Source organism: Lactuca serriola, chromosome 2 (genome assembly GCF_051521515.1).
Source record: "Lactuca serriola cultivar US96UC23 chromosome 2, Lser_US96UC23_V15, whole genome shotgun sequence".
NCBI lineage: Eukaryota > Viridiplantae > Streptophyta > Magnoliopsida > Asterales > Asteraceae > Lactuca > Lactuca serriola.
The window spans coordinates 181480990-181553078 of record NC_136409.1 but is presented as its reverse complement, the minus strand read 5'-3'; the positions used below and the strand labels follow the sequence as shown (position 1 = coordinate 181553078).

Genomic DNA, 72089 nt, shown 5'->3' with positions numbered 1-72089 from the left:
AATTTGGTAGAAAGCTAGCTTTGCCTGTTGTTAGACTAGATGATGCCTTATTAGTCGAAGTAGCTAGTGGCAAGTTTGTACCTGTTAGCCATCGTATGAAAAACATCTTAATTGATCTGAATGAGAATAAGTTCCACGAGGAATTATTGCCTATAGAACTAAACGGTTTCGACATCGTTTTGGGAATGGATTGGCTTAGCGCCAATGACGCCGAAATTTTATGCAAGAAGAAGATAGTCAAAGTAAACCCACCTGGGAAAGATTCGTTTATGGTGTATGGGGACAAACGCAGAGTGAATTCTGGAATCATTTCGTTGATGAAAGCCAGAAAATGTTTGACCAAGGGGTGTACATCATATTTAGCATTCGTGATTGATGCTAAGAAGGAAAAGAAGGTGATGCAGAATATTCCAGTTGTGTGTGATTATCCGGAAGTATTTCCCGAAGATCTTCCTGGATTACCGCCTGATCGACAAGTTGAATTCTGTATTGACTTGTTGCCAGGAACAACGCCAATTGCGAAATCACCTTATTGATTAGCACCGACGGAGATGAAAGAGCTAATGATGCAACTTCAGGAGTTATTGGACAAAGGTTTCATTAGACCTAGTTCATCACCCTGGGGAGCTCCGGTGCTATTTGTAAAGAAGAAAGATGGAAGTATGAGAATGTGCATTGATTACCGAGAGCTGAATAAGGCAACAATAAAGAATAGATATCCGTTGCCAAGGATTGATGACCTGTTTGATCAATTGCAAGGTTCGAGCTATTTCTCGAAGATCGACCTAAGGTCAGGATATCATCAGCTGAAAGTAAGAGAGCAGGATATAGAGAAGACTGCATTCAGAACTAGATATGGACACTACGAGTTCTTGGTTATGTCGTTTGCATTAACCAATGCTCCAACAGCATTCATGGAATTAATGAATAGGGTTTGTAATCCTTTCCTTGATAAATCCGTGATAGTGTTCATAGACGACATTCTGATTTACTCGAAAAGCCAAGAGGAGCATGGCAGACACTTGCGAGAAGTGTTATAAGTCTTGAAGAAGGAGAAGCTGTATGCTAAGTTCTCTAAATGTGATTTTTGGATTCGTGAAGTCCAATTCTTGGGTCACGTGGTCAACCAAGAAGGGATAATGGTTGATCCAGCAAAGATTGAAGCTGTAATGAAGTGGGAACAACCGAAAAGTCCCACGGAGATTTGAAGCTTTTTGGGATTAGCTGGATATTACCGAAGGTTTATCCAAGGCTTTTCTTCGATTGCTAGTCCATTGTCAGCTTTGACCCACAAAGGAGCTACTTATGCTTGGAGCGATAAGCATAAAGAAGCATTCGAGAAGCTAAAGAAGAAGCTATCCGAGGCACCGATACTTTCTCTACCCGATGGAGTTGAAGACTTCGCCGTTTATAGCGATGTGTCTGGGGTTGGATTGGGTTGTGTTTTGACCCAAAGAGAAAAGGTGATAGCATATGCGTCTCGACAGCTGAAAGAGCATGAAAAGAATTACCCGAATCATGATTTGGAGTTGGCAGCGGTAGTTTTCGCTCCGAAAATATGGAGGCATTACCTCTATGGCACGAAGTGCAAACTTTTCACTGATCATAAGAGTCTTCAATATCTCTTTAATCAGAAGGAATTGAATATGAGGCAACGACGCTGGCTGGAATTACTTAAAGACTATGACTGTGTACTTTACCACCCCGGTAAAGCTAATGTTGTTGCTGATGCTCTCAGTCGGAAAGTCAATCTTGAAAGGAAAAGGCCAAGAGCGTTGAGAATTGAAGTTGTCTCGACCATTTTGGAAAGTATCAAGAAAGCTCAAAGCGAAGCTTCTGAGAAGAATGACCGAAAGGAGGAACGTTTGGGCAAAACGTTGGTGTTCGGTGTAAACAGTCACGGACTGAAGGTGTTCCAAGATCGGATTTGGATACCTAAGACAGGAGGAGTCAGAGATCTTCTGATGGAAGAAGCTCACAAGACCATGTACTCGATTCATCCGGGTAGCACTAAAATGTATAGGGACCTGAAACCCTACTACTGGTGGCCGACGATGAAGCTTGATGTTGCAAAGTATGTGGCTGAGTGTGTGACTTGTGCGAGAGTAAAGACACAACATCAGAAACCGTATGGGAGTTTAGAACCTTTTCCTGTGCCAATGGGTAAGTGGGAAGACATTGCTATGGATTTTGTCACTAAACTGCCCAGAACCAAGAATGGTCACGACATGATTTGGGTGGTCGTTGATCGATTCACTAAGAGTGCGCATTTCATAGCGGCCAAGGAGAAATGGTCTATGGAGAAGCTTGCGAATTCTTACGTGAAGGAAATTGTGAGGCTTCACGGTGTTCCGTTAACGATTGTGTCGGATCGTGATATCCGTTTCACCTCACGATTTTGGAAAAGTCTACAAGAGGAATTGGGTACCAAGTTATGTTTAAGTACAGCTTACCATCCGCAGACTGATGGTCAGAGCGAACGAACGATACAAACGCTTGAAGATATGCTGAGAGCATGTACCTTGGAATTCCTAGGTAATTGGGATGAACATTTACCATTGGTAGAATTTTCCTATAATAATAGTTTCCACTTGAGCATTAAGATGGCACCTTATCAAGCATTGTATGGACAGAAGTGTCGTACGCCGTCTTGTTGGCTTGAGGCTGGGGAAAAGCAGTTTATGGGACCGGAGTTGGTTCATCAAACTGCTGAAAAGTTGAAAATAATTAGGGAAAGAATGTTAGCAGCTCAGGATCGTCAAAAGAGCTATGCTGACAAGAAGCGAAGACCGATGACTTTTGAGGTTGGGGATTCGGTTTTGCTTAAAGTCTCGCCGTGGAAGGGACTTATAAGATTTGGTAAAAGGGGAAAGTTGAGTCCAAGGTTTATTGGACCGTTTAAAGTTCTTCAGAGGATTGGGAACCAAGCTTACAAGCTCGAACTACCAGAAGAACTGAATGGAATTCATAACACTTTTCATGTGTGTTATTTGAGGAAGTTCACGGGAAAAGTTCCCGACATAATTCCAATTTCTGAATTGAGAATTGATGAGAACAAAAGGTTGATTGAGGAACCAGAGGCAATTGTTGACCAAAAGACTAAGAAATTGCGACGCAAGATGGTTGGGTTAGTGCTTGTCCGATGGAAACACACGAATGGGCCGAATCTCACCTGGGAGACGAAGAGTGACATGATGGGTCGCTATCTGCATTTGTTTGTTGATGTGTGATTCCGGGGACGGAATCATTCTAAGGTAGAGAGAATTGTAACGCCTGTGTTTCCGGGCTTGCCATTTTTAGCAATGTAATAGTCTAGGTTAACCTTTGTAACCCGTTTTGAAATAATAAGAATGTATTATTTGAGCATTATGTGTTTTGTGCTTAATTGCTTAATTATGTGATCTGATTAATTAAGAATAAAAATAAGTGTCAAAATTTAAGTGTAAAATAAACTTAATATCTTTGGATAATGTTGTAGTAGTTGAAACGAGGTTTCCGAATATATAAAGAACGCCCAAATCTGACTTCGTATGAGGAAGTTATGATTTATCGAAGTTTCGACTTAGCGATATGTAGCCTCAAATACTCGATTTGAGATCGAGTGGTTTTTAGCCGAAGCATTCTAAACGAGGATCGAAGGTCTCGTTGTCGGTATCGAAGCGATAAAAAGTTAGGCGAGAACGGACGTCAAACGAAGAAGTTATGAATTTATAACGAAAGTTTCTGTCGCGGCCTATTAAAAAATAAATAATAAAAATAAAGTCAAAATTAGCCGACGGAGTCTAAACGAAAGTTGTAGAGCGTAGTCTCACCTTCGGGTGGATATAAAGAACGTCAAAAACGGAGTTCGTATGAAGAATATATGAATTTCTGAAGTTTGATAAATAAATTGTATTTATTTTTAATAGAAAAATCCGGCATTATCCGAAGGAGGAGTCACTAGTCCGATCCGACGTACGCCCCGCGTACGCGAGTACGCCCCGCGTACTCCGAAGAGTGTCGACACTTCGGATGACACATGCAGTGACGATTTCAGAGGCCAGTACGCCCCGCGTACTCCGAGGCTCCAGCCTCTATAAAAGGAATCCGAAGGCAGCCGGCTATTTTGCTAATTTCTTCTCTTCTCTCTCCTGTTTTGCATCGTTTTGCGTGCCAGAAATACCCCGAAGCCCCGGTATTATTCTCGAGCCCCGAGGCAAGTCCCGAGATCCCGAAGATCCCGAGAAGTGCGGTTCGCGTGTCGAAGCTCTGCCCGCGAGAAGTTCGATTTTTGTGAAGATCTTCCAGATCTGCTGAGGATTACTACTTCTGCAAGTCGTAGTGCTGTCCGATCATCTTCTGATCAGGTGAGTGTATACTACCTTTCATAAACACGATAATAATACTAGTATGGTTTGAGTGTATTAAGTATATTGTTGTTTATGTGTATAATTTTGTTGTTATAAGTATGAATGTATATTCATTCTCTTCTATCTCATAGATCTGATTTACTTTCTATGGAATACGTGTTATGTGGGTGTGCCTCATCTGTTATGTGGAATATGTATTGAATGGAAATGATATACAGGTTTTAAACTATGTATGAAAATATATATTTTATCTACTAATATGTTGGGTAGAACATGGGTAGATAGTTGGTGTGTAATAAACAGATGAGAGGCCTTGATGTTGTTGTTGTTGTTGATCTAGTTATTCAGCTGAGTATGGATAATGACCACGGACTCTTTCTAGACAGTCCAGTGGAACGCTAGCAGGTTCATAACCTGTAGGTGTTGTGAACGATGTGTTCACCGGTGTACTCTATTCCCCTCATGGTTGCCTTTAGGATATCTATTGTTGAGGAAACCCCTTCGCAGTGATGTCCATCCCGATGAAAATCCTAGATTAGGTCCCTTGAGATAGATGTTATTTTAGGGACGTAAAGTGAGGATAACGGGAATGGGTAATCGGGATAGTGATTGGTTGGTGAAATTAAATATAACTTAATTATTGTGGGTTGAAAACCCTATATGCTCACCAGGCTCCCAAGCCTGACCCACTCAGTTTTATTTGTATTACAGGTAGTGGCGCAAGGGCATAAGATGGTTGAATCATCAAGTTGTTTTGTTTACAAGTCTGTATATGTATATATTTGTTGAATGACTTGTAATGTTATCGTTTATGCTTTATGGTCTATATCGGAACATGACATCCCGAGTTTTGATTATATAATGAAAATGCATCTCTTGATGAAATGCTTTGATAAATATTATTTTAATATGTTTTGTTTTGGGAACAAATTCCGCAACTCTTTCAAATCAAAAGGATTTACTCTAAAATTATTTAAAAGCATAAATGAAAATCGGTCTTTTCTGGCCGTGATTTTGGGGATGTCACAGTTGGTATCAGAGCATTAATATTTCTTATATTTAAAAATTAGTATTGTTATTATGAACTTATAATAAATATTTAAGCTATTATTATATAAGTGTCGTTATAATATCTTTTTAACTACTCGCGGTACGGGGAATCTGATTTAAAGGATCACATAAGGTTGTTGGATTTCAGAAGTGCTATAAGCCAAAATGGTCATGCCCTCGGTGTTTTATGTCTGGCCCCTGTCTGTACATTATGGTTGGAAAGTATTGTTTAAACGCTTATATAATAATAATAATAATAATAATAATAATAATAATAATAATAATAATAATAATAATAAGACTAATAATTAGTCACGGTAATTATTAGACTAAAATGTAGTGGTAATAATACTAGGTTTCGTCGAAGGAAATTATTTTAAAGTAAACGAAGCGCTATCCGAGTACCGAGTCACCACCTTCTCAGGTGAGTGCATAGTTACTTTCATCTTACACATAGATATGAAGTATTTTATATAAATTACGTGCTATGTGTGCATATTATCTAAATACCATTTGTCTATGTTGATGAACGATTTTATACATGTTTTAAATGATTTAAACTGTATATGTATTTTATATCTACGATAATGTTGGGGTAAAACATGGGTAGATGTAATAGATGGAATATGAGTTTGATGATGAGTTGAGAGGTGTTATAGACCACGATGTGAGGGTGAGAGGTGGACGATGTGAGAAGCCTTTTCCCAAATGATGGCCCCGTCATTCAGCAGAGTATGGATGACAACCACGGACTATTCTAGACAGTCCAGTGGAACACTAGCAGGCTCGCAACCCGTAGGTGTTATGAACGATGTGTTCACCCGGTGTACTCTAAACCCCGAAATCCATGCAGACTTGGTGCCTAAACCTTGGTGATCATGCAGACTTGATGCCTAAACCTTGGTGATCATGCAGACTTGATACCTAAACCTTGGTGATCATGCAGACTTGATGCCTAAACCCTGGCGACTATGCAAACTTAGTGCCTAAACCCTGGTGACTATGCAGACTTAGTGCCCGTTGTTTAAACCGTGGCAACGATGGACTTCGTGCCGTTCCTTAGGATGATCTTTAGGAATGAATAAACGAGGAATAGCTGATTCTTAGGGTAGATCCTTAAGACTAAAGAAGATAATGGGGATGGGTAATTGGGTTGATTGTTTGATTGTTTAAACATAATAATTATATTATTGTGGGTTAAAAACCCTATGTACTCACTGTTGGGTTTTGAGCATTCTAACATTTCCTAAGTGTACATGCAACCCTAAATACCTTGGATCTATGTTTTCTCTATTATACATGCAAATAAGAACTTCCAAGGTATTATCCTAATCTAGCATACATAACAATGACTATAGCAAGATAGAATACATACCTCTTTGGTGTAGAATGTCTTCATGAAGTTTGAGTGCCTAGTGCCCCAAGTGTGACACCTCAAATGGAATCACAATCATCAAAACACTTAGAATGACTTGAGAGAATTCTACACTCACCAAAATCGGCTAGCCCTTTCTTGAATACTACTAGTGGCCAATTTTTCCTCAATAATAAGATGCTTATATAGTTACACAATTAGCGTAAACTCTTAATTGTCATGGCTTTCCATTTCCTTGGATCCATGGGTACAAATACACCATGGAGCATCCATGGACCATCCTATGGGTTTTAGCCCAACTTGATTATCCATGGAGCATTAGCCCACTATACAAGTATGGATGATTTACACTATCAACCCATATATTTAATTAGTCTTCTTTTGATCACTTAATTAATCCTAGATTAATTCTTGATCAATACTAATTAAATAATCTTATTATTCTTATTATTAATATACTAGAACTTATAATATATTAATAACCATAAGTGTCTTATTTCTCTCATTCAAGTGCATGATGGTATGCAACCCAAATGGACCATGCCGGGTCAGGTCAAGCCTTACCAAATATAGTTATGGACTTAGACATTAATCCAACAGTCTCCCACTTGGATAAGTCTAAAACTATTATTGCGTATGACTTCAGGAACCAACCGGCAATCGTAGCTCTCAAAAGCTTCTGTCGAACTCTGACCTTGTAGATGAACTCTGACCTTTGTCAGTGACTTGTCCATTAGATAAGGGATCATATATTCCTCCATTCTAGATATCATATGGACTGAGACATGGATTATAATCATTCTCTCTGTCCATTTGTTGTTTCCCGATTTCCGATTTATGACAACTGACTAATTGAACAAATCAAATCAGTCCTGGCCCGGCCGAGCACTTCCATTTGTCATCATCAAATCATCGAGGGGCCCACAGATATCGCTTTTATCCCGAAGGTAAAAGGAACGGATAAACTTCGACTCATATGGCTTGTTCTACTACTTGTTGAATCATACACAAAGGCACGTTTTATAGCACCGAGTTACCAAATGCGTTTTCGTGCTATCAATGTACTATCAACTCATAGTAACAACTCATATCTCTAGGTTTGAAGAATATAAGATATTATCGTCTCATGATCACTCGTGATAAAATCCATGAAGTGATTCCAATGAGCGCGGGTTGAATCCAATACTCAGAACTTATGAGCACTCATGATTGTTGTAGCCTTGTCCAACACCTTAGACCTCTACAACCCATCATGACAGTCTTAATTCATATCTACTTCCAACATATGACCGACTGTGGATAGTTTGAATAACTTAGTCATTCCGAAAGAATAACCCAGTTTATTCGGGAAGTCAAAACATGCAAAGTGAAACACAATAATAATTGAATCCAATATGGTATCAACTCTTTGAACATAAATAAACACCTTTTATTTATCACCATATGATTACACATTATTCATTGTATACTGTTTCAGCTATCAACTTTATTCTTGAATTTAAAACAATAGTTGTCCCATGCTCCAAGCATGTACACTATGTTTTTTTCAAAACACTAGTCATGCCACACACTAAGTATGCATACTATGTTTGTCTATGATCTTTACTTTGTGAACTAGATCCATTGAACATAACTTCAATGATTCTCTTTTCACACTCCCAAATCCTTACTGCAAATGCAAGAATTCCAAATTCATGCCATTTACTGGAATCTGTCAGATTCTAAACTTATATGCATTGATCCTCTTGTAATGATTATGCACAAAGTCATAAAGACTTGACAACAAACATTACAGATCATTCCAAAGGAGATCAACTCCTTGGAACCATCCTTCTTGCATTAAGTTTCCTTAATCTTACACAGAGTGAAAATTCTAACATTGAAACATTTCCAGATTCCATTTTGACTATCACTTCTGAACAAGAGTTGCCTCCTTACAGATTATGTCAATATGGTCCTTCCAGAATTATCACTATACTTCCAACTGTCCTTGAGCAACCAATCTTTGGTAAACCTTAGATTGTCCTCGACAATTGTTTAATCCTTTTAGTCATATCCAGTTCTAAACCTTTTCCCTTCTTAATGCCCCAGGCATTTGGAAAATTTTAGAACGGATGATTATAGCACATGTAATCGATCCTATATCCGAAGCATATGGGACACGATTCATGATGTCTTACATAAAGACTAAACCAGTCTTTTGCTATAATATTTCCATTTCAATTTGCCAAGTTCTCATAATTCAGATTATGAAAAGGGATGCCGTAATCATAATCGAATTTTAGAACGCAAATAATGGACCCATATACAGAATTTCCTTATGTTGAGCCATTCCAACATGAAATTCATATATATCCTTGACTAAATGATTAAAACCTCAGATCTAAACCTTATAGATTTGATATGAAGTATAATTTCCTCTCCCTTAATTATAGCAAAACAACTTTTTCCCAATTAAAATTTTTGTTTTCTATAATTAACATTGCTAACTTGCAATACTTATCATAATTATCATGCTCCCACTAACATGATGATTATTAGCATAACACTTATGCTCCCACTAGCTTTGACATGTACTCAGAAATCAACTGACTTTCTTACCAAAGTTCAGATTTCTGATACTAGATTGTTTTGATAAGTCTTTATCAAAATCATACACCTTCCCTTAGATAGCACACTTGTGTATCTAAACAATTATGAAGAGGGATGCTGTAATCATAATGTTTAGACCTTTTTGCCACTTCTCACAAGTCCAGGTTAGTGTGCCGGTTAACCACACGCGCTCCACTAACGACTTTGAGAATGCAAATATCACAATTGCTATCTAGATAAAATCTACTTAGTGAAAGTGTTTCCTCACCATCATTTTCATGAATCGGAGAGAAACCTTATGACACTTAGATTTATATGGTGTATGAGTTCCTACCCATATGAATTTGTCAAACCATAATCACAAGACAAAGATAATGACAAATCCAAAACCATATGGATTGAACTCAATCTTAACTTCTTGCCACCTGGCAGCTCAAGGGCCTGCCATTGCTTCCAAGTTGTTATGCAACAAACTGAGAACTCTAAGAACTCATATGCAAAGCCAACTTTAACTGGAATGGGCACAGATATGTCAACACGATAGGTTATAAACCTCAAGTCGTGTGCTAGCGAAGAACTTCAGGTTTTATTCTTGATTATTTCTTGAGACTTTCAAGACCTTTAAGACTCCCACTGTCCTCTTGACATATAAGACTCCCTTGTCAAACATCCAAGAGATAGTGCGGATTCTAATCAAGAAAAACACTTTACCCAATTGGCCTAAGTTGGTCTTTGTTTTATCCAAAACATCACAACTTACCAATTTCAAATGTACAAGAGTAGAAAAAATTTTACTCTTACATTTGACAAGTGTTTTAACCTTCTTTTGAGACATGTCACTCAAATTACAATCTTGGAGTATGACTCTAAGACTTGTATTGGAACGAAGTATGACTCATCTTCTTGATTTAACCACTTCAACAATTCAAGATCCCTCTTCTTAGTCATAAGAATGCACTAAGATTTCCTTAGAGAACTAATTGTGCTATGGTTTCTTAATCATTAAGATGATCACAAAAACTGATACTAAAGTACTCTCCCATCTTTTCAGATTTGAGAAACTTTTATCCTTCTGCCTAAATTGATTCTTCTTATTCGCTCTGCCTTACATTGGAACCTTTTCCAATGTCTCAGAGTTACACTTAAGCTTGTAAGTATAATCATATTTACTGAACTTAAGTAAATCATGACGAATAGTCTTATCAAACTTTTTGTGGTGGACTTGACCAGTGCACAAGAATGTGTACTCGATCCCTTAGTCCTTTACTTGATTCACACATCCATGTGAACAAGTAATTAGTCTTAATTTTCCAAAACTTGAAAGTTCTCATTCATCATGCTATACAACTTGCATGATTCCAAGTTCCGGTCCAATTGAACCTTGGATGATGAGAATCTTTCCTTATTTGGTAAATTTAGACATTACCACAAATGAAAGAATCAATTTCATATTTCCACTCTTGCTCTTAACGGAATTATATAAGCAACAATTTTTCCTCAAATGCCATCGTAAGGATATTTTAAAATAAATAAAATCAAAAAATTCTCTTTTATTTTAAAACTTTGCGGAAAAAACTTATCCTTACAATCCATATGAGAACTTGTTGTTATCTATTCCTAGGCAATATCTCATAACTCCTAAGAAGTAGCTCAAGAATCCGATTTTTCAAACTATGCGATAGAAATCCATCTACGCGATCAGATTCAACATATTCTTTCTTTAAGTTTCTTCACTTTTTTTCCTTTGATTCTTAAAACATCTCCATGTGACCCAGTCACATCATGTATCAAGAATCTCAGAATAGAAACTTAACAGAGTTAGATAGTGGAATTTACCTGAAGTAGAGTCAAACTTATTGACTTTAACATCCTTAGGTAAATTTGGCAGCTTCGCAACCAATGCCCTTTCTTTGGCAATACAAACATATGGACCCTTTGATAATGGTACACAGGACTATCACAAACTTAGCTTTTCTCTTTACCATTTGGTCAACCGAGTTGACTATAGCCGATCCCTTTCCATTGGGTAGAGAATGCTTTACTGGATATCCAATGTCATCATTGTCAATGTCCATAAAGTTTTAGGAAGTTGATCTTAACAAATAGATAAGATCATTAAGGGTCTTGTCATAGTCTTTTTCATAGGTGTTCCAAAAGAACTCACTATGTGACTTAGAAAGTAGTTGAACCACCAACTTTCTCAAGACTTTGACACCCAACTCTCCCGGCTTGTCAATATGTGACTACATCTCCAAGATGTGACCACACCTAGACCTTGCCTTGCCTAATAGGGCCTGAGTGACCTTAAACTTTTCAAGAACTTGTGGGTTAGGGAGAATAATTTGAAGAGGTGAAGAAGTATGATATCCATGGGACATCATCTTCATTAGGAAACCTTGTTTCAAGAGATTTGGGAAGATCATAGGTGTCTAAACCAGACATCTTTTGGGAGATATTCAAGATAGTTGATTTAAAGTCCTTAATATGACACCCAATATGAAATATTAAGGCTAGGACCCAACAAACTATTTTATAACTTAGAAGAGGTATGCCGTAATCCAAGCTATAAAATATTTGAAGGTAGGTGAATGACGATTCACCAATTTCCACCAAGATAAACGAAATGTATTATTAGGTTTTAATTGGTTTTGAAACTCCTAGATCTTTGAGATTCATTGAACTTTTCAAAGGCATGTTTCAATCTCGAGTGTGCCCTTCAGGTTTTGTGACTGGGATGCCGAGGATCACAAAACAAGGTGTGAAGTAACCATGCAAATCACTTGGTACCCTTAATAAATTACCCCTCAATCGATGTGCCGGTTAACCACACACGCTCCATCGATACTATGATAAATATTAAGTCACCCTTTACCTACCTTGTTAAGTCCAAGTTAGTGTGCCGGTTAACCACACACGCTCCACTAACGACTTAGACAAAGTGTAAAGTGTAATTTCATGGATTAGCACCTTATTCACATTTTTCCTAAGTAACTAAGATTGGGTATTATTAAGAGTTTAGTTACTTAGTATTATCATTAATACTTTTAATGAAGGGAGAATTCTAGTCCTGTCAAACCCGTTCGGCTAACGACCCTCCACCAGTCAAGCAAGCGGTGGGTGAGAGTGGACACCCATTAAGTTGCCATTTTATAGGCAACAACCTTATACCCACCTTATAGACCGGCTTCGTGAATGAGGCGTACTAGCGGTAAGACTGACTTTACTCTTATACATATATATATTATTAACTTATAATATTATAAAGTATAAGGGTTGAATTTTAACTTTTAAAATTCTAAGGGCTAACTTGGAATTAAAGTATTCATAAGTGAAAACTTTACAAATTCCAAAACTTGAGGGCAAGTTTTGAAACTATTCAAAACTAATTAATTCCATAACTTATGTGTTTAAAGTAGTTTTAATCCAAAAACTCTTCAAGTTCCATAACTTGAGGACAAGTTATGGAAGACTTTAAACTAATAAAAGAATTAACTTTTCTTTATTTTATAACTTATGGAATTAATTAAGGTTACACTTTTTTTTTTTTTATTTTATTAAATGAAGAGACTCTTGGTCCTCCATAACTTGAGGACAAGTTATGGAGTCATAAAGCCATTTAATTAGAACTAGACTCTTCATTTTTGTAACCTTTGCCAACTTTTATGAGTTTTAAGATTCATAAATGTGACTTATAAGTTACATAAACACATTTTATGAACTTCTTTTAGATTAATTTGGATTAAAACCAACTATCACATAATTTTATTCATTAATCTAAATTCACTCATAAAATAAGGTAACACAAAAAACTTTTGGTGATCCATAACTTATTCTTAAGTTATGGAATCCTTTAAAACATTAACACCAAATTTTTTGTAACTCCATAAAACTTTGAATCAATTTTTTTTAAAAACCTTTTCATATCCATAACTTATGGAGGTTTCAAAAAAAAAATAAAACTCTTTAGATCAAACTTTTAAAACTAATAAAATAATCATATTATTTTATCTTTTATTAAATTTGACCTAATTCAACTCATAAAGCACATTATTCAAATTTTACAAATAATTAGTTTTTCACAAGAACAAGTAATTATCTTAAAATTTGACAAACTTCATGTTTTTTTTTCATTTTTTTTTTCAACTTTGAAAATAAAATATTTGCATCAATATAACAGAAAACAACCCGTGGCTCTGATACCACTGTTGGGTTTTGAGCATTCTAACATTTCCTAAGTGTACATGCAACCCTAAATACCTTGGATCTATGTTTTCTCTATTATACATGCAAATAAGAACTTCCAAGGTATTATCCTAATCTAGCATACATAACAATGACTATAGCAAGATAGAATACATACCTCTTTGGTGTAGAATGTCTTCATGAAGTTTGAGTGCCTAGTGCCCCAAGTGTGACACCTCAAATGGAATCACAATCATCAAAACACTTAGAATGACTTGAGAGAATTCTACACTCACCAAAATCGGCTAGCCCTTTCTTGAATACCACTAGTGGCCAATTTTTCCTCAATAATAAGATGCTTATATAGTTACACAATTAGGGTAAACTCTTAATTGTCATGGCTTTCCATTTCCTTGGATCCATGGGTACAAATACACCATGGAGCATCCATGGACCATCCTATGGGTTTTAGCCCAACTTGATTATCCATGGAGCATTAGCCCACTATACAAGTATGGATGATTTACACTATCAACCCATATATTTAATTAGTCTTCTTTTGATCACTTAATTAATCCTAGATTAATTCTTGATCAATACTAATTAAATAATCTTATTATTCTTATTATTAATATACTAGAACTTATAATATATTAATAACCATAAGTGTCTTATTTCTCTCATTCAAGTGCATGATGGTATGCAACCCAAATGGACCATGCCGGGTCAGGTCAAGCCTTACCAAATATAGTTATGGACTTAGACATTAATCCAACACTCACCAGGTTTCCCAACCTGACCCACTCAGTTTATTTATATCACACGTGTCGATATGAAGTGACATTACACTGAGAGATTAAGGAGATATAGATCACTAGTGTAAATGAATGTAAGTTTTGTTTATGCTTATGTTTCTGTATTAACGATGACATCCCAAATGTTTTAAAATGAATAAAATACGTTTCTTCGGAAATGCATTGATAACGTATTTCTCGTGTTTTTCTGGGAATAAGTTCCGCAACATTTTTATTAAAAGAGGTACTCTAATTTTCATAAAGCATAAACAAAATCAGTCTTTTTTGGCCGTGAAAATGGGGATGTCACACGAGGCCCGTATGAGATTAGCAGTGTAGGTGAGACCTGAGAACAGGGTTGCTCAGTAGTATGGTTAGGTGAGAACCATGGGCGAGGCCCGAGCGAGAGTGATTAGACTAGTGGGACTAGAAGGATAGAGGCGGGTGGGACCCGTGGGCGAGGCCCGTGAGTTTTAGCAGCGCAGGTGGGACTTGGTAGGGACCTTAGTGTCAAGTTAGGGGATCGGGGATCCCAAGATTGTAGTTCCTGAATGGCAGAATAGATTGAGCAGTTATAGGTGGTCGGAGTTTCTTCGGAAGTCGGTGGGAGCGACTAGTGGTGGTGTTGGGACTAGCTACCGGTGGAAGCCGGTAATCCAGACATTGATAGGTTGGTAGGGACCAGGGTGGTCTCAGTTCATCCGGAAGGCAGACAAGGAATAGCAGAATTTTCAGTCAGTGGTACTGCGGGCAAGCAGGGTATGGTGGAATTCAGTTAGTTGAATCGAGGGGGCTCGGCACCAGGTTTTGGCAGAGAGGAGTGTCAGTGGTTACTGATGGTGATGACCCGTACTGGGAATAGCGGGGGTGATGGAGTTGGTGAAGGATGGGACCTTCACAGTGTCAGAGGAAATAGTTGGATATGGAGCTTTGCCTTGGGAAGGCAAGGAATTTGCGCAAGGAAAGAAGGGGTGAACCCCTATAGGTTCAGTGCAGTGCTCGTTGAGAACCAGAAGGATTGTCGGTGAGTAAGTTATGTTTCCAGGATGTTCAGGGTCAGGGTGACCCGAGTCTATTATTCGCAAGGATTTGTGTTAGTCGGAATAACCGAGCGGGAGGCCAGCGAAGGGAGGCAGCTGGTGTTGGATTAATCGGTGAGTTATTGGAGGCAGGTCGCAGGCGGTGGGCCATAGCAAACTTCGAGGATGAAGTTTAGTTTAAGTGGGGGAGAGTTGTAACACCTAAAGTTTTGAAGGCCAAGAAAGGAAAGAAAAAACCTAATTTTAAGGGGAGACTCGGCGAGTCCAAGGAGGAACTCGGCGAGTCCGAGCGGGATCCGGGTCGAGGAGTAAGTGACCGACTCGGCGAGTAGGCCAAGGAGACTCGGCGAGTCTGGTCTGTACGAGGAAAACCCTAATTCCGGGAGTTGTATCCTATATAAAGGGTGTTATGTCCCTCCCTCAGCCTCCATGTCATCCTAGAGAACCTGTAAACCTTAGTTTTCGTGTGAGCTTCCATCATTTGAGAGAAATAGCTTTGGAGGAAGGAAATTTTGGAAAGGAACTTGAAGATCAAGAAGGTTGCTTCAAAGGGGAGGTGTAGATCCGAGATCTACTTCAGTTTGTGTTTGTCTTGAAGGTATTAAGCTATCATTTTCCCTTCTTTGCATCTAGATCTATTTTGTTATGAGATTTGGGGGTTTTATGGTTGATTGAGACCCAATTCGAGTTTAGGGGCTTAGATATGTTGTTGCCACTTTAGATCTAGTGTTGGGATGGTCCAATATGTCATAAAGCATTAGAAGATGAGTATTTGTTAAAGCCCTTTTGTCCTTAAACCAAACCCTAGTCTGATTTGAGCCTAGATCTCTTAAGCTATACGTAAAGTTTGCAACTTTACATGGGGATTGAGCCTTGGAAGTATGGATCTATGGTTTGGAGTCCCTGCATGACTCAAAAGTCCTCTGCATGTATAAAGATCCGAATCGACTCGGCGAGTAGCATGAAGATTTGGAGGAACTCGACGAGTGGGATGAACAGCTCGTCGAGTCAGATGAAGTTGGGCAGGAACTCGGCGAGTTGGATGAACAACTCGGAGATTCTGTTGAAGGTTGTCTTGGACTCGGCAAGTCTGTTCTTGGACTCGGCAAGTTAGGTCGCGAAACCCCCAAACCCTTCGAGTTGAGACTCGAGTCAGTGAGTCGAATGGAGACTCGGTGAGTTCGACAGGTCAGGACTCGGAAATTGGTAGACTCAGCGAGTCATGGACTGACTCGGTGAGTCGAGTCGCGAATAGAAGGACTCTGAACATATGAACTCGGCGAGTCAATAGGGTGACTCGGCGAGTAGGGTTGACCTGGAAGGTTGACTTTGACCAGGACTTTGACTTTGACCAGAGTTGACTTGGTTGTCTTTTGGGGGTCAGTTAGACTCAGTGTTGCATTGATATTGGTAGCTCGGGGAGCGAGTGGAGCAGGAGTTCAGAGAGTTGTCGGGCAGCAGCTAGTGGGTTCATCAGCCAGTTCAGCCAGTGCAGGTGAGTTTCCCTTTGTATGAATGGGTCTACGGCCACAATACCGGCCCATGTAGTTATGAGTAGAAGACCTGGGGGTTAGCCCTAGGCACAGTATGCTAGTATGATATTCGGGACGAGGTCCAATGATAGAGGGCGGGTGCCCAAGGAATGGTTTATGTGTAGTTTCTACTTGTTGTCTGTGTGATACTTGTATGTGCCTAGTAGGAAGGCGAGTGTGGGCGAGGTCCCGTATCCCACCAATAGCAGAGTGTGGATGGTGTTCCACATCTCAGTAGCAGCAGATCAGGGGCGAGGCCCAAGTTAGGGAAGGAGTGAGGGTGGGCTGGGCCCGTAACTCACTATCAGCAGGAGTATGGACGGGGTTCCATGACTCATCAGTAGCAGGACAAGGGCGGGGCCCAGAGATAGGCGAGGCCTTAGGACAAGATCCGTTAGTATGTGTTTAGATTATGTGATGTGATGTGATATGTTTACGTGCTATTATATGTGGGCGAGGCCCTATGACAGGCGAGGCCTAAGTGAAACAGATCTGTATTCGAGCGAGGCTCGAAGCCAGGCGGGGCCTGGAGCGGCGGGGCCGTTGTAGAGGGTGAGGCCCGAGGTAGGGGCGAGGCCCAGGATAGCGGGCGTGGCCCAGTATGTGCAGTATGTGGTTATGCATGGTATGTGGTAGGGTGGGGAACTCACTAAGCTTCATGCTTACAGTTTTCAGTTTTGGTTTCAGGTACTTCCGGTAGCGGAGGGAAGAGCTCGGGGTGATCGCGTGGCACACACCATAGTTTAGACAGCCTGGGAATGTTTACTATGATAACGAACATGTATTTTGGAAACTAATACTTTGTTTATGTTTTGAAATGATGAATTTGCTTAAAGTAATGTTTTATTAAAAGAAATATTTAGTCTGGAATTTTGGGATGTTACACTTTTAATTAAACACTTTAATTAATTTAATAAAGTCCATAAGGTGCAATTTGAACTACTCAAATATTTCAACGTTCTAAATATAAAAATTAAAAACTAAAAACTATTTAATTAATTTTTAAATTTATGAACCCCAAGAGTTACACATGTTTAATTACATGAGTTTTTTAACTTAAGACTTTTCAAATACCAAAACTTGAGGGCAAGTTTTGTAACTCTTGAAAAACCTTTGATTTCCATAACTTATGAGTTTAATGTGGTTTTTATGGAAAAAAATTTCATGTTCCATAACTTGAGGACAAGTTATGGAGGACTTTAAAAACATTTAAGATCAAATATTTCAATTAACAAAATAATCAAATAATTTATCTATGATCAAGTTAAACTCATAAGTCAAAGATAATTCTTATCAACAATTTGCAAGAAATTAGCCTAAAACTAACACAAATCTTGAAATTTTGACAATTATCTTTTAATTGGATGAGCATGATCATTACCATATCAACAAAATCAAATTTTATGAACTAAAACATTTTGTGGTAATGATCCTAATCCAAAACAGACCAAAAAACTCGAAAATCTGTCATCAGAAGCATCAACTCGTCGAGTGCATGAACATGACTCGCCGAGTTGACATTTTACTGAGTGGACTCGTCGAGTCAGCTAGTGGACTCGGCGAGTTCATCAGTCAGAGGCCTGAAAATCAATTTTTTCAACTTTGAAAATTAAGCCATGCATCAAATATAATAGAAAACAATCCTAGACTCTAATACCACTGATGGGTTTTGAATACTACAACATCCTATGGTGCAAATATAACCCTAAATGCTTTGGATCTATGTTTTCTCTAATTATACATGCAATATTGTTTCTAAAGCATAAAGCCTACAACTAGCATACAATTGACATAATCAACATAAAAGTGAGTTATAAAATTACCTCTTTGTTGTAGATTGTAGTTTTGGCCTTTAAGAACTTAGCACCCCAAGTGTGATGCCTCAAACGGTTCACAACACACTCTTAAATAAAGGAATACTTAAGAGAGAGTATTCTTGCACTAGAAATCGGCTCTGTGAACTCTTAGAACATGTGTTATAACCGATTTTAGCCATGAGATTATGTATATATGTAGGAATCAAAGACTCATGGGTAAACCCTAATCCATACACTTTGGGTTATGATTCATATTCCATGTGGGCTAACTTTTTATGGAAACTTACATAAGCTTAGCCCATCATGGATCAATAGCCCAAACCATATATATCATTGATTTACATAATCAGTCCCTGTTAATTTAATTAGTCTCTTTTGATCATTAAATTAATTCCAAATTAATACTTGATCAATACTAATTAAATAATATGATTTTATATTAATATATTAGAACTTATAATATATTAAGAAATCATAAATAACCTTTTACTCAAATATCCATCCTCAAATTGTCCTGATGATATGCAACCCGAAATGGACCATGCTACTCTCAGGTCAAGTACATACCAATTATAGTTATGGGCTTAGACACCTAATCCAACACCCACCTCCCTAACAGAAACATACCAGTATCACAAAGACAACAAGTATAACTAAACATGTACTCCTTCCTCGGATACCGCCTGACATCGAACCGTAGTTCAAAACATACATATAAACCTTCATCGGGCCTCGCCCGGCATTAGACCGAAATCCGAAAACATATGAAATACATCGGGCTAACCCCGACATCGGATCTAACTCCGGTATACACTAACATACATAAACGGGTCGGCATTGGTGCCATAGACCCGTTCCTACAAGAGAAAACTCACCTCACAAGCTGACTACAGAAATCCCGCGAATAAACATCTCACTGCTAGTTGGCAAATCCCCGAACTGATGATCTCTCGATTCCCCGAGCTATCATTACCAACATAATACTTAGTCAAAAACTGATAATCCTTCTTAGGATAAAATGACCATTTTACCCTCGGTCAAAGTCAACATTCTTGTCAAAGTCAAAGTTAATCCTGAGTTGACCCAACTCGTCGAGTCACTCCTTTGACTCGCCGAGTTCCCACGCTACTCACTGACGAGACATGACGAGTCAACTCGTTGAGTCCTTCTATAGACTCGCCGAGTCCTGTCCTTCATATAATCGGGACAAACCAAACCGACTCGTCGAGTTCCTCTGTCTGTAGCTTCATCTCAATGGATTAAGCCCTTAACCTTCAAATCTAAGCTCCATACTTCACTTGTACCCCGAAAAAGTCCTTTTAAGGGTAAAGTTTCCAACTTTACCCGTTAATACCCTCACATAATGGTTGTAACTCAAACCCTAACTCCTCAGGACTTAGATATTGGTCCACTAGTTACCAATACTTCAAACTAAGGTATATTCACTAATATCTATACTATAAGCACTGCCATAACATGTAAAGCTTCTGCCTTTTTCCTCCATGCATGGCCTTTTGGGCTCAAAAGGCCAAGATGACATCTTAGAGCTTGCATGGGGGCTCCTATGGCATAAAGTTTGCACCTTTATGCCTTAACAACCCTTAATGATTCCAGATATGAAGGGATCCTTTCTTGGGACGTCCAAAACCCAAGGGTCAAACTTCTTGGACCAAAACCCCCCCTTAAAGTGAAAAGAAAGAGATCTAAGAAACCATTGAGCAAGGTTGGGACTTGCTTACCCGAAAATAAACCAAATGATGTGTAGTTCCTAGATCTACTCTCTCATTCTTGATCCCTCTAGCCTCCTTTTCTTCCACAAGCTTTAAAATACACAAGGGTCACTCAAAATGGCTCACAACCTCAACCCAAGCACTAGGGTTTCATGGAATAGGGTTTGGGACTTGGAGGCTGTAAATAAGGCTGGGATGGGGATTAAAATGCTTAAATAGGGTGCAAAATCCCAAATTTACGGTTTCCCAAACTCAGACCAACTTGTCGAGTTGGTCCTCCCCAACTCTTCGAGTAGGTCTCTCTACCCGTGTCGAAAACTTATTCCTACTCGTCGAGTTATCCCCCTTGGACTCGATGAGTAGACCTTCGATTTTCTTAATATCTTTCCTTAATTAGCCTTCTAGTTTCTGGGTGTTACACATGCTAGTTTACACTTGTAAATAAGTTACTTTTAAGCTATTAATACATATCCAAATAAGATTTAATGGAAAGAAACTTATTTGTCTTCATAACTAACACCATTTGGAAGAAATGAATAAGGGAAATAGGAGGTTGAAATTCTGAAATTTGGCAACCCCTAAAGTACTTGTTGCTCTCAGTTTTCATATTCTAAAGAAGAGATAGAATTGCAAGACAAAAGCCAAGTCCAAATGCTTACAAGTTCATCTCTTATCGTCCATTCCATGTAGACAAAAGTTATAACCAAAAGGCAAAACTAAAAGGTAAGTCATGGGACTACCTATTATATATAAATAAACTCTTACTAGTTTATTAAGATATAAATGTATATAACTTATAAATAATCATGTTTTATGATATATTCCATAAGTTGTTGCTTCTCCAAAAAATATTATTGCCATAAATAATAAATTCCCAATTAGAAAAAATATTATTTCCATGAAATAACAATTTTCCAATTAAATACAAGTGTTGATATATTTATTAATAATCAAATTATACTAATAATTAATCAAATGATGGTAACTTGCTATAAGGTGTGACCCTATAGGATCGTATATTACTAACAATATCATTCTATAATGTCTATTGGGCATACTAGATCTTTCAAAGAAGCATAAGCATGGGTGGGTTTATTTGGATTTTTCTTTATTTTTTTTTATTAAAAAAATCACATCATCATACGACTAGGCTGATCAACAAACAAAAAGGGTTACATGGCATACATAAACTAGTTGTATTAAGTTAGGTGATCAAATGAATAGGTCAAGATCTATTTTGTTCCCCCATAAAGCACCGAAAAAAAAGTTTAAGGACTGATTAGATCAATCTCAAAAATATTGTAGGGCTGAAGTGTCATTTTCCCTTTTCAAGAACATAATAGTTTGATATAATCATAATTAATATCATTCCTGCAAACAACTTCATCAGATAATATAAAATCTTACCTAAGACCAACTACCCAGCCCAATCGATCCTTACAAATCCTAAAGCAACGATTATCTGGAGGAATCACCCAACATGATGAATTGTTTGAATAATTGTTTGACTACACATCTAGGGGTGTCCTTGGCCAGTGTAAGTCGTATAAGGCAACCAATGTTTAGATATTTGACAAATATAGTATCCCATTTTATCTATGTCCATGGGTTATACGTCCATGCTAGCAACGTAATTCGACCACTTAGAAAGAGGAGCCTAAACATACTTGCTAGTTTTCTGATATGGACCCACCATTTATGGTTATCCAAGAAATAGGAGAAACACTTCACTCTGATCTCACACACCATACCCCAATCATGAGACCTGTTGATGATTTGTTATCATCAAATGTTATTTAAGTGCAATGGGATTACTTTGTTGACCAAAAGTGATCTTGATAAATATTAAACAAGTAATGAATTTTGTATCCATGACTTTATGTCATTATGACATGTTAAAACTAAAATTAGAATTTACCACAGAAATACACATACATAAATTTATAATAAAATATTCTAATGAGTATATGAATAATCAAACGTTAATATTCAAATTAGAATTAATTTAACAATACAAATATACAACATTCATTATATATATACATATATATATATATATAGAGAGAGAGAGAGGGTGGATAAACATTCTATGGTTGATCAAATATAAGCCCAAGGGTTAAAACATGTATTTGGGATGGTATTTTATTTTTCAGGGAAGTGCTAATTGGTATCAAGGTGAATGCCGAAAATTTTCTAAAACCTTGTAATAACAACAATCTATAGAATTAATAGATTGAACGACATCTCTAAATATTATTAAAAGAGAAATCTTATGACATCATCTAAAACAATTTGGGTCGTTGATTGTGTTCTGTTTATAGTTTTTACACCCTTAGATCAATTTGCTTACGTCACCTTGATCAAACAATAAGTCAACTTGTTATATTAGGAAATTAAATGTAGGAATTGAATGAAAATGATACTTGAATTCTTTCCAAACTTACAACTACAAAATTGGTTCCTTATTAATGTAAACCTTAAATTTAGGTTCTATTTCCATTCAAAATTACTTTCCAAATATATTATATGTTGAAATCTCGGAAACTATTAATTTTAAATTTCAAAAGTTTTGGATATTATTATGAACCAATACACTTTTAAGCATGATATCTTCTATTCTAAGTTTAAATGGGATTTCAATTGATTACCTGCTAATTTTCATCATATTCACTTGTATATATATTTCAAACATTTTTAATAATCGATTTACACAAACATTATGTCATAATTTCTCCGCAGAAAACAAATGCAAAAAAACTTCAACCTTCCCATCAGTCGGATTAGTCGAATAAATGTATGTACTTCTTCGTTAAATCCTTTTAATCTATAAGTTTGATATTGTTTTCGAATTTATATGTTTTTACTCATTCGTATGTTTCTTTGTTGAATACTTATAATTTGGATGTATAAAGTTGTTTTTGATTTTATTTTTTTGATGTTGTGTTTGGTTCTTGGTTCCATCTTTTTAATCGGTAACTATGATCCTATTTTCGAAAACAGTAAACTCAATGTTAAAAATGGATGTTATATATAATGAAATTATGATGTTAAAATTGGTTCTTGTTTTAGTTTCTATAATCTCTAAATATTATTAAAAGAGAAATCTTATGACATCATCTAAAACAATCTGGGTCGTTGATTGTGTTTTGTTTATAGTTTTTACACCCTTAGATCAATTTGCTTACGTCACCTTGATCAAACAATAAGTCAACCTGTTATATTAGGAAATTAAATGTAGGAATTGAATGAAAATGATACTTGAATTCTTTCCAAACTTACAACTACAAAATTGGTTCCTTATTAATGTAAACCTTAAATTTAGGTTCTATTTCCATTCAAAATTGTCTTCCAAATATATTATATGTTGAAATCTCGAAAACTATGAATTTCAAATTTCAAAAGTTTCGGATATTATTATGAACCAATACACTTTGAAGCATTATATCTTCTATTCTAAGTTTAAATGAGATTTCAATTGATTGTCTGCTAATTTTCATCATATTCACTTGTATATATATGTCAAACTTTTTAAATAATCGATTTACACAAACATTATGTCATAATTCCTCCGTAGAAAACACATGCAAAAAAACTTTAACCTTCCCATAAGTCGGATTAGTCGAATAAATGTATGTACTTCTTCGTTAAATCCTTTTAATCTATAAGTTTGATATTGTTTTCGAATTTATATGTTTTTACTCATTCGTATGTTTTTTTGTTGAATACTTATAATTTGGATGTATAATGTTGTTTTTGATTTTTTTAATGTTGTGTTTTGTTCTTGGTTCCATCTTTTTAATCGGTAACTATGATCCTATTTTCGAAAACAGTAAACTCAATGTTAAAATTGGATGTTATATATAATGAAATTATGATGTTACATGTGTGTGTATACCTTTGTAAAAAATCAATAGACAAGACAAGAGATGACATGAGATAATATAACAGACGGGTTGTACAAAAGACATGAAAGCCCTCATTAAAAAGTTTTCTTATGTCTCCGGTAGTAACTAAATAACAATAAGAAATATACCTTCTCAACAATTGATGTGAGCTTTAAAGTTAAATATAAGCATCTTGTGAATGATGAATATAGGCTCCCGTATTCTTTGTTCAAAAAGAATCGGTACCATACATGGGCAAGTAAGAATGCATGGTATAATAGAAGTGTGTACTCAACTAGAGTCAGCATTTGACCCTAAAACACCAAAAACACCGCTCAGAATCTTCTGGAAAAAAAAATCAGGTATACTCAAGGACCAAAATGTAATTTTCTCTAAACTTAAGTAAAAAATAGCAAAAAAAAATATATGAATTTTGTTGTTATGCTATATGGTTTTTAGTTTTGGTTCAAAGGCAAAATGGTCATTTAACAAAAACTAACAGTTAGGCTGTTAACTTAGGCAATCATAAAAGTTGTATGAAACAGTGAAACAAAGTCCAAAAACTACATCCTGGATCTTTTAGGGACCAAAACCGACAATTAAACAAAGGGACCAAATATGTAAATTACTAAAAATAAATGAAAAAACTTTTGTTTATACTGATCCCCCCACCCCCCACACACACACATGCAGTTTTGAGGTCATGGTGGTGGATAGAGCTTCATCACTTCTGCCTCTAATTTGCTCTTTGCTTTATAGTACGAATGTCATTTCTTGCACGTTCAGGATCCATAGATATAATCCATGTTGTATTTCAAATTCAATAACAAAATTGTAATTAATTAATTACTCATTAAAGTTAATAAATTATAAATTTATCTCACTTCCTGCGCATCCAAGTTTTCTCATTGCTATAGCATCAAGAAACTGATCATATCGCATATTTTTCTAAATAAGAAACTCTAATATCAATAAAAAAGCTATTTAATTTTGTAATAAATTTGAATTAAAAAATAAGTAAATAAATAAATAAGAAGAAGACGAACCTTGTATTACCATCATATTTTATGTTTGACCTCATCATCATATTTAAATCCTCCCATAATTTGAGGCATTGTGATTAACCAAAATGCAACAATGTTAGAATCTTTCATGTTATCAATAATATGTTTAAACATAAAAACGGATGTTTTGAAGTATTGAAGTGAGACAATTGTTACCAGAGGAAAATGGGTAGAATCGTAATTGGCATTTACCTCATAAGGGTTTTTTGTTTTTTTCATTATGTTGTAAGCTTTGCATGGAGGCTCGATGATCTGCAAAGTAAATAAAACTAAGGGGGTGTTTCTTTTTTCCTTTATTAAACTATGTAGTGAATGAATATATGAATAAAATGTTCTATACTTAAAGATTGTAGATAAAGATGGAAAATAAAACGCAATGGATTATGAGAAATCACAAAAAATAAGAACCTAACCTAGGAACCAACATCGAACAAAAACCATACTTTCTTTACTTCAAAAAAATCAACGTACCTACACATACTAAAAACCATAGAACGAATTTCACAAAAAAAATGTTATTTCATAAAAAAAAGGATTCTAAAAAAAAAAGATGGTGGTAAACCGAAGAAGGCATTTCAAAATCAACAAGAAAAAACGAAAATATAAACATAAATGATGGACCTGATAAATGATTTATGTCATAGTTATCCCTAAAATAAAAAAAAGTCATCAATGAATCTTAACATTGTCGATGATAGTGACAACAACTCAGATTAAGAAAAAAAAGACCTGATATTAGAGATGAAATGGAAGGGGATGATTAGCTTCGTTGCAAATTTATTGGTTATAATTTCTTTGTGGGAGGTTTTATGTGGTTCATTTTGAAGGAACATAAATAAGTTGCTATTTTTTGAAATAAACAGTTATATTTCGCAATATAGCTATAAAATAACAATATATTTTGAAAGTATATTGTCAAATGTTGGATTATACTTGTTTAGACTCATTTTCACGCATGGTTAGTTGTATATAGTTGTTTTTCGTGTCACAAGTAAAAAATGTTTGAAGATACTTATATGCAACAAGCAAGGTCATTGAACTAATAAAACAAAAAATATTGTCTATAAAGAGGTCCTTCAACGTTATATATATTTACCTATTTTAGTGTAATTTCTACACATTTCAATAATACCAATAACTTTGTTTTTTTATAATTATTTTGTAATATCTATATAAATTTGTATTTTATTTATGTGTTCCCCGTGTTTAACGCGGGTCATAATCTAGTTTTTAAACTATATAAAAATGGTTTTTTTTTGTAGATTTGAAAAATGATTTATATTATGGTTGCAACGTTACATATGTTAAATGTATTGTATGATAATTTGTTGAAAAAATATATTTTCTCTTTATTATATATCCTTATATAATAAAAATTCATAAATACACACAATCACATTAAGATGATTTTAAAACCCTTTCACCGATCCTAAGCCGTAGGTTCTGCTTCACGCCGAATTCGGTTTCACCAAACCAGTTTTTAGTACAACCTGGTTCGGTTTGAAAACTGGTTTCCAATTCGAAACTGTTTTTTTTTTCTTTTTTTTTTTTTTGCATATCTAAGGAATTTCAATTTCCTGCGCCTATCGAGGAGTTTGGAATGGCAATACGTTATTTTGTTTGTTTTTTGTTCTTGATGTAAGTTTTCAATTTGTATTTGATGTTCTAGTCTCCATCTTTTGTTTTGGAATTGATGGTGATGGTGGTTGTGGTTGTGGTAGGTAGTGCAAGAGACGGTGAGATGATGGTGAAGGTGACAATGACGTAGAGATGAAGATTATTTCTTACAAATCTATAATAATAATAATATTCGAAAGGAAGTTTTTTGTCATGATATATATATAACATGCACATGTTTCATTGGTAAATTTTCTCAATAAAATCTTAATCAACAATTCAACACCTCCAATTTTAAACCGATGGACTTAGTAAATAAGGCCAACTGGGCCTGACCAAAGTCACAACTCACAAGAGAAATACTTGAAATTTGAAAAAAGATAAAGGTTATTATTTTATATCCCCACAATACAAAATATATGAGAAAGAAAAAGCAAAAAACAATTAAGGCTTTGCAGTTATGTTTACAATTAAAGGGAACCCATATGCTGAAGATGATTGAGTCTCCTGCTTACTAAGATGATGCTAATATGATCATCTAACCATATCCATATTTAAAATGATGGGACGATACCATATCCACCTTCTACCATATGGTTGGTAAGGAACATTTGGTCCACATCCTCCTCTCCATTGTTTCTTTTAGCAAAACGACCTTTGATCCTTGGTCTTGTTTCTGCGTATGCTTTTCTTGATGCATAACGAATAGTCTTTTCAAATTTTCTTGTTTTCTTCTTCTCCCTATACCTCAATACCCGAGCCTCACGATCCATTGGAGTCAGTTGGGTAGGCAGTACCTGAACCGGAGGGTTTGAGAATAGATCGATCGTCCCCTTTGAGGGTCTAGAATGTGAAATTGAAGCCTCCGTTCTTGATGAATCAGGCACGACTCCCACTTCCAATGATGACATGGAAACCTGGACAAATATTACACCAAGCAAAATTTTTGTTAGGTCAACCTCAAAATAATTACATGACTATATCTTTGTGGAAACTAAAAACTTATCCTAGAACAACTCTTTTCAATTCCAACCACACTTAATTAAAAGGCCATATATCATATCTATTACTAGTAGTTTTGACTTTTTTAGATTGGACAAAATGTTGATCTTGCTCTGTTTTCGTCGACTTCATTAATCATTAACTTAAACTAGTAATTTGGAAGAAAAAACATGGCATAATTAATAATTTGGTAAATTGTTTTACAATATTCTTTAACAAAAACAAAATATCTAAAGAAATATTATACTCCCTCCATCGCAATATTAATATCCAGACAAAAAACACACAAATTCCGAATTCATACGTTGGACGATCACTAATTGATAAAAGGTACAGTAAATCTAAAACTTGTTAAAAACTAGTTTTAGTCTTTTTTTTTTTTTTTTGAAAAAATAAAATACAATTTTGTAAATAGAAACAGGTTTATTTTGTTATTTTTATGAATATATAAAACCAAGAAAAATACCCAGTTATTTATAAAAGGAAACATTCTGTATTCAGTCATGTAAACATCACTTAACATATTCTATTTTGGTGATGGCCGATGAAATAATTAAATATCATGTAAGCCATAATCATTAGAAGGACTATAAAAGTGCAAGTTTGACTTTGTATATAAAATATATAATTATCAGTCAATTAATTTTATAATCCAACATATATTGATTATCAACTTCAACTAATATATCAAACCTTGGTCAAAGATAATTATTTAGCTTTAATTAGCATTTGTTATATATAGGGATGGAATAATTTTCGTAGATTTAATTTCTTGATGAAGAAGATAATGATATAAGACTTACGCTATGAGTAAGTGCAGGATAGCCATAACCACCACCATTGGAAGTCTCATATTCCATCCCCAACTGAAACTTCTGGCTCTGAAACTCTTGGTGGTGATGATTTTTCTGAACCGGCACCACACTATCGGCGTTGCCACCACCATACATCTTTTCCGTCACCTTATAGCATTGTTGCTGATCTTCACCGAATTCCATGAACTCCAAGTACTCATCGTCACCTCCTTCTCCACTAAACAAATACCCATTATCTTTACCATTTTGATTTTGGCTGTTCTTGGGAGGCGGCAGACCATCAAACAACAACCATGAAGCTGCTTCGTCTTCATCCTCATCGTCAATGGTGTCTTCACCGTCGTGTGACAAAAATCCACTTTGAGATTCAACTCCTAGCCCCATCACAGTCCTTGGATCAGCAGCCTGAGGTCCATAGAGAGCACTTGGAATCGGCATGACCGGAACGCGGTGGTGCCGCCGTGCAAGAGGGTTGGCGGAATGGATATCGGCGTCACAGGTGGTGCAGAGGGAGGCGGCGTCGGCTTTGCATATAAAAGCCGCCGGAGCTTGCTCACACGCTTCACATACCCACACACGTTCGTGCTGGGAAGATTGCAGCTTGTTGGGGGCGTGGATCCGGGCGTCGCAGGCAGTGCAGAGGTACGCGGCGTCTGGGCGGCAGTATATTGTGCAGGGGGCGGAGCGGCAGGTATCGCAGACTCGAGCCCAGGTGGTACTACTTTTTAAGCATAAGATACTGCTCTGATCTAACATTCTGTATTTGGGTTTGTAATTGTGTGGTTCGTGTTGTAGTTTTTGAGTTCCGTTTTGTGGTCACAATAAAGAAGCAAAGTAACAAGTGGGAGGCGCAGGAGAATCTAGAAGATGACACGTGGAAAATAATTAGTGGGTGATAAAGTTTGTGAGGATTGGTAAGAGTCTATGTGGGCCCAAAGTAATGCCAATGAGATGTGCGAAAAGGAAACTGTGGACCCTTTGATTCTTCAATTTTTAAATCGAGTAAAACTTATTTTGGGCGTCCTTTAATATATATAAATTACAATAAGTAAATTAAATTATTGGAACTTTGATTTGGCTACGTACTAACTGTACTATAACATGCAAATTTACTTTGTATAATTTTTTTACTTAAATATTCATAATTTATATAGTTTTATATTTAATTTTGAGACACTTTGTTATTTAATATTTATACACTAACTAGGAAAAAAATAAATTCTTAGTCGATACGAAAGGGGGAAAGCTTTTCAATTGTGGGGAGAGGAACTCAAGGTCGACCCGGTTAATGTTGACAAATTTGGAATCTCTTTCAATACGTGGGTCCATGGGCCACGTGAAGCGGATCATGGTCAGCCCCTCTCTTGTAACAATGCAACCCATATTGTCGTTTAGCTTAGCTGGTGGGCCTCACTTGCTTGCTTATCTTTGATACGTGGCAGTTAATTGTGGTTGCCAAATGTCATGTGGGGCCAAAATGAGTAAGTTTCATAAGGTACTTCAACGAATGGCTCTACTCCGACCACATCGTCTAATTTAGATGGTGCTTCCTCTTTCTTTCTTTATTTTCACTTATCCCCCTTTAGTTTTATATCTTGCATTTTAATTAAAATTTTAAAAGTGTTTTGGAGTTATGAGCACCTAGGAAGATAGATTTTGGAATGTGATGGAATAGAAAAAACGCTATCGATTTGGTTTTTTTTTTTTTTTTTTTTGAGGGAGAAGCTTGTGAAGAAGGAAGTTTATTCCCTCCCTGACTATCAATTATTGACACTTTAAAAAAAACCAGTTCTAGATCAATTAATTTGTTTTTTCTCCAAGAGTAGTTTGGTTGTTGACCGATTTTCCCCCACAAAAATGTGAGCATGTGATTGGTCTACTTCGTTGCTTAATTGGTTTTCACAGGTTTCCTATATTCTTTCTACTTCTTCACTGTATCAGTTTGTAACCAGTATCAATTATTCAGTTCAAATCCGACTTTCAGCATCTAGAATGTCATATGGTTAAATCTGATTTGGATTTGATGAAACCGTATTAGTTTCAATCAAACTGGTTTTGGATTCGATCCAGATCCAGACACAAAAAACCGGTTTTGTCGTAAACCTCTAAGTGAAGGTGTCGTTGAACCCGTATAATTTGTATTAATATAAAGACATAATTTTAATATATTCCTACAAAAGGAATTCGTTGAAATTTTAAGTATCATGATACAAGTCTAATGTACGGTTAGATTGATAATGTTATAATGGAGGTATTATAGGATGACCCAATTTTCTATTTTTTTCATATTATATGAAAGAAAAATATGCATCTATATAAAAATCCCATGAATACATCTATATTACATATATATCATGGCTAACTGATATAATTAGTTTTGATATTCTAAAATTTATTGATTCATTATTACATTAGATTGAGATTGTCAACTAATATCTAAAATTAAAAGTTTTTTTAAATGTCGCATACATATACTAATCTATAAGAAGTTAAAAGTCATATATACTAAAGTCAAGGGTGTCAAGTTGCATTTATCGAAGTTCTTATCTACATAGTTCAAACCAAATTATATGCCTTTTATTTCGTGGTATTAATTTATTGGACCACAAGTATTCACACAAGGGTTTCGCCCTTTATCGACTTATTATAATCATTTTTCCTATGTACACTTTTCTTCTGTATTTGCTTTTGAATGTCAACTTTCACTTTTTCTTTATAATCTTGACGCTAATACTGTTTATAATATGGTATCTGTGATGTGATTACTAATATCATTGAACATTGAACGGATTCATACAAGTCAATAATTGAAAACATGTTTTCTATTCAACAATAAAAATAGTAGAAGTAATAAAGAACAATGGAGTCTAACTATTAACTCCATGGCATTACAAGCTTCGCTTCCTACACATAATCTTGATCCAGATGAATCTGTTATAAAGTACTTCTTGAAATTAAGCCTCTTTCAACTGCTAGATTCCAAAAAGTTCCCAAAATACCCTTATCAGCAGCAAAACTTTTATGGATTTTGTGAGTAATCATCATATCTCCAATCTTGCAATAAGCATTAATCAGTGTGTAGCAACTAGCAAGTGATGTTATCAGGTACAACCGTTTTTTCCACTCATTTCATTCAACAATTTGTTTGCATCCTTAATTCTTCCATCTACACAAAAATTGTGCAGAGTTGTGTTATATGTAACAGTCTCAATAGACAACAGTTTAGCTTCCATTTCATCACGCAAGGTCAAATCTTGGTCAACACTGTTGACTCTACAACACCCATAGATTACAGTCGTGTAGGTCACGTGATTTGGATTTGTGCCTTTCTTTTCTTTAAACATTCTTAATGCCTCCCTCATTCGACCTTGTTCATTTACAGTATCCAATTATCCATAGATGAAGAAACTATAGGTTATAATGTCCGGATGGATACCTGACCTATCCATTCTATCTTGAATACACAAAGCCTCCTAATGCATAACTCTTACAATATAACAATATGTGAAGGGATCAGGAGAAACAGAGTTAAACTCCATCTCATTCAACAATTCTTATGGTTTTTTCCATATCAGAAGACTTGCAACAAGCATGAAAAAAGACACTGTAGATATGCAAATTTGGAACGATCCCAATCTTGGTCATTTCTTGTAGAGCTTACAAAGTGTGTCTGTAGTGTCAGCCTATCCTTAACCAATGGGTTTAATAGAACAGTGCAAGCAGGCAAATGTGGTTTTAAGCCATGAACCCTCATGAATTGTATGTTGGGTCATCTATGAATTTGCGTAGAAGATTACTAACCAGCAAATCACATCTTGGTCATCAAAGGTAGTGGAGAGTGCATTCAAAACTGTGGGTGAAGATAAAAATCTCTCGGAGCAGCAGTTTTGAAGTGTTTATGTTTTCTCAGAACACGAGTCATGGTCCAAGAAGTTTGTAACGAGTGCTTTATAATCAGGGTTTAGTTCAAACCCATTTTGCAAGAGATTCTGAAGTATATGAGGAAATGATTGAACAGATTTTGGATTTTAAGAGAAGGTCCCAAGAACAAGCTCTTAGTGCAACTACACACACTGTTCTCACTAAATGTGGGTTTCAAATGGATTCAGCAGTGGATGAACAGGTTGCCAAACCAAGTAAAGCACTCTGTCATATGCACAATGCACAATCCGAAAAATCATATACCAATTGCAAAGTGAAAAAAAAAAAAACAATGAAACAACGCCAAATGCCAATACATCAGAAACAATGCCGAGTGACTTAAAGATGAAACAAGTCATATCATATCATCATACAGATGTGTCTTAGTCAAAACAAAAGGCAGCCAAAAACAAACGAAAGACAACATGGTACAGTCAGATAGTAAATACACACAAAATTAGAAGCAAACACACACACACACTCTCTCTCAGCCAGACAGACGCAAACAGCTTCACAACCACACTAGACATTCCACTTCACAGACTCTAATTTTCTCATTCTCACTCATCCTCATTCTCATTCTCAGTTTCACTCCAACAGCTTCTATGCAGAGTTGATCGTGGAGACAACCCACAACCACTTCCACCCTTGACAAACCCAAAGTACACCATCTCGCCCCCTCCTTCACCTAAATCTTCAAACTTCATTTCTTCAACACTGTACCCCTTAACATTCACACACATACCATTATCATTCTCACTATCATCCAGATCAAGATCCAAATCTTTCAACTCATCTCCATGCAAAGCCACCGAAAACTCACTCGGCTCAAAGCAGCCCAAAACCCGTTCAATCAAACAACCCAGATCCACAGACTTGAAATCATAACCAACAGCTTCAAAACTAGCATAACTAAACCCATCTTCTGGGGTCACATGAATGGTCGAGATCGCATCACCTTCAATCGCATTCATCGAATACCCACACGGGTCAAAATCAAAATCACAAATCTCAGATTCCGGAAGAATCTTACGGATTCCAGAACCTTCAGTCATCTCCACCGCACAGCTCGATTCCGATTTGAAAAACACCGATGCTTTCTTCTTGCTTAAACCTGTCATGCACATCTCAAGAGTGTAAACCGTAACCGATTCCATTCCTTCAGCTGAAGCAGAGTAGACGTGCCATTTCTGATTCTTGTCATCACCTCCCATGACATAAGCATTGGAAACAAGGTTTCCAAAGTGGCTATCGAGTACCATTACTTCCTCAGTGAAGCTCCTGTGAGGGTACACCTGAGCTCCGGGAAAGATAAAGCTTCCACGGGTGTATCGAACGGATTTCACAGTGAGTGAAAGTTCACCGGATAATTTGAGTATAATCGGGATAGAAAGGAGTAGCTTTGTAGTGCCACATGTTTTGATGATGATCTTGTATGGGTAAACAAAAAGACTGGATTCCGATAGAACATAGGAATCGAGTGAATCGTTCGATAGTGAAGAAACAATCGTGCATTCCGCCGGTGCTAGAAATTTGTCAATTTGGTCCTTGGTTAAAGAACGGAGACCTCGGTTTCCAGGGTCGGGACCAGGGGTAAAAAAGGAAATCTCGAGCCTCTTCTCAAAGCCTTCGAATCCGATAGCAGACATTGTGGACGTCATCTTTTTTGTTGTAAAGAGAGGAATTGGGGAAAAAGGAGGAAGGAAAGAAGAGTAGAGAGAATGGAAAAGAAAAGTTGTTATCTAGAGCCTAGGGGTTATGTAGGAGGGATGTTAAAAAAAAAAAACTCAGGACGGCTTGCGGGTGCACTGCAAGATGGAAAATGGGAATGTGTTAAAGCGGTTTGATTGTAAATTGTAACGATGGAATGGAATGGAATGTGGATGATGGAAAGAGAAACTTACGTTGGAGAAAGCAGCAGATTTGAATTTCCTGAGGCCACCGCTTGGACGAACGTCTTCAATACCGTAACCTAGGGGAGCTTCGTAAAATAAAGATTTACTACCAGACTTTTTGCCAGCTTTTGACTCCATTAGATCATCCAATTGTCCTGCATGAGTACAGTGAAACATTAGTTAGAGCATTATAGCAATTTCACAACGTCTTGTACACTCAGCTGCAACAAATGTCTAACACATTTGAAAACCAGGGTTGAAAGGGGTTTTGAGTATTCGTAAAATGCCAAGATGTGAATTTCATGGGTTTTAGGATGGAATGTTGAAATTACTGAGTTGTAAATTCAGATGGAATTTTAATTCCATACACATTTGCAACAAAAGAAGAATCTGAATGGAATCGAGCTCCAACTCCGTCAAACCAAAAGCCCCATTAATTGCAAAAGATTACGGCCTCAAAATAAAAGCCTTTTTCCCCTTTGATACGCTAATATGAAAACCAGTAAACCACACCAAGAAAACGAAAGTTTGAAACAAACGCAAATGATTACATATAATTGCAATCAACAATAACAACAAACCACGATTATCAACGTTACATCATTTATAACAGGCTATTGTCTAATGTCTACGGCAAACAACCAATTCAAATAATGCAAAACCTAAAAACAATCCACGCCAAGTAATAAGAAAGGTGAATGACTTACGGATTAAAAACGAATAAAAGAATGAGAGATCCGCAATACGTAAGCCTCAATGGAGCAAAAGCCTGAAACAAGTGATCCCAAAAACGTTATAAAGGCAAACAAAATAAACGATAGATAAACAGCAGAATCAACAGGCGAAGAACATACCGATTGATTTATATTGTAAATCGATAAGAAAATATGATTGGATCGAATCAGAACCCTAAATCTGGAACTAATCGATCGAGAAATTAGGCAGGTGAGGTGGTAGATTTATATACGGGAGGAGGTTTGAGAACTTGTGGGTGATAATAAAAAGAGGGAAAAGCGGAGAAAGTACCGGCCCAAAAAGTATCAGGTGTTGACACGTGTGCTTTTAGGATTGTTAAATGACCATTTTATCCTCGGGAATAGGAGGTGGAACTTCTCTTGTTAACTCCAATCCCTTAAAATATTCATTTGTGTTATTTTGGTTTAGTTTTTCCAAAGTGCTTAAAATACAATATTTAACATTATCTTATTTTATATATTGTGCTTAGAAATGTTGAAATTGTTGAAATCTTTTACATATAAAGCAATACAAAGTATCCGATGACTTTGGTGTCAATACATTCAAATGGTATAATTTATTTTAAAATAATCTTAAATGAACCTCCAATGATAAAATATATGTTTGGGTATCGTGAGTGTATAGATCAAGTAGTACAAATTTTGATAAAGTCATTGCACAACAAAACCGATTTTGGATCAGATTTTATCCAAATAAAAATAATTGGTTTTGTTGTATACATTTATGTCAAGGTGTTGTTGAACATGTATAATTTGTTTTAATAATTGGTTTTGTTGTATACCTCTACATGAAGGTGATTGTAAAATTTTAGCATAAAGTCTAATTTATGGTAAAGTGACATAAGGTTACAATGGATGTTGTATAAGCTCACCAACTTTTTGTTTTCATATTATATGAAAGAAAACTATATATCCATTTACCTTTATATATCAGTCTAAATTATGGAATGAATTTTGATGTGGTAAAAGTAATAAATTAAATATTAGATAGATCGATTCACAACTAATGTTTGACACTGTAAGTTCCATTTGGAAAGTTAACAAGTCATGTATATTTTGGACCATGTTGCGTACATATATTAATCTATAAGAAATTAAAAGTCATATATCGAAATTGCATTTATCGAGGGTGTCAAATTGCATTTATCGAAATTCTTACCTTCAAACAAATTAAAATGCTTTTTATCTGGTGGTATTTGGACCACAAGTATTCACACAAGGGTCCCTTTAGATATATCAATAATTATAGAGAAATTTCCAAAATAACCAAAGAAAAATATTTCCAATAATGACTATCGAGTCGGCAGAGGGGATTAGGGATGCCCTCTGTGGACTAAGCTTTAATTCAAATTTTAGGGATATTTTTGTAAAATTTACATTAATCTGCACTACTTTACCCGAGTCCGCAGTGCAGAGTGCAGACTAGGCATATGCTCTACGGAACGGATCTTAATTTTTTGTCTCTGCGAACTGGTTCTTCATAGAGTGAGTTCGCATAGGACTTGTGTAAATGTCAACTTTCACCTAATAAAATTACGAAAAATGATAATCATTATTTACCTATTATTTATAGTCTTGAAGCTTATACTATTTATAATTATGCTATCGGTAATGTAATTACTCGTATCCTTGTAATTTGAACGGATTCAAATAAGGCATAAACTGAAAACAATAAACAATATTCAACGATCAAAAGAGTAGAAGTAATATTTAATTAAAGAACAGGGGCCGCTAATAATTAACTCCATGATTACAAGGTTTGCTTCCTACGCATAATCTTGATCCTTATGGATCTGTTTCAAGGTACTTCTTGAAATTAAGCCTCTTTCAACAGCAAGATTCCAAAAACTTCCCAAAATACCCTTATCATCAGCATAACTAGCAGCAAAACTTTTGTGGATTTTGTGAGTGATCATCAACCTCTTCTTGTACATCTCATCAAAAATCTTCAAACCATTATCTATATCACCTGCTTTCAGGTATGCATAAGCCAAACTAGTAAACACAACACTATCTCCTAATATCCCTTTATCCTGCATAATATCACATAATCTTTGAGCATAATCAACCCTCTCTCTTTTACATAATCTCCTTATTAGTGCCCTATAAACCGAAATATCAACAATTATACCCTTCTGATGAAACTCATCAGGTAACTTCAAAACCATCTCTTCATTGCTTAAATTGCAGTAAAGATCCACAAGCCATGAATAGGTGCAATTATTTGGAGATAATCCATCATTAAGCATACAAAAAACAAACTCTTTAGCATTTTCAATTTCTTTAATCTTGCAAAATCCATGAACCAATGCCTTGTAAGTAAACGAATCCGGTTTCAATCCTGCATTCAACATTGTACCTCTAACTTTTAAAGCAGACTTCATATCTCCAATCTTGCAATAAGCATTAATCAGTGTGTTGCAAGTGATGTTATCAGGAACAACCTTTTTCTCACTCATTTCATTCAACAATTTGTTTGCATCCTTTATTCTTACATCTTCACATAACTTACGCAGAATTGTGTTATATGTAACAGTCCCAGGAGACAACCCTTTAGCTTCCATTTCCTCACGCAAGGTCAAAGCTTGGTCAAAACTGTTGACTCTACAATACCCATCGATTAAAGTAGTGTAGGTTACATGATTTGGATTTGTGTCTTTCATTTCTTTGAACATTCTTAATGCCTCCCTCATTCGACCTTGTTTACAGTACCCATAGATCAAGGAATTATAGGTTATAATGTCGGGATGAATATTTGATCTGTCCATTCTATCTTGAATACACAAAGCCTCATAATGCATACCTTTCTTGCAATATAATGATATCAATGTGTTATAAGTAAAAAGATCAGGAGAAACAGATTTAATCTCCATCTCACTTAACAATTCTTCTGCTTTTTCAATATCAGAAGACTTGCAACAAGCATGAATCAAGACATTGTAGATATGCAAATTTGGAAGTATCCCAATCTTGATCATTTTCTTGTAAGACTTCCAAACTGTATCTGTCAGCCTCTCTTTAACCAATGAATTCAGCAAAACAGTGCAAGCAGGTAAATGTGGCTTTAAACCATGGACCCTCATGTGTTCAAACACTTGAATTGCATCTTGGGTCATCTTTGAATTTGCATAGAAGATGATTAACCAGCTCAAGACATGAGAATTCACATCTTGGTCATCGCAAGTAGTGGAGAGGGCATTTAAAACCGAGGGTGATGATAAAAAATCTCTCAGAGCAATTTTGTCGAGCAGTTGGTGTGCGCTTTTGAAGTGTCTGTGTTTTGTCAAAATGTGAATCATGGTCCATGAAGATTGTAACGAATGCTTGTAATCAGGATTCAGTTCAATCCATTTGAAGAAGTTCCAAGAGATGAAAGAAGAAGATCCGTGTTGGGAGAGATTCTGAAGTATCTGATTGACAGAGATTGAGGAAATGACTGAACCGATTCTGGGTTTTAATAGAAGGTCCCAAGAACAACCTTTTAGTACAACTGCGCAAACTGTTTTCACTAAATGGGTTTCATTTGTAGCGCATCTTAAGTTAGCCATGAACAACAAGAGAGATGAACCCTAATTCAAAGGGTTTCCATGGTGTTAGTTTCGTTTTTTTGGAATGATGATAAGTTAAGTTGGAGAAAGCAGCAGATTTGAACTTCCTGAGGCCACCACTTGGGCAAACGACCTAGGGGAGCTTCATAAAATAAAGATTTACTACCAGACGTTTTGCCAGCTTTTGACTCCATTAGATCATTCAACTGTCCTGCATGTACAGTGAAAGATTCGATAAGAATCAATTTCAACATATTATCGTTCCCATTTAGCCTGCTTAAAAAAAGCTTGATTTATTATGAATCAGTATAATGGGATTATACAATACTTTCAAATTTGGGAGTACCTCTGACCTCTTATGTGGAATTCCTTACCTCAAATACCATCACTGGTCAACGTTTATGAACAAATAAAGCTTGTAGAGAGGCATAAGGTGTTAACAGCTTAAATCTATGGCAATTGTGTTATATGTAACAGTCCCAAGAAACCTGCAGTTCTTCCCCAAGAATTACAATTTTCAACCCGACGGGTTTAAATGCTTTTTAGGGTCAGTTTCCACTACCATGGTTGATCAGCTGATTTTTTGGTTTTTGGAATATTAGGGTTTTTAATATTAAAAAAATATTCATTACCGTATCCAAATTAAATTCAGATAATTGGGATTTCGGATAGGGTTTGGTTAATTCGGGTATTATCCGAAATATATAATTTTTTTTTATTTTCATCTGAAAATAAATTTAATGAAATAAATATGTTGTGTTTTATTAGTCTTTTTTATATAAACAAACGAAAAATAAACCAAGTTACTCAATCTTTGAACATTGAGATTTTTTAGTCAATAATACCTGAGATATCAAGTCATTTTTTAACAACTTAATTTAATCTAATAAGATGTTAAAAAAACAAATACTTAAAAGATCTTAATTTAAAAGTTTAAAATGTTTAAGATAATTGTAAGAGTAAATTACACGAATGGTCCCTATGGTTTAGGGTAATTTGCGCGTTTGGTCCCTAACTTATTTTTTTAACTCGGAAGGTCCCTACTGTTTGCTTTTGTTACGCGCTTGGTCTCTATCTTACCTAAAAAGACTATTATGCCCTTGATTTTTTTAATTTATTTAAATAAGCACATCCCTAATCTCACCCCCTCACCTTACCTCACCTACCCCATCATTTTTTCCTCTTTAAATAATAGTCTTTTTAGATAAGACAAGGACCAAACGCGTAACAAAAATAAACAGTAAGGATCAAACGCGTAACAAAAACAAACCATAGGGACCTTCCGAGTTAAAAAAAATAAGTTAGGGACCAAGCATGCAAATTACCCCAAACCATAGGGACCATTCGTGTAATTTACTCTAATTGTAACCATTAGTTTTGTCATGTTCTAAAATTTCGTCAAGATAATGAGTTTGTTAGTTGCAATAAAACTATAATCTAGAAAACACTTAAATTTTAAAGAACATGATTATATATAAACAATTACTTTTAATATTGCTAGTGTCATATTGTCATAATAAGTAAGACTATGTTCCATGTATTTGTCCGGCTGATATCCAAAACAGAGGATTATATGATCACTTATCTTAAATAGCGTATCATCATCATCTCAGTTCCGTGAGACCTTGAAAGAGCTACGATTGCTGATCGGTTCCTGAAGTCATTCTTGCAGTTATAGTTATTAAACTTATCCAAGTGGGAGACTGTTGGATTAGGTGTCTAAGTTCATAACTATTTCTGGAATGTACTTGATTCGGTTGGCATGGTCCATTTGGGTTGCATGACATTGCAACACTTAGATAAACTAAATGAGAGAAATGACACTTAAGGTTTATTAATATATTATAACTTCTAATATATTAATAATATTATTTAATTAGTATTAATCAAAGAATTAATTTGGAATTAATTAAGTGATCAAAAAGAGACTAATTAAATATATGGGGTTGATTGTGTAAATCATTTATTCTTGTATATTGGGCTAATGATCATGGTTTATATGAATTGGGCTAAACCCATAAGGTGCTTCATGGATAGTCCATGGAGGTTATAAACTCATGGATCATGGAATATGGAAAGCCATGACAATTAGGGTTTACATGGTGCAACCCTACTTGTGACACAACTATATAAAGACCCCATGACTAGCAAAATTGGCACTACTACAAGCAAGCACAAGAGGGCTAGCCGAATTTTTAGTGTTAGTGAACTTCTCTCAAGGTTATTCCAAGTGTTGTGGTGTTGTGTGAGACATTTGAAGCATCACACTTGAGGTGCCAGGCTCACAAGGTTCTCAAGGGATCCACGCAACAAGAAATGTATGTTTTTTTTACTAGCTTTATGATTCAAGTTCCCCATGCTATGCTAGATAGGTTAAGAATCTTGGAAATCAAATTTGCATGTATCTTAGTAAAACATAGATCCAATGTTTCTAGGGTTGCATGTACACCTTAGGAGTGTTAGAATGCTTAAAACCTTTCGTTTTTTTACCTTTGAACATTGACCAGAAGTTTGGCCAGGGTTTACCATTGGATATTTTGGGCCTTTTAGGATATGGGCCTTTCGGGATAGGTCCATGTTGGGTTGGGCTCAATTTGGATAGTTAGGCCTTATTGGGCCTTGTGGTGTCATTTCAAGGGTTGGGCTTATGATGATTGTGGATTGGTCTTTGGATTTTTTGATAAGTAAGGAAAAATAGTAAAATTGACTATTACCCTGAAGGTTTGGTTATTGGACTAGAATTTTGGTTAGGTTGGGAACCAATTATTGATGAAATATTATTTGATGTTGTCAATGCAAGGATTTCGGTAACAGCAGCTCCAGTATTCGGTTATCTTGGAGTGAGGTGAGTCTCCTCACCGTACTATGAGTCGAAGGCACCAATGTCGGCTCATTTGGTTTATGTAATATAGGAAGATCAGGGGGATGGCCCTTAACATTTGTATGGAAGACCAGGAGGTGACTCCTGGAAAATCTATATGTAAGACCAGATTTTGGACTCTGGCAGTTAAGTAGATAAATAGTTGTAGGTTTTATGTTAATTGTCTTTGTGATGCTTGCATGGAATACTAGGAGGTGGCTCATGGCACTTGTCTGTAAGACCTAGGGTGTTATTAAATGAAAAGTAGGCTACGATTATACGACATAAATAGAACGATAATATAACTTTATATTAAAAGAAAGTAGGTTGCTATTAAACTAAATTGGGTTGTTATAAATGAGAAGTAGGCCGTGATTTATGTCTTATTAGGAAAAAAGATTCGATTAGGTTAAGTTTGAAACTACAGGGACCATTTATGTAAAATTTGATATGTTAAAGATATATTTGGTAATTCATTCATCTTGAATCAGTACTTTAATTCTAATTCTTTGCTTTATTTTAGTTTATTAATAATAATAATGTTTTTTCTTTTAAAAAAAGATTTATTATTAAGGCTACAAATATATTCTCGATTTACAGTAAAACATAAAGCATAATGAATAAAAAAAGATCATATAGTGTTGTGCCATCTTCTTAACTTAAATCAAACTAATAAAAAGTTATTTTAACTTATTATTCAAAACTTGTAATTCAAAAGTTAATTATTTCAACAAAGATTACTCTTTTAGTTTTAAATATTTCCCTAGTTATACTTGTAACGTGTATTAAAACTTTGATAGTAAAATAATCAAAATAAATTAAATGGAATGATGTTATAATGTTAAATTAAAGGAAAGTAGGTTGCTACTAAATGAAAAGAGGTTGCTATAATCCAATTTATTGTTAATAAAAGGGTAATTATATAAAATTATATAGTATGTCACTGTGACTTTGAAAATTAGTAAATTTATAGCAACCTACTTTCGATTTATAGAAAACGTACATCTAATATGACATAATTAGGAAGTAGGATGTTATATTATACATATAATTTTAATAAAATGGTAATTATGTAAATTTCAGTTTTGATTCTAGAAGCTTCAAAATAATGTCAACGAAATAAGAAAGTAGGCTGCTATTAAACGAAAGTAGATTCCTATAAACATAATTTATTTTTAATAAAAGGGTAATTAGCTAAATTGCGGTTTCCACTTGTGTAAAATTAGATAGTATGTCATTACGAAACCCCAAAAAGAAGTGCATTGCTCTCACGAAAAAAAAAAACAAGTGAAAGAAAACCAAACAATAATATCAAAGTATGTTACCCTTTCATGCAAAACACCATACAGGTGACCCAAAAACAAAAAAAAATCTATTAACATAAATGATCTTTGTTGAAAAAAATTAACAAAAATGGTCCTTGTATAGAAAAACAAATAAATGGTATGTGTTTAAAAAAAATTAACAAAAATAGTCCATTTTAAAGAAACATAAATAGTCCATGTTTAATCTTTCTATACTACAATGCCTTTATTATATCATTATACTTTTCATTTTTTTTCTTCTAATAGCAGTGTGACATCCCCAATTTCATGGCCATAAAAGACCGATTTATTTATGCTTTGTTTTTTTTTTAAATCAGAGTAATCGTTTAAAGAAAATTGTTGCGGAATTTGTCCCCAAAATAAAAAAATATGATAAGAATTTATCAAAGCATTTCTTAAAGAAAAGTATTTTCATTATATAACAAAATCTCGGGATGCCATGTTCCGATACAGACACATAAACATAAACAGAACTTACATTTATTTACACTAATGATTTACATCTCCTTTATTCTCTCAGTGAATTATGTCTTCGTATTGATACCTGTGATACAAAGAAAACTGAGTGGGTCAGACTTGTGAGCCTGGTGAGCATATAGGGTTTTCAACCCACAATAATACATTTATTAAATTCAATTATCAACAATCACCCAAATACCCATCCCCATTATATTCTTTATTTATTAAGGTTTTACCCTAAGAATCGATTATACTTTCTTCATTCATTCCTAAGGGTTTACCTGAGGAATTGGCACACAGTCCATTTGCTACCACGGTTTATACAACAGGCACTACGTCGCATAGTCACCAGGGTTCATACAATTGGCACTACGTCTCATAGTCACCAGGGTTTACACAATAGACACTACGTCTCATAGTCACCTGGGTTTACACAAAAGGCACGAAGTCACATCGTCACCAAGGTTTATCAAATAGGCACAAAGTCGCATCGTCACCAAGGCTTACTCAATAGGCACGAAGTCGCATCGTCACCAACAATTCCATCTACCCATGTTCTACCCAACATTTTTGTAGATATAAATACAAACACAATTTAAATCATCTAACACCCGTATAAAAACATCAATTCCAAATCCATCTCAAATAGATAATTAATATATAACACATAGCACGTATTTTATAAAATACTTCATATTTATGTGTAAGATGAAAGTGACTATACACTCACTTGATCAGAAGATGATCGGGCAGCACTACGGCTTGCAGAAGTAGTGTTTCTCCGTAGATCTGGAAGATCTTCACAAAAACCGGCTCCTCGCGAGCAGCGCTGCGGCTCGGGAATAACGCTCTTCGGGATCCTCGGGGCTTCGGATCTTGCTTCGGGGCTCGGAAATATTACCGGGGCTTCGGGGTATAAACGGCACACAAAACGAGGCAAAAACTAGAGAGAAGAAAGAGTTTGAACAAGAGAAAATGGCTGATTTCGAGTTCTATTTATAGGCTGAGGGTATGGGATTACGCGGGGCGTAATCTCAAATTACACGAGGCGTACTCGAGTTACGCAGGGCGTACTTTGACGTCATTGCGTGCGTCGACTGGTGGCACTCGAGTATTGGTCAGACAAGTTGCATCCGACTGAGTACGCTGGGCGTAATTTGACTCGTCGAACTTCTAAATTGCGTAACTTTCGCATACGAGCTCCGTTTTCGACGTTCTTTATATCCACGCGTAGGTGAGACTACGCTATACAACTTCCGTTTAGACTCCGTTGGCTAATTTTGACTTTATTTTTATTATATTATTTTTAGTAGGCCGGGACTGGAAAACTCCGTTATAAATTCATAGCTTCTTCATCCGACGTCCGTTTTCGCCTATCTTTTTATCGTTTCGCTACAATTGACGAGATCTTCGATTCTCGTTTAGATTGTTTTGGCTAAAAACCGCTCGATCTCAAATCGAGTATTCGGGCTGCATACTGCTAAGCTGTAACTTAGAAAAATCATAACTTCCTCATACGAAGTCAGATTTGGACGTTCTTTTTATGCACGCTCACGGTTTAACGAACTCTAAAACTTTCGTTTAGATCACTAAGGCTAAATATCGCTCTAACATAAATTCACTTTTTACGTCGCGCTGTGTCGTGCTGGTTCTGTCGCGAAACTTCGACAGGTCATAACTTCTTCGTTATAACTCGGATTTCGGCGTTCTTTATATGCACGAAAACCTTGTAACATATACTATAACTTAGTTAAGATTATTCATTCTAAATAATCTTTCATCAAAAATTCATTTTTGACGCCTATCGTTTCTAAATTGACTAGCCCTGATCTACGGGCGTTACAATTATCTCCCCCTTAGGATGATTACGTCCCGGAATCATCAATGAAAATAGAACTTGTATAATGATTCCATACGCTATCTCTTCATCCTAGGTAATAACCGTAAATTCTATGTTTCCTCGAAAGAGTATTTAACTCTATGGATTTCTTGATCGCAGACGATGCTCAATCTTGCCTCTGCTTATCGTACTATGTTGTACTTTCAATCACAACCTTCGAGTTACCAAATAAGTCGTTATTATGGACTCCTTCTTCTTCTCAGGATAAATACTTTCCTTTATCTATTGTAACAGACCGATGGGTCGTGCTCTACTGACCTCTCATCGCACGATGCGACGCTTAGACTTGGTCTTTTTAAAGTTAAATTCCAGAATGGAATATACCTTCCTTCATATTCTAATGTGATATAATAACATTTTAGCATGTAGCATTTCTAGCTACAAACTTTATGAACAACGAGTACGATACCAATGATCGCATTAACTTCAATCTTCTGACTTACGTCCGATGTTACTTCGAATTAGGTTCTCCGAACCACGTAACATACTCACCGTAGTCGGACTCAATTTAATATGACCACTAGGGTCGGAATAACAATCATCCTACTAGCCATTATCGAAACAAGGGTAATGACATACTTGAATAAAAACGAACTCAGTTACAAGCTTCTTGGTAACCTTGTGACTTTCCCTGATCCAAGTGCGAGTCCTGTGCTTCCGGTAGTATAGGCCTCTATTACCATTCACACCTACTCATACTCGTCCCAAGTATTGTATCGCAGTCCCCAAGTCCTAAAATCACAAAACAATTTAACACATACGAATGTGTCCACATAATCATAAACAATCTCCCTAGACTCTACTAGGACTTCTTCATTGTGTATCTTCAATCATCAATCCTGCTTCAACTTGGTTGGTAGTGGAAAGTTCATCCAATGGGACAACTTCATGAATAACGCCAATATTCCATCATCCTGCCAATCAAAGGTGTACTTCGGACGTACCGTACTCTTTTAAACGCACTGCTTGACATATACTAACGACAAAACACCACTCTTACGATATCTTCCGACAGGTGTCATTCACTATCATGAGCCTTTTTCATTTCCTCCATTTACTCAATTCTCTATGAGTTTTCACCATGACGTTATTTTCACAGAAGCATGCATTCCTTGCATCAAGACGAAAATATAGCCAGAGAAGATTTAGACGCGTAATCCTCCTTATTACTCCGAAAAGTTATATGCCAGTTCAAATATCGTAATTAAACATTTAGAAACCTGAGCACATAAAATTTCCAGATCCGGTCGACAACAGACCATAGATCCGAACAAATAATATCACAAATGGCAATCATATAACATTTAGCACATAAAAGAATTTTAGGCATCTTTCCTAAAATATACTAGTGCTCGTGTCTAAAATATGGTAGACACTCATCTCACGGTCATCACTTAGCATTCTAAGTTTAAGTCTAGAAATTTCCTACAAAATTCCTAGTTCGCTTAAACTAATGCTCTGATATCAACTGTGACATCCCAAATTTCATGGCCAGAAAAGACCGATTTGTTTATGCTTTGTTTTTTTTTTTTAAATCAGAGTAATCGTTTAAAGAAAATTGTTGCGGAATTTGTCCCCAAAATAAAAAAATATGATAAGAATTTATCAAATCATTTCTTAAAGAAAAGTATTTTCATTATATAACAAAATCTCGGGATGTCATGTTCCGATACAGACACATAAACATAAACAGAACTTACATTTATTTACACTAATGATTTACATCTCCTTTATTCTCTCAGTGAATTATGTCTTCGTATTGATACCTGTGATACAAAGAAAACTGAGTGGGTCGGGCTTGGGAGCCTGGTGAGCATATAGGGTTTTCAACCCACAATAATACATTTATTAAATTCAATTATCAACAATCACCCAAATACCCATCCCCATTATATTCTTTATTTATTAAGGTTTTACCCTAAGAATCGATTATACTTTCTTCATTCATTCCTAAGGGTTTACCTGAGGAACTGGCACACAGTCCATTTGCTACCACAGTTTATACAACAGGCACTACGTCGCATAGTCACCAGTGTTCATACAATTGGCATTACGTCTCATAGTCACCAGGGTTTACACAATAGGCACTACGTCTCATAGTCACCTGGGTTTACACAAAAGGCACGAAGTCACATCGTCACCAAGGTTTATCAAATAGGCACGAAGTCGCATCGTCACAAAGGCTTACTCAATAGGCACAAAGTCGCATCGTCACCAACAATTCCATCTACCCATGTTCTACCCAACATTTTTTTAGATATAAATACAAACACAATTTAAATCATTTAACACCCGTATAAAAACATCAATTCCAAATCCATCTCAAATAGATAATTAATATATAACACGTAGCACGTATTTTATAAAATACTTCATATTTATGTGTAAGATGAAAGTGACTATACACTCTGAAACGACCCAAAAATACGACCTAAAAATTTCATTTATTCACTATAACCAAAAACCATAATCTGAGTATCAAATCATAAAACCATACGATGTATCTCAAACATAGTAAAACACTGCGAGGAAAACTATATCATATCAAAATCCAGAACAGAATCAACTCCCAGGATGAAAACTGAAGTTGTGGTGTGTGCGATGCCATCATCCCGAGCTCTTCCCTTTGCTTGCGGAAGTACCTGAAACCAAAACTGAAACTATAAGCACGAAGCTTAGTGAGCTCCCCCAAACTACCACATACCATACAATACATATAAAGCACATATTGGGCCTTGCCCGCTGCATCAGACCGAAGTCTGGAACTAGCTGCATCGGACCGAAGTCCGGAACTGACCGGGACCTTGTCCCCTGCATTGGACCAGAGTCCGGAACTAAATGCATCGGACCGAAGTCCGGAACTGACTGCATCGTACCGAAGTCCGGAACTGACTGCATCGGACCGAAGTCTGGAACTAACTGCATCGGACCGAAGTTCGGAACTGACTGATCATGACATAGCATAACACATAACAACTATTATAATCACACATACTGCATACTGCATCGGAACAGAGTCCGGAACACATAACACAAATATGCTTGAATCACAAAGACATCAAGCACTCTAGCTACTGCATCAGACCAAAGTTCGGGACTACTGCTAATTAAACGGGTCGGCATTGTGGCCGTAGACCCGTTCCTACTGAAAGGAAACTCACCTCGTGAACTGGCTGCTGTGTGAATGGCTCTGAAAACTAACTGCTGCTGCTCCGGTATCTCCCCGGCTACAAGTCCATAAACATACTCAATCAAATACTAAACACTGCACTGGGTAAAATGACTCTTTTACCCTTGGTCAAAGTCAACTCTCGGTCAAAGTCAACCCACATTTGACCTGACTCGCCGAGTTGGGCCGCCAACTCACCGAGTCTCTAATCTCACTTCTCAACCCTACTCGTGGCTACTCGTCGAGTATGACATCGACTCGACGAGTACCCTCTCGATCCAAGAACTCAGTCAATCTTCATCCGACTCGCCGAGTCATATGAACAACTCGACGAGTTGTTCTTGAACTTAAGAAGATTGCCTTGGACTCGCCGAGTTGTATGAACAACTCGCCGAGTCCCTCCATTACTGAGTCTGACCTCGAAATCGCTAAGTCCACTCCACTACTCACTGGTCCCACTTGGCATCGCTCAAAAAGAAAGAAATCGGGGACTCGCGACTTGACTCGCCGAGTCGTTCTTCCGACTCGCCGAGTCACAACCATGCAACTATTCTACACTCGATTCTGCTTGAATCCATTACATACAAATGATAGATCTGAGTCTAATAAGCTGATTTACCACGTAAAGTTTCCAACTTTACGTGTACAAACACATGAAAAAGGGGATAAAGGCTAAAAAGGCACTTAAAAGGGTAGATCTAGGGTTATTATGCAAAATAGCCCCAAAAAGGCAATAGATCCGGGCTCTACAACTCCTAAATGAACAGATCTAAGGATATCTCGACATAATAGGGCTTCCATATCAACATAAGGCTTGAGAAAAGCATCAACTAGATCTAGAAGAGTTCTAATGGGGTTTTAAAGCATAAAAGGGAAGGAAATCCGAAGAATACCTCAAAGAACTCTGGTTTGCCCTTGAATCTTTGCTCTACAACTCTTCTCCTTGCTCCTTTCTTCTTTACCTTCTTCAAGCCTTCACAAAAGCACACAAGATCACTTAAATCACTCAAGAACGAATTAGGGTTTTCTTACAGCTCTCTGGGGGGTGAAGGAGGCGAGATTGGGGGCTATAAGGTGGCTTAAATAGTGGGCAACCCGGGGATTTAGGGTTTCTCACAGACAGACAGACTCGTCGAGTCCAGAATATGGACTCGCCGAGTCGCCAGCTAACACGTGCTCGAAATCCCGTCCCTACTCGGCGAGTCAGGCTATGAACTCGCCGAGTCCCTCTTGCAAACTTCAAAAATAAATATCATAGAGTCATCATACCGGATACGGGTCGTTACACACTCACTTGATCAGAAGATGTCACAACTGGAAATTTTGTGTCCTGTAATCCATACACTCAAGTCAATGTGAATCAAAAACTTAAGGACATGATTGACACCTATGATTATGACTTCAAAAACTTCAATCAAATACATTATACAAGTACTACAAATAGTCATAAAACAATTAGAAACCCTAGAAGTTCTTATTTAGGTACACCTTGGACTAGAACTTCCTTATTGGATCCAAATGGACCAATAAGCTTCCAATTAGACTATCATGGGCTTAGAACCCTAATTGGGCTCTAATTGGACCCACACTAATTTATTTCAACATTTTGGGCCATGTTGGACCTAGAATGAAATAAATTAATGACTATGAACCATAATTAACCTAATTTGACCCTAACAAGTCATAAAAATCACCTTTATATTTATTTGGACCAAAAATCACTCAATTTAACCATGAAAATTGGGCTTAAGCATTTATGGCCCAAACATCCTCTTTTCCCCCACCATTCTCGGCCCAAGCCCAAATAAAAGGGAGGAGTTGACTTCTTGCATGACACATCATCTTTGTATGGAGGATATCTAAGCATTACCCTTCAAACATCCATGCATTCTCATTCTTCCATGCAAACATCACCTCAAGGTCTTTTCTTCTCTCCCTCCCTCTTCCTTCTTGATTCGGCCGAGAGTAACCCACACACACACACTTCACAAACTCTCTCCAAATTACTCAAGAAATCATCCTCCCACTCCATTCAAAAGTCTCGAAAATTTGGCTTGAAGCATAAGAATCATCCTAAAGAAATTCACCATCTAAGGTAAGTTAATGTTTAACTTATGATCTAACTCCCTCTACTTCATTAAAATCTCTTCTAAATGCATTCATTTTTGTGATCTTGCATCCTAGAGGTCGAAATCTTCACCAAAGGGTGCTAAGGCCAAAAATCACTTCATTTTCCTTCCATTTTCTTTGCAAAACCGAGCCCCCACACCCAAGGTGAGCTTCATACCCCCTATTTTCTGTTTTATGAGTTTTTTGGGGTGGGGAATACAAGTGAAAGTGTAGATCTATATGTGTTTTGTATGCCTTGTATGATTTCCATGCTTACATGTATGCTTTTGTGTGCTATAATGTTGGATCTAGCCATAAAACCCCTTAAAACCGAGATATATTTTATGTTAAATGGTTTTAGCATCAAATATATTTCTACATACAAAGTGTTTCAAGAAAAATGGCTAAGTGATTTAGTAACAATTTTCCTTGGGCTAAAAACACAAATTTTGGGCCTAAAATGTGAAAAATACAAAATTAAGGGTCCAAATTGACATATCACGAATTCTGATGGATGAGGTGTGCCAAAACAGTTTCAATAAAACAATTTCTGGAAATTTACTCATTTAGAGGTTTAAAAACATAAATTTCAAGCTTAATGGGCTAAAAATGACATTTTCGGCCCAATGAGGCCCATTATGCGAATTTTTCTGTTTTGGAGGGCCAAAACTGTGATTTTCTGTAAAACAGTGGACCATAAGTGATCCAAGTCCTTTTCAAAGGTTTAAAATGCTTTTTAAATTTAAAAAGGACCAAAGTTGCAAAAATTTTACAATTTGGGCCAAAATTGTCAAAATTGCGAAAAGAATGGTTATAACCGAGAAAACTGAAATTCCAGGGACTTAGGCTGTTTTCTATGAAAAATATGCTGAAAAATATTTATTTCAATAAATTTTTGGTGTTAAAATGTCAAGAAAATTGATTTAAGGACCAAACCGGAAAGTATTTAAATAAAGGGTTGAAAAAGTAAATTTTACAAACAAGGAGGGGCTGAAAACAGAAAATTTTCAAGACTAATTCAATGCATGCAATTTGACCAAATAATGGTACCGCGACTATCGACGAAATACAATACACTACAATACCAAAATCGTTGTAAAACGAATTGGTTCGGTCTCGAACCAATGAAAATCCGAAACTACTAACATGGCGACACTACGATACATACAAATAACGTTTGGGAATTCAACTTACATACGAGTGTGCACAGACGTCTACGCACCATCTTTGGGCCCCAAAAGTGTAAAATCTTGTTTGTTGGGCCTAGCTAGCCCAATGACCTGATCTTAAGGCCCGAAGACATTTTTTTTCTACGAAGTGTTGGGTTTCACCGACTTGGCACAACGTAGAGGGACTTTCAATGGCTTGTATACCACTGGTCCCCAAGGGTCCTTTGGTATTGCTAGTAAAGTCTACATATTTTTGCGAGGCGGGTCGGGGACCCCTCGTACACATTTTATCCTCAACCGGCTAATAGAGTCATCGAGGCCTTCGTGTCCTCTTTCTCTTCGGATGTGGGACGACACGTAGTCAGGGCGGCTGGATAACGTGATTAGTACGGACGACGCCTTCGGGATCGTTAGTATTGCTATAAACTGGGCGTTTGTGTAATGCGGGTTTGTAGTAATTAATCATGCTCAAAAATAATCCAACGTCGCCTGGGAATGAGACTACTATTTTTGTAATGGTTTCAACGCAACTTAATGGAACTCAAAGGATTAGGAAAACATCGGGTTTTCCTAGGTTTCTCAATACATATCGGATTCGAAATGCATACAATTTTAACGAACAATTTTTACAAGTATAGAAACAAACAAGCATACCTATGGATCTTCACATCTTTTTGACTATACTATTTTCAGAAAATATCGGATTTTCTGGTGATTTTTCAAACAATACGAAACGTTGGATTTCAAAACACTACTTATGAACTCACCAACATTTCATATGTTGACGTTTTTCAAAATACTTGTATTCTCAGGGAACCAGTGAATCAAAGGAAATCATATTCAGTGATGGCTTGCAGTTTGTTTATGTACGAGTCGAACAATTTATTTTTGGGAATGTAATGTTTAAACAATGTATTTCATGTAAACGTTACTGGTTGTACTATATTAATGCATGGTGACGAATGTTGTTATGTTTCATATATATTCAATGTTATGGTATTCAATTGAGTCACAACAGCCCCCGGACGTTTCCGCCGCCTGGTTCGGGGGTGTGACAGGTTGGTATCAGAGCTTTGTTTATAGTGAACTAGCATGTCGAGCCACACATTGATATGCAACTATAAACCAAAAGAGGGACTAACATAACTCTGAACAAAACAAGTAAATAAAACACACTTGCTTGCATTAGAAATAAGGACCTAACGCCGAATCAAACACAATAATGCTGGCATTTCGGTTAAATCGGGACTGTTCATAGTGATACCGAGGAGTGAATGTAGTCTGATCAACTACGTTCCCTCCAAAGTAAAACTAGCACACGTCTTGATAAGATCGGGACAGCTAGGGAAACCTAAAACTATACCTTTAGCACCAAAAAGAGAACGTCTGTTTAGTCTGCAATAGTGGAAGAGGCATAGGATGATATTAGTGAACTCTTACGTGTTTTGCTATGTGTTGCGAATCTATGATTGTATGCTAAAATGATAGAAGTACTTAAGTTCGTGCCATACACCTAGTCAGTAGGACCATAACCTCACGGAAACCACGTACACCCAACATCTTTCCGTTTCGTGACAAGAAGATGCCTCTCCGACCTACTCGCGGAAACCCAGGACCAACTCCACCCGAGGTTGACTCCACTGCTTTTCAGGCAGCTGTGTCTGCTGCGGTCACAGCAGCTATGGCACAACTTCACCGAGGGAACAACGGAGGAGGTAACGGGCAAGGATCCGGAAGTTCGAACAACGGGACGAACCAAGGACCCACTAAAACGTGCACCTACAAGGACTTTGCGAACGCTAAACCACGAGATTTCAATGGCACTGGAGGAGTGATCACTCTGAAGCGATGGATCGAGAAGGTAGAGTCGGTATTCGAGATATGCGAGTGCCCCGAGCAGATGAAGGTGAAGTTCGCGGCCTGTACTTTTGTGGACCAAGCACTCACTTGATGGAACGGACACGTGGAAGCTATGACGCTCCCTGTCGCCAACTCTATCCCCTGGGCAGAAATGAAAGAAATGTTAATGGCTGAGTACTGCCCCCGAGGCGAAATACAAAAGATGGAGCAGGAATTATGGAACCTCACTGTGCAGAATGCGAATATCGATGCCTACATATCGAGATTTAGCGAACTATCTCTGTTGTGCCCGGGTATGATCACATCAGAAGGAAAGAAGATCGAACGATTCATCTGGGGACTGACACCTCCCATTCAGGGGAATGTGATAGCTGCAAACCCCGAAACGTTTGACAGTGAAGAGATTGGCAAAGAGGCTATATGATCATAACAACAAGAAGGGCGAGAAACCAGTGGAGACTGAGAAGAAGAAGGAGGGTGATGGTAAGAAAGGATGGAACAACAAGAGAAAGGGGCGTCAGGGCCCCGAGACCTCTAAAAAGCAGCAGACAGTGGCAGTTAACGCTGTCACCGCACCGGTTCCAGCTACACCACATGCTCCAGCCTCAGCTGCTTCAAATGCTTCAAGACCCTATTCCGGTAATTCTCCCAAGTGCAATAAGTGCGGTTTCCATCACCATGGAGAATGTAAGGAGTTCCATTGCACCAGTTGCAACCGAAGGGGACACACTGCAAGGTTCTGCAGGACTTATCCTTCTCAGAATCAGAGTCAGGGAAACAATCAGAACAACAACAACAACAACCATCGCAATACCAACAACACCAATACCGGCGGCAACAATGCAGGGCCTAGCCACACCTGTTTTGGGTGTGGAAGGACGGGGCATTTCCGCCGAGATTGCCCTAACAACAACTCAGGAAACAGAGGAGCAGGAAGAATGCTGACTATGGGTCAGAGTGATGCAGTTCAGGACCCCGCAGTTGTGACCGGTACGTTTCCCCTAAACCACAGTTATGCATGCATCTTATTTGATACCGGAGCGGAGCGAAGTTTCGTAAGCGAGAAGTTTAAACATTTATTAAAACAACAACCCCAGAAGCTAAATGAAACCTATACGGTGGAAATGGCCAATGGGAAAACCGAATCCACTGGGGAAATCTACATCGGATGTACCCTAACCCTCAACCAACACGTTTTTCGAATAGACCTAATGCCAGTATCAATTAGGAGTTTCGATGTGATTATCGGCATGGATTGGTTAAGCCCCCACCATGCTGAGATTATGTGTCACGAGAAGGCCGTTCGCCTTCGTCTCCCGAATCACGAAACCCTAGTAATTTACGGAGACAAACCTAGCACGAATCTTCGTCTTATCTCGTGCATCAAAGCACAAAAACATCTGCGAAAGAACAATTTGGCGTTCTTGGCTCACATAGTGGACAGGACCAAAGAAGAAACTAACATCCAAGATATTCCGGTAGCGTGTGAATTCCCGGACGTGTTTCCTGAAGATCTTCCAGGAGTACCCCCAGAGAGACAGGTTGAGTTCCGAATCGACCTCGTTCCAGGAGCAACTCCTCTCGCTAAATCACCATATCGGTTGGCTCCTGCCGAAATGCAGGAACTGTCCAGCCAACTCAGTGAGCTTCTGGACAAAGGATTTATCCGACCTAGCTACTCGCCATGGGGAGCTCCGGTGCTCTTTGTCAAAAAGAAGGACGGATCTTTCAGAATGTGCATCGATTACAGAGAGTTAAATAAGCTCACTGTTAAAAACCGCTACCCACTCCCGCGAATCGATGATCTATTCGACCAGCTCCAAGGAGCTAGCTATTTTTCTAAAATAGATTTACGGTCCGGATACCACCAACTCAAAGTCCGAGAAGAGGATATTCCTAAAACCGTTTTCCGAACCCGCTACGGACATTATGAATTCGTCGTAATGCCCTTCGGTCTAACAAATGCACCTGCCGCATTCATGGACCTAATGAATCGAATCTGTCGACCGTTCCTGGACAACTTCGTCATTGTGTTTATCGATGACATTCTCGTCTATTCTTGAAGCAAAGAGGAGCATGGCCAACATCTCCGACAAGTCCTAGAGACGCTGCGATCGGAAAAGCTTTACGCCAAACTCTCTAAGTGTGAGTTTTGGCTACGGAGCGTGAATTTTCTAGGTCACGTAGTTAGCCAAGATGGAATTCATGTGGATCCCTCTAAGGTCAAAGCTGTGGAAGGATGGGCAACTCCGACTACGCCCACAGAAATTCGTCAGTTCTTAGGCCTAGCAGGCTACTATAGGAGATTCATCCAAAACTTCTCTAAGATCGCCAAGCCGCTTACCTTGCTTACGCAAAAGGGCGTGCCATTCAAATGGACAGACCAACAAGAAATTGCGTTTCGAACCTTGAAGCAAGCTCTCTGTAGCGCTCCTGTGCTATCTCTACCCGAAGGAACGGAAGATTTTGTAGTCTACTGTGACGCTACGAATCAAGGATTAGGTTGCGTTCTCATGCAACGTGGAAGAGTGATAGCATATGCGTCCCGCCAACTAAAGACGCACGAAGTGAATTACACGACCCATGACCTAGAACTGGGAGCCGTGGTCTTCGCTCTGAAAATTTGGAGGCACTACCTGTACGGTACAAAGTGCACCATCTTCACGGACCACAAGAGCCTCCAGCACATCTTGAATCAGAAAGAGCTGAACATGAGACAACGAAGATGGGTGGAATTGCTAAACGACTACGAATGCGAGATCAAGTACCATCCAGGCAAGGCCAACGTGGTAGCTGATGCATTAAGTCAGAAGGAGTACTCTAATCGCCGTACGAAAACACACTCGATAACTATTCAGTCTCATCTGGCCACTCAAATTGCATTAGCCCAGGCAGAGGCTATGAAAGCGGAAAATAGAACTAGCGAGGCATTACGCGGGATGGAGAAGAACCTAGAAGCCAAAGAGAATGGGGTACACTACTTCATGAACCGTATTTGGGTCCCAAAAATCGGAGGATTTAGGGAGACCGTTATGAAGGAAGCCCACAAGACACGATACTCCATTCATCCCGGTTCGGACAAGATGTACTTGGACATTAAACAACACTATTGGTGGCCTAACATGAAGGCGGAAATCGCGACCTATGTTAGTAAGTGCCTTACGTGCGCCAAAGTAAAGGTGAAGTACCAGAAACCTTCCGGATTGTTACAGCAACCGGCAATCCCTGAGTGGAAATGGGAGGGGATTTCTATGGATTTCGTGACCAAGCTGCCCAAGACGTCGGACGGACTGGACACCATATGGGTAATAATCGACCGACTGACGAAATCTGCCCACTTCCTGCCAATCAAAGAATCCTACAAGATGGAGAGACTGACGCGATTGTACCTACGAGAAATCGTAAGACTCCATGGAGTGCCAAAATCTATCATCTCGGATAGGGACAGTAGGTTCACATCGCGCTTTTGGCAATCACTCCACAAGGCAATGGGAACTCATCTCGATATAAGTACCGCATATCACCCACAAACGGACGGTCAAAGTGAACGAACCATCCAAACGCTTGAAGACATGCTTCGTGCTTGTGTGATAGACTTTGGAAAGTCTTGGGATACCCACCTACCGTTGATCGAATTCTCATATAACAATAGTTACCATTCGAGCATCAAGGTGGCCCTTTCGAAGCACTGTACGGGCGTAGATGTAGATCGCCGTTATGTTGGGTGGAAGTAGGTGACACCCAACTAGCAAGAACGCATACGTCAGGCAGGGCACTAACAGGACCGGAGATCATTCGCGAAACCACAGAAAAGATCGTTCAGATCAGAGCTCGATTGCAAGCATCGCGTGACAGACAAAAGAGCTACGCCGATAAATGGCGAAAACCCTTAGAATTCCAGGTCGGTGATCGAGTACTGTTGAAAGTCTCACCCTGGAAAGGGGTTATACGTTTCGGAAAACGGGGAAAATTGAACCCACGATACATTGGACCTTTCGAAATCGTCGCCCGTATAGGTCCAGTAGCATACAGACTACAACTACCCACGGAGCTAAACGGTGTACACCGCGTGTTTCGTGTCTCTAATCTGAAAAAGTGCCTATCAAATGAAACCCTTGTCATTCCTCTTGACGAAATTGAAATCAATGAGAATCTCCTGTTCGACGAAGAACCAATCGAGATCATGGACAGGGAGGTGAAGCGTACTAAGCAAAGTCGCATCCCGATCGTGAAGGTGCGGTGGAACGCAAGGCGTGGGCCAGAATTCACGTGGGAACGCGAAGATCAAATGAAGCAAAAGTACCCTCACCTATTCTAGCATTCTCAAATCTAGCTTTCAAACAGAATTTCGGGACGAAATTCCCTCTAACGGGGGGATGATGTCACAACTGGAAATTTTGTGTCCTGTAATCCATACACTCAAGTCAATGTGAATCAAAAACTTAAGGACATGATTGACACCTATGATTATGACTTCAAAAAACTTCAATCAAATACATTATACAAGTACTACAAATAGTCATCAAACAATTAGAAACCCTAGAAGTTCTTATTTAGGTACACCTTGGACTAGAACTTCCTTATTGGATCCAAATGGACCAATAAGCTTCCAATTAGACTATCATGGGCTTAGAACCCTAATTGGGCTCTAACTGGACCCACGCTAATTTATTTCAACATTTTGGGCCATGTTGGACCTAGAATGAAATAAATTAATGACTATGAACCATAATTAACCTAATTTGACCCTAACAAGTCATAAAAATCACCTTTATATTTATTTGGACCAAAAATCACTCAATTTAACCATGAAAATTGGGCTTAAGCATTTATGGCCCAAACATCCTCTTTTCCCCCACCATTCTCGGCCCAAGCCCAAATAAAAGGGAGGAGTTGACTTCTTGCATGACACATCATCTTTGTATGGAGGATATCTAAGCATTACCCTTCAAACATCCATGCATTCTCATTCTTCCATGCAAACATCACCTCAAGGTTTTTTCTTCTCTCCCTCCCTCTTCCTTCTTGATTCGGCCGAGAGTAACCCACACACACACACTTCACAAACTCTCTCCAAATTACTCAAGAAATCATCCTCCCACTCCATTCAAAAGTCTCGAAAATTTGGCTTGAAGCATAAGAATCATCCTAAAGAAATTCACCATCTAAGGTAAGTTAATGTTTAACTTATGATCTAACTCCCTCTACTTCATTAAAATCTCTTCTAAATGCATTCATTTTTGTGATCTTGCATCCTAGAGGTCGAAATCTTCACCAAAGGGTGCTAAGGCCAAAAATCACTTCATTTTCCTTCCATTTTCTTTGCAAAACCGAGCCCCCACACCCAAGGTGAGCTTCATACCCCCTATTTTCTGTTTTATGAGTTTTGTGGGGTGGGGAATACAAGTGAAAGTGTAGATCTATATGTGTTTTGTATGCCTTGTATGATTTCCATGCTTACATGTATGCTTTTGTGTGCTATAATGTTGGATCTAGCCATAAAACCCCTCAAAACCGAGATATATCTTATGTTAAATGGTTTTAGCATCAAATATATTTCTACATACAAAGTGTTTCAAGAAAAATGGCTAAGTGATTTAGTAACAATTTTCCTTGGGCTAAAAACACAAATTTTGGGCCTAAAATGTGAAAAATACAAAATTAAGGGTCCAAATTGACATATCACGAATTCTGATGGATGAGGTGTGCCAAAACAGTTTCAATAAAACAATTTCTGGAAATTTACTCATTTAGAGGTTTAAAAACATAAATTTCAAGCTTAATGGGCTAAAAATGACATTTTCGGCCCAATGAGGCCCATTATGCGAATTTTTCTGTTTTGGAGGGCCAAAACTGTGATTTTCTGTAAAACAGTGGACCATAAGTGATCCAAGTCCTTTTCAAAGGTTTAAAATGCTTTTTAAATTTAAAAAGGACCAAAGTTGCAAAAATTTTACAATTTGGGCCAAAATTGTCAAAATTGCGAAAAGAATGGTTATAACCGAGAAAACTGAAATTCCAGGGACTTAGGCTGTTTTCTATGAAAAATATGCTGAAAAATATTTATTTCAATAAATTTTTGGTGTTAAAATGTCAAGAAAATTGATTTAAGGACCAAACCGGAAAGTATTTAAATAAAGGGTTGAAAAAGTAAATTTTACAAACAAGGAGGGGCTGAAAACAGAAAATTTTCAAGACTAATTCAATGCATGCAATTTGACCAAATAATGGTACCGCGACTATCGACGAAATACAATACACTACAATACCAAAATCGTTGTAAAACGAATTGGTTCGGTCTCGAACCAATGAAAATCCGAAACTACTAACATGGCGACACTACGATACATACAAATAACGTTTGGGAATTCAACTTACATACGAGTGTGCACAGACGTCTACGCACCATCTTTGGGCCCCAAAAGTGTAAAATCTTGTTTGTTGGGCCTAGCTAGCCCAATGACCTGATCTTAAGGCCCGAAGACATTTTTTTTCTACGAAGTGTTGGGTTTCACCGACTTGGCACAACGTAGAGGGACTTTCAATGGCTTGTATACCACTGGTCCCCAAGGGTCCTTTGGTATTGCTAGTAAAGTCTACATATTTTTGCGAGGCGGGTCGGGGACCCCTCGTACACATTTTATCCTCAACCGGCTAATAGAGTCATCGAGGCCTTCGTGTCCTCTTTCTCTTCGGATGTGGGACGACACGTAGTCAGGGCGGCTGGATAACGTGATTAGTACGGACGACGCCTTCGGGATCGTTAGTATTGCTATAAACTGGGCGTTTGTGTAATGCGGGTTTGTAGTAATTAATCATGCTCAAAAATAATCCAACGTCGCCTGGGAATGAGACTACTATTTTTGTAATGGTTTCAACGCAACTTAATGGAACTCAAAGGATTAGGAAAACATCGGGTTTTCCTAGGTTTCTCAATACATATCGGATTCGAAATGCATACAATTTTAACGAACAATTTTTACAAGTATAGAAACAAACAAGCATACCTATGGATCTTCACATCTTTTTGACTATACTATTTTCAGAAAATATCGGATTTTCTGGTGATTTTTCAAACAATACGAAACGTTGGATTTCAAAACACTACTTATGAACTCACCAACATTTCATATGTTGACGTTTTTCAAAATACTTGTATTCTCAGGGAACCAGTGAATCAAAGGAAATCATATTCAGTGATGGCTTGCAGTTTGTTTATGTACGAGTCGAACAATTTATTTTTGGGAATGTAATGTTTAAACAATGTATTTCATGTAAACGCTACTGGTTGTACTATATTAATGCATGGTGACGAATGTTGTTATGTTTCATATATATTCAATGTTATGGTATTCAATTGAGTCACAACAGCCCCCGGACGTTTCCGCCGCCTGGTTCGGGGGTGTGACAGAAGATGATCGGGCAGCACTACGGCTTGCAGAAGTAGTGTTTCTCCGTAGATCTGGAAGATCTTCACAAAAACCGGCTTCGGCTCGGGAATAACGCTCTTCGGGATCCTCGGGGCTTCGGATCTTGCTTCGGGGCTCGGAAATATTACCGGGGATTCGGGGTATAAACGGCACGCAAAACGAGGCAAAAACTAGAGAGAAGAAAGAGTTTGAACAAGAGAAAATGGCTGATTTCGAGTTCTATTTATAGGCTGAGGGTCTGGGATTACGCGGGGCGTAATCTCAAATTACGCGGAGCGTACTCGAGTTACGCAGGGCGTACTTTGACGTCATTGCGTGCGTCGACTGGTGGCACTCGAGTATTGGTCAGACAAGATGCATCCGACTGAGTACGCTGGGCGTAATTTGACTCGTCGAACTTCTAAATTGCGTAACTTTCGCATACGAGCTCCGTTTTCGACGTTCTTTATATCCACGCGTAGGTGAGACTACGCTCTACAACTTCCGTTTAGACTTCGTTGGCTAATTTTGACTTTATTTTTATTATATTATTTTTAGTAGGCCGGGACTGGAAAACTCCGTTATAAATTCATAGCTTCTTCATCTGACGTCCGTTTTTGCCTATCTTTTTATCGTTTCGCTACAATTGACGAGATCTTCGATTCTCGTTTAGATTGTTTTGGCTAAAAACCGCTCGATCTCAAATCGAGTATTCGGTCTGCATACTGCTAAGCTGTAACTTAGAAAAATCATAACTTCCTCATACGAAGTCAGATTTGGACGTTCTTTTTATGCACGCTCACGGTTTAACGAAATCTACAACTTTCGTTTAGATCACTAAGGCTAAATATCGCTGTAACATAAATTCACTTTTTACGTCGCGTTGTGTCGTGCTGGTTCTGTCGCGAAACTTCGACAGATCATAACTTCTTCGTTATAACTCGAATTTCGGCGTTCTTTATATGCACGGAAACCTTGTAACATATACTATAACTTAGTTCAGATTATTCATTCTAAATAATCTTTCATCAAAAAGTCATTTTTGACGCCTATCGTTTCTAAATTGACTAGCCCTGATATACGGGCGTTACAGTTATCTCCCCCTTAGGATGATTAGGTCCCGGAATCATCAATGAAAATAGAACTTGTATAATGATTCCATACGCTATCTCTTCATCCTAGGTAATAACCGTAAATTCTGTGTTTCCTCGAAAGAGTATTTAACTCTATGGATTTCTTGATCGCAGACGATGCTCAATCTTGCCTCTGCTTATCGTACTATGTTGTACTTTCAATCGCAACCTTCGAGTTACCAAATAAGTCGTTATTATGGACTCCTTCTTCTTCTCAAGATAAATACTTTCCTTTATCTATTGTAACAGACCGATGGGTCGTGCTCTACTGACCTTTCATCGCACGATGCGACGCTTAGACTTGGTCTTTTTAAAGTTAAATTCCAGAATGAAATATACCTTCCTTCATATTCTAATGTGATATAATAACATTTTAGCATGTAGCATTTCTAGCTACAAACTTTATGAACAACGAGTACGATACCAATGATCGCATTAACTTCAATCTTCTGACTTACGTCCGTTGTTACTTCGAATTAGGTTCTCCGAACCACGTAACATACTCACCGTAGTCGGACTCAATTTAATATGACCACTAGGGTCGGAATAACAATCATCCTACTAGCCATTACCGAAACAAGGGTAATGACATACTTGAGTTTGCCAAACTCAAAAGTGAGTCGGATGAAGGTTTTGATGCTTGTAATTCTACATGGTTTCTCCGATAATTCTACATGCTATGGTTGTGAGAGGTAGAGAGGAGGGTATGATGCTTAAGGTTTAGGTCGTGAGAGAGAGAGAGAAAATAAGGTGGGAAAAAGTTGGGGAATTTAGGGTTAGTGGTGGAGATCTGGATACCAACTTGGATTGTGATATCACTTTCCGAACTGATATTTCTACCCTATGTCTGGGTTACAAGAAATTCAGCCTAAGATAATCCAAATGGACACTTACGTTTCTAGGCACATAAGACGTAAGCCAATATGCTAGAAGATTCTGTAAAAGTCTGATGAAAACGAGAGCTTAAGATCGTAACCCGCTTCTATAGAGGAAGAGTTGTTTATATATTAAACACAATTAGGGTTTCATTAGGGTTGGGCCGTCATTAGTTGCTTTGGAAGCAAGTAATGTTAATCCGGATTTAATGATGATTTAGGGTTACCAAAAGCTAACGAGTTTCGTTAGTTTTACCATAATCACCCTCAAGAAATTGAATTTTCCACTATGTTCTCATATGTAAAATTCGGTGAGGTTTAATGAGGATTTAGGGTTACCAAAAACTAACGAGTTTTGTTAGCTGCCCCTAGACCTCGCCAAAGGGGCGCTGCCCCTTTTGGAAACCCCGCACCCGGGGGCGCTGCCCCAGACCCCCGACTAGTCGTCAAACCGGCTTCTGATTCGATCTTATACATGTGTGCACTACGTACAACCCCGTACATATATTAGAGTACAAATCATGAAGCTCATTAGCTTACATGTTGGTTCCAATTACTTAAAATGACATGTTGACACTAAAATCAACAACAGAAAAGATGGATAGGGTTTGCACCCTGAGGTGAGAGATGAGGGCTAGGATTTTGCTCTAGTACCATGTAGAAGTTTTATTTTTTTCCACGAATAATCCTTCAAAAACTTGTTCTAAGTACAAAATAATACAAGACCCAATCTTGAGCACGTGTTATGAAATATTTTTCTAAAAAAATTATGAGTCTTCTCATCATATACTATAATATAATGGCCATTCCCTTCATATCTTTTCTGTTTGAAAATTATATTTATTCTTGTTATTTAATTTCCCATGTCAGCAAGTGTGACATATTTGTTAAATTTGCTATTTTTCTGTTTTATTTTTGGTATCACCAAGAAATAAAATATATACAGTCTTGACGTTTTATCTTCTTTTCACCATTTAGTATGAAAAATGTCATCTAAGCTGCAAGATTCACTTGCAAACATGAAAAATACCACTCAAAATCCAATGATTTCTCAAACTACACTATCAACATTTCAAGATTCTAATGCCTTAGTTACAACTTACAAAGAAAAAACCGGTGTAGATAATGATTCTCAGAAAGATCATATTCGCATATTTACAAAATAATATGTATGCACTGTTTTTGTTGCTCAAGCCAGCTGCAGCTGTTTTTGTTTCGACTTAGATTCTGCTACCTTCCCATGTATCTTCTCATACTCCTGTTTAAGTTCCTCCAAACGCTTGGATACCTTAAAACATCAAAAATATGAAACACATTATATATATATATATATATATATATATATATATATATATATATATATATATATATATATATATATATATATATATATATATATATATAAACGCTCCATGAACAAAAAACACAACATGTAATGTAATGTAAACAAAAAAAATGTCAATATTTAAGTACCTTAAATGAGTAGGCCATTGGAAGCAATGTATCAGGATTCATTGCATCATCAGGGAAGTTACGAAGAGCATGTATAAGCTTCTCAAAAGGTAATTTAACCTACACCCAAATAATAACACCATCTTTATTTTTTAGTCAAAATAAAATATATATATATATATATATATATATATATATATATATATATATATATATATATATTATTTTCCACCGAATTTCAAAGCCACGCACCAAGTCATCATGGCAATATTTGAGCAGAGCTAGGCCAACTTTGAAAACAATCTTAACACCCTGAACATGCAAAAGCCAGTTACTTTTTTCCAAAGAAAATTGAATAATCTTTATTTACATGTATATGTATGTTGTATGCCACTAACCTCATAAAGAAAAACATCCCAAATTCGAAGAGCCAGATGAAAAGGGAAAGAATAGGAGAAAACAGTAATAAACCACTGGCTTCCATACATGCTTGGATTTATCATTTCTTCTGTAAAGTGCTCTCCTAACTTGGGCATGTACTCCCTCATCAAACGATCAAACTGAAACAAATATTGTTGAACCAGTGGCAACCCCTCCTGCACCAGAAAACTTAATTAGTAATTATTATTTAAAAGTTAAAACCCAAAAATAAATTTGTTGGTAAGGTAAAAAGTTACCAAATATAATCCTTCCATTGGAGCATGAACTGCTCCTTTCAGTAATGCCACCACCAGCCAAAATGCATCTTCTTCACTCATGTAAAGCAGCAGAAGACCAGCTAAATACCCCATTCCCTGTAGCGAGTGTGAGTTGAGTCTTGTTAAAAAATGGTCAAAAATGTAATGTGAATTACTGAATTATATTGTATTTATTTACCTGTACATATCCAACCTCCCTGTCATATACAGAGTAGGCCTTTAATACATTGTAAAGTGATCTTTGACCAGGTCCATGTCGTTGCTGGTAGAACACATGTGATGGAAATGTGCGTGAAATATCCCGTATTATATCTAGCTCAGAAGCTGATGTCTCGTATATCACCAGTTGCTGCAACAAAAGAAAATAATTTTCACTTCTAGTCTTTCATTTATTTGTAAATTGTAACAAGAAAAATGAAGAATTGGGAATACCTCATAAACACCAGGGTTCATGAGCAAGAGATCCCGGCTTCCAGAAATCAATTGCCAAACAAGACCTCTCAAACAATCAGGAATTCCTTTCCGTATACGCCTTTTAACAACATGTCCTCTCCTTCTTACATAATGCTTCCAATCACTACCTCCAACACCAATCATTTTCCTCCATTTTCTAAGTCTTTTCTGTTCCCTGTTAATTGCTTCATTCATTTAATCACACGATAACAGAGGGATCACTCCTTCCATTGCAAAGAATGAGAGGGATTGTAGAAATTGAGTAGAAATTGATAAATATCAGTAAATCATCATCAAACAATCAAAAAGGCCCAATGGAGTTGACATAACAGTAAATCAGTATCGGTAGATTAATTTGATCTACTAGAAATCAGTGGTTATAACATAAACCTGCATTACCTCTGATACTCCAAAGCCGACTTGTTTCTAGATGGCCCATCAGGCGAGTTATGTTCCTGTTTTACAAACCCGAATCTATCTACTCTTCCTGAAGCTGGCACTTGCACACTCTCATCCACTCTTTTCTTCTCCATATTTTAACTCGAAGACCACCACCACAGCAACATTTCCCTAATGCGCTGGATGCCCTAATCACACAAAAACCTTCATAAACACAAAATATTGCATTCGAGAGCTTAAATGAATTCTTAAGAATCCTACGACATAACTATCTTTCTCATGGCAACCAATCAAAATTGTCAAACCATTGGTGACAGCAAATGTCAGCTATTTCTGAAATTATAATAAAAATAAAAAGAGACACCCAATTTATATACCTTATGTACAAACCAAAACGAGAACTCGTAAGTTGCTCGCGATAATGTTGAAGGATATAGAAGCATTTGATTTACTTTCCGATACACATGGATGTAAAGTTGGATCAATTATGCTCAAAATTTTAGGGACAATAATTGGAATGAAACTTCATACCTGTGTGATCTACGGAGTTGTTCCCCGATCGAGCTTTCTATAAAAATCTAATACGTTCCGATCGAAATTTATTGATAAGTATTCTGAATTTTTCATGGAACAAAAGTTGATATGCGATTGGGTTGTGTTTTCTTCTTCCAGAATCCAGACAGTATGCGTGGAAAAATAAATCGCCTGCACTGCAGTAAGTTGTGCTTCTTCTGATCTCATCCGTCGATTTTCATCGAAGGGCACTCCTCAATATAAAGAGGCTTAAGGAAAGGAGTCACCCAAACCAAGTTCACATTTCAATTTTTCTTTTTGTCATCTCAATTTTCCCCTTTATATTCCCTTCGGTCACACTTCATTTCCTTTTATTTTTTAGTTAAAATAACAATATTATATTTAAAATACCATAATCTATTCTAATAAATAAAGATTTTTTTTGTCATGTCATATTTTTATTCATTTTGTCATATATAATTTTATGATTATTTTAAATTAATTTTTATTCCACATGTTATTTTATGGTTTTCCTATTTTATTAAATTTCATATATTATTTAAATCTAATAATAAATGCATATCAATTTCATTAATAGACTTTCCTTCTAATTTCAAAATTACTAAATTAAAGTTTCATTAATTTCCTTTTATTTATTTAACTAAATCATTTGTTTAAATTTAAAAGAGAAAAAAAAACACTTTAATTTTTATAATTCAATATTTTTCTAACTTTTCTTATAAATTCAAACTTCTCAAATATTTTGAATTTTATATATAAGTTGTATTTTACATAAACTCATTTAATACATGGGTCTCACACCTAGTGTAATAATAAAATAAAGTTAACAAAAAGGTAATTAATAAACATAAAAATTAATAAAAAAAATATAAATATTTTATTAATTGAATACAGACTGAAAAAAAATAGACATTAATTTTATTTATTTGATTAACAAAAAAAATTATACTGTTATAAAACTTTAATTTAATCAGATAGCAAAGACATTTAATTTTTTTTCATATGGTCCATATTGTGAAAAGATGACAAATCATAATAATATGATTTTTTTTAGAAAATATCTAATATTTATTTGTGTATTTAGATAATTATTTCTACAACTTTCAATAATATTATTTTTTTTTCTATGAAAAAGAAAAAGAAAAAAACCATAATTAGTTAGAGAGGAGGGTATCCATGTTTACAACTCATATTACGTTATTTTTTCCATCTTTTTCGTCACACAACATATAAAAATTTCATATTTTTCATCTCTTTTGACTCTCTTAAATTTTTTTATATATTTATACAAACTAATTAAAAACATATGAAACTAATTCGTAAACCATAAAATTAATACAAAATAAAATAAATTGATTAGGTTTGATACTAATATTAAATTCATACAATTTATATAAAAAAATGTTTGTATGTGTGTTAAAAATAAAAAGAAAAGGAGAAAGAATAAAAACATAGGAGAGAGAGAGAGATGCTCACTGGTTAACTAACCTGCTTGGCTTCACTCAAGTGGCACTCGTTGGCTTCACTTCGACGATATCCTATGGTCGTTGGATTCGTTTTCATGGCGGTACCATCGCCCATCTACCACGCCAACATAACGATATCATCCATTTGAATGTCGTCAACAATTTTCAATGTTGGCACCTCCTTTTTGCATTAAGAGTATATGTCAACTACGCAAGCTATATATTTTGAAATGTTTTGGATTCATTATATAATATCGTAGCTATTGGTTAGTAACATTGAATATGAGAAAATGAGGGAAAAGATAGAGAGTGTGGTGAATATGTTGAACCTATATGTTCAATAATCATTATTGAATTATATTTAATAACATATGATCATAAGGGTCACACATTTATCAAGTTACTACTAACTAATCATTTATTAATAATTCGGTTATTAATAAATATAATCAACACTTGTATTTAATTGAAAAATTATTATTTTATGAAAATAACATTTTGCTAATTGGGAAATTATTACTTATGTAAATAATATTTATTGAATAAATAACAACTTATAAACTATGTCATAAAGTATGATTTTATAAGTTATGTATATATTTTGTTAAACTAGTTATAGTTTATTTATATAAAAATAGTTTTATATAAAAGAAATATATACATATAAATACTACTATTTAGACATTACACATCTTAGAGACGATTTATGCAAAAGATGGTATTTTATATAAAATAACTATATATAAATAAAATTTTGTTAAAATATGTAAATAAATGTTAATATTTTATGTCGCTGTAAAACCTTTCTCTTGTTGAGTTTCAAGAGATAGTAACATTTGATGGTTATAATTTTTATAACTGGTGTAATACCTTGAGGTTCTTTTTTAAGGATAAATATAAATTATATATATACTAAATATAACACCCAAAAAATTCAAGCCAAATCTAAACTTTTCAAAAACACTTTAAATGAATAATCATTACAACTTTGTTTCCAAAATAGTTTATATCAGAGTTTTCCCAACAATCATAGCAAAAGATGAAGAGTTGTACGATCACGCCTTATCCTTGTCGCGATCCCCCGATGTACCTGAAATCATTAACCAAAACTGTAAGCCCGAAAGCTTAGTGAGTTTCCCCCAAAATACCCATACTCACAGCTATACACATAGAATCACAAATAGCATACTATGGGTCCAGTCAACCCTCGGGTTGGAATACCCCAGGCCCACAACCAACAGGTTGTAATGCCAACATACTATGGGTCCAATCATCCTCGGGATGGAATACCCTAGGCCCATAACCAACAGGTTGGAATGCCAACATACTATGGGTCCAATCATCCTCGGGATGGAATACCCCAGGCCTACAACCAACTGGTTGGAATGCCCACATACTATGAGCCCAATCATCCTCGGGATGGAATACTCACGGTCCACAACCAACAGGTTGGAATGCCCAGGTCTATTGGCCTCCTCACCAATCAGATAAGCCTCGGCCACCAAACAAATAGATGCACATATATATAACAGATAATCACATAACAGTCTATAGATAACAACTGATCTACCGGATCATACCACATAACACATAATACCATCATATCTATTAGTATACCGATCTAACATATCACACATACCACGTACTATTATCCTACCCTTTAGGATAATGATTTAACAGATCATACGAGCATAACATAACCAGGAAATAATCCAAAGGGTCGGCCTTGGTGCCTTAGACCCTTGAGTATAGTGAGGATAACTCACCTTGCGACTACCGACTGGAAATAGAAAGCTCAACTCTCGAATCACGACCGCAAACTCCACCACCTATTATCATAATAGAATCGTACTCGTAAGTTCTCAACCTTTCAAGGTGCCCCATAAGTCAACTAGTCAACCCCTGGTCAAAGTCAAAGTCAACAGTCAAGGTCAACAGTCCATGTTGATCCTAACTCGTCGAGTACCCTCAGCTACTCCCCGAGTTCCTCAAGATACTCATCCAATCACCGAGTCACCAGAGTGACTCGTCTAGTTCCCAAGGTTCGCGATCAAATCCCTAAGGCCACTCGTCGAGTTTTCCTACTTGCAACTCGACAGGTTCACAGGCATTCATCAATTTGAGGAAACCTTAACCGACTCGCTGAGTTATTCATCCAACTCATCGAGTCTACGACAATCTTCTTCGGACTTGCTGAGTTGTTCATCCAACTCGTCGGGTTCATGCCTATCTTCATATGACCCGCCGAGTCGACTATGCGACGCGCCGAGTCCCTTCAGCCCTTTAACCATGTAGACACTCTTTAAGCCATGCCAAGGCCCCAAATTGCAGATCCAACTTCCTTAGGCATGATTTTCACGTAAAGTTGCAAACTTTACGTGCATGCAAGGCTTTAAGACTCTAAAATTACCAAACTAATCTTGCAATGAAGTCACATCCTTGAGAGAAAGCTCATACCGGACAAGGTTGATGGCTTTATGAATCTAGAAGCCAAGGGGAGTCCAGATCTGAAATTACAACTTCAGATCTTGGCTTAAACACAAGAACCCTTTCCTAAACTCATGCACAAAAAGGGTTTATGAGAAAATGAGCCAGGGGAAAAACGATCTAATACCTTCAAGAGAGTCCTTTCTGATGCAGAACTTGAAACCCATAAACTCTTGCTTCAACTAGCTTGCTTCCCAAGTGATTCCTTCATCAAAAACCTTCCTCCAAGCTTAAACCTCCATGAAATACATACACACTCGAGTTAGGGTTTTTCTAGACTCTTAATGGACTGTAAAGAGGCCAAAGGAGGCTTGTGCTTCTTTAAATAGGGTGCAAAGCCCCGAGATTTAGGGTTTCATCTGCCAGCTCCTACTCGTCGAGTTCCTTCTTGTACTTGACGAGTAGGTCATTAAAATACATGGACCAATCCGCTACTACTCGACGAGTAGGGCGACCAACTCGTCGAGTAGACCCAGAGACCAAAAATGTCCAACATAATCAATACCTGAGAATCAGGGCGTTACAGTAAAAGATCGCATACCTGAACAACCCTTACTAACCAGTCAGTTTGTCATGATGCTTTGATTGAAGCATTATTGTGATGGTGTTGATGTGTTTCACATCATACTAGAGTAATTGACATTGGCTTGTAGAAAGTCTTGGATGATTACAAAACATATCAGATGTCTTATTAAATAAAGAAAATATTCATTATGAACAGTAAAACGTGCTTCAAACCTCTTCAAACATTAAATAAAAGGAAGATTTAAGAGATTGTGTACTCTAATAGACCTATCGTTTAGTTAAGGGAAACACAACATAAACCCAAAAATCAAGAAATGACATAAATGATTAGTGTTGTTTCTATTGTGAAAGAATCCGGACACTGAAAGATGAATTGCTCCTCTAATCTCATCGAGCCGAGGAACTCTGACATGACTAGGACTTCAGATATCTATATGATAGAACTATTTACTTTTCCATCATTCACTTGAGTATTTTATACTACATATGACACAAATAATTGATATCATGTGTTGATGTTTTTGAAGAAATAATAAACTGATTACAGACGAATGGCATTTCGTGTTGAATATATAACAAGTGTTGTTATGGTATTTAAACAATAAATGTTTTGTTTCCATTATATAGGAACATGTAACAGTTGTAATTTATGAATAAATCTAGATTTACTTATCGTTTAGTGGATGTTCACATTCATGTTCTGAAACAATGTATTTTGTGTTTAGAATATTTTCTCATAATGGCGTTTATGAAGTAAATTTATAATTTTTCATTAAATTAATAGTTCTAAAGACAACACCTATAAACTCAAATGATATTTGATTCTAACTTATCTATGTCATTAT

The 72089-nt window shown here is 36.8% G+C and overlaps 4 protein-coding genes and 1 pseudogene across 7 annotated transcripts; all 5 read right to left on the bottom strand.

The window, feature by feature from the left end:
* Positions 1-27395: 27395 nt before the first annotated feature.
* On the bottom strand, positions 27396-29655 carry LOC145087605 (zinc finger protein CONSTANS-LIKE 2-like). Its single transcript, XM_079025597.1, has 2 exons — positions 28832-29655; positions 27396-27943 (listed from the first exon to the last, which is right to left on the bottom strand). The coding sequence occupies exons 1-2, from the start codon at positions 29597-29599 to the stop codon at positions 27581-27583; spliced, it is 1131 nt and encodes a 376-aa protein (XP_078881723.1). The 5' UTR covers positions 29600-29655; the 3' UTR covers positions 27396-27580.
* A 2072-nt stretch (positions 29656-31727) lies between these two features.
* LOC145087604 (pentatricopeptide repeat-containing protein At1g11290, chloroplastic-like) lies at positions 31728-32938 on the bottom strand (annotated as a pseudogene).
* A 144-nt stretch (positions 32939-33082) lies between these two features.
* LOC145087603 (S-adenosylmethionine decarboxylase proenzyme-like) lies at positions 33083-35644 on the bottom strand. The gene is made up of 4 exons (XM_079025596.1): positions 35514-35644; positions 35367-35428; positions 34669-34814; positions 33083-34572 (listed from the first exon to the last, which is right to left on the bottom strand). The coding sequence occupies exon 4, from the start codon at positions 34423-34425 to the stop codon at positions 33325-33327; it is 1101 nt and encodes a 366-aa protein (XP_078881722.1). The 5' UTR covers positions 34426-34572; positions 34669-34814; positions 35367-35428; positions 35514-35644; the 3' UTR covers positions 33083-33324.
* Positions 35645-37095: 1451 nt separating this feature from the next.
* LOC145087602 (Tetratricopeptide repeat (TPR)-like superfamily protein) lies at positions 37096-39520 on the bottom strand. Of its 4 annotated transcripts, none has more exons than XM_079025593.1 (2): positions 39309-39520; positions 37096-39173 (listed from the first exon to the last, which is right to left on the bottom strand). In XM_079025593.1, exon 2 carries the CDS (start codon positions 38960-38962, stop codon positions 37181-37183), a length of 1782 nt encoding a protein of 593 aa, XP_078881719.1. In that variant the 5' UTR covers positions 38963-39173; positions 39309-39520; the 3' UTR covers positions 37096-37180. The 4 variants fall into 4 exon arrangements, with proteins under 4 accessions (XP_078881719.1, XP_078881720.1, XP_078881717.1 ...); XM_079025594.1 differs by having other exon boundaries at positions 39316-39520; XM_079025591.1 differs by having other exon boundaries at positions 39337-39520.
* A 24651-nt stretch (positions 39521-64171) lies between these two features.
* On the bottom strand, positions 64172-67020 carry LOC145087601 (uncharacterized). Its single transcript, XM_079025590.1, has 9 exons — positions 66764-67020; positions 66233-66420; positions 65813-66008; positions 65559-65729; positions 65360-65476; positions 65081-65278; positions 64935-64994; positions 64704-64802; positions 64172-64518 (listed from the first exon to the last, which is right to left on the bottom strand). The coding sequence occupies exons 2-9, from the start codon at positions 66364-66366 to the stop codon at positions 64420-64422; spliced, it is 1074 nt and encodes a 357-aa protein (XP_078881716.1). The 5' UTR covers positions 66367-66420; positions 66764-67020; the 3' UTR covers positions 64172-64419.
* Positions 67021-72089: the final 5069 nt, after the last annotated feature.

Bases quoted from the DNA above. Each gene is read 5' to 3' on its own strand.
- LOC145087605 (XM_079025597.1), bottom strand. From the start codon at position 29,599: ATGTTAGATCAGAGCAGTATCTTATGCTTAAAAAGTAGTACCACCTGG. The intron at 27,944-28,831 runs GTAAGTCTTATA...ATATTTGTCCAG, and splicing joins ATCCTGCACTTACTCATAGC to GTTTCCATGTCATCATTGGA.
- LOC145087601 (XM_079025590.1), bottom strand. From the start codon at position 66,366: ATGGAGAAGAAAAGAGTGGATGAGAGTGTGCAAGTGCCAGCTTCAGGA. The intron at 65,279-65,359 runs GTAACTTTTTAC...TTTCTGGTGCAG, and splicing joins CAATGGAAGGATTATATTTG to GAGGGGTTGCCACTGGTTCA. The intron at 64,519-64,703 runs GTACTTAAATAT...TGATGTTTTAAG, and splicing joins CAATGGCCTACTCATTTAAG to GTATCCAAGCGTTTGGAGGA.
- LOC145087603 (XM_079025596.1), bottom strand. From the start codon at position 34,425: ATGACGTCCACAATGTCTGCTATCGGATTCGAAGGCTTTGAGAAGAGG.
- LOC145087602 (XM_079025593.1), bottom strand. From the start codon at position 38,962: ATGGCTAACTTAAGATGCGCTACAAATGAAACCCATTTAGTGAAAACA.